General features: G+C 38.3%; 1 protein-coding gene across 1 annotated transcript; it reads left to right on the plus strand.

Annotated features, from left to right (window-relative positions):
- The first annotated feature begins 10862 nt into the window (after nt 1-10862).
- Nucleotides 10863-47219, plus strand: LOC149257224 (putative E3 ubiquitin-protein ligase ARI7). Its single transcript, XM_089413764.1, has 16 exons — nt 10863-11369; nt 13701-13825; nt 39594-39702; nt 39919-40009; nt 40298-40470; nt 40846-40950; nt 41093-41181; nt 42142-42249; nt 42616-42706; nt 42858-42947; nt 43145-43192; nt 44741-44812; nt 45938-46037; nt 46117-46243; nt 46336-46524; nt 46659-47219. Coding segments are annotated over exons 1-16 (1683 nt in total). The 5' UTR covers nt 10863-11204; the 3' UTR covers nt 46660-47219.
- The last annotated feature ends 24870 nt before the right edge of the window (nt 47220-72089 follow it).

Genomic DNA, 72089 nt, shown 5'->3' on the forward strand with positions numbered 1-72089 from the left:
TCATACACGGTGCGCTTTGATTGTTTGAAATAGTACGTCTTCTGCCCTTGCAAATCATTAATACATGTGTTGAACAATCCGAATCGAAGACGGCTCTGTTTGATTTGGTTGGATACGGCTCTTTCACCTTCACCACATTTCCATTCTCCACCACGTCACTTGTACCACGTCACCTATACCACGTCTCTTGCCCTCCAATTCAACTCATAGTATCATTTTGTCAAAGTGCGTACTTATGGCTGAAGGAAGATATAGAGAATGTAGTAGTTGTTCTTCCAAGCCAAATTCACTATGTAAAATATTTTGAACGAGTTCTCACATATTCCAATGATGAAGTTCAACCTGGTAGGAGATGTATACTTCGGGGATTCCGTCTTCATAAATGCCTTATTGGGTTCGACCATCTATTACAGTATCTGATCATAATGGAGTTCTCTTTTCAACAAAGAAGCATCTGAGGATAAAGGATATGATAGTTGCTTGCTTCCCCTTTGATGACCATAATGTTTTAAACCCCGCAGCTCTGTTTCAAACTCCACAGTTCCATTTTTCAGCCGAAGTTTGAGATGGAGAAATTGCTTAGTTTGTTCGCACACAGCCACTCCATTTCACAGTATTTTTTACACTCTGCAATCCCGCAGCCATTTAGCGATCCCGCAGCCATTTAGTGATCCCGCAGCTGTTTTGTTAAACTCTAGGTTGTAGGTGTCATCAGGCAAAACAGGTCACATGGGTAGCTAGAGAAATGTCAATACATGGATGGTGTCCTATCCATTTGGTCAAATTTGCTGAAAAAGACCCCGGTCAAAGGGAAGTCAAATTGGGTGTTATCACAAAGTCGCCACACTGAGTCGCCACACTAAGTCGCTGCATGTCAAGAAAAAAATAATAATTTTGAATCAATGAAATGAACAAGTTATTTTCTCACTTTTCTGAAGGTATTGATTAATTTTGGACTGATAATGAAAATTGAATGGCTAACTTTTTATTCAAGGTTTTTAGCTACAGAGCTATTCCTCAATTCCGCAGCCAGAAAAACCTCATTGTTCAAATCAGCCTATCTTTCTCATACAAAATCAGATTTTGATGATTTAAGTACCATTGGAAAGATCTCAACAAGATCTATACAATGAGAAATATATCATTAGAGTTTGAAATGGCAAATAATGAAATAAATTGCTGAAAAGAAGCAACATCAAATTGAGGCACTAATTCCAAAGCAGGTATAAATTCGTTTGATTTTTCCTTTGCGAACTTGTTTCATTAATACAAATTCTTAGTTTTGTGTGTAAATATCATAACTAGAGAGATTGGCCACCTCTCTCCTTTGATAATCTTACATTCCATTGCAGAAGAAGTATTAGTTTTTTTGCAGGTTCCAGGAGGAATGACAAATGACTACAAGGGAATGATGTCTCTCTAAGAGACCAATTTGTTTCATAAGAGAATGATCAGCAACAAAGAAGAAATATGTTGATGCAAAATCAGATCCAAATACTTGAAAAACTTTCAGATACTATTGTCTCCATCAATAACTCCATACTCCATAATAAACCATTCACCTCATTCCACTCCATATTTTCCATTTTCATTCACATACACTTTCCATCTCTTTTTGTCCATTCATAACCCACCAATAAAAGCAAAAGGCTCATTCACATGCTTATTGCCATTGTCATTTCTGTTCTCCATTGCCATTTTCCATGTTCACTTTCCATTCCTTGTCATTTTCATTCCGCAAATAAGCCCTGCTTCAATGCAAATTATTGAGTCCATAGTCCTTTGAGTCTAAGTTCTTTGTAAAAACACCTTGAGACTTGCATGCCTTAATGGCAAGTCCTCATGCTGACAAACAATGGGAATACATTAATGTCCCTTGTTCGTTAGATCTTCTAGGTGACTCGACATCAGCAAATTCATTCGTACCTAGCAAGATGTGTTTGGGCATCTTGACTCTCATTGTCATCAATGGTGAGAGTTCTCGTGTTGACTAGTGGCATCCATTAATGGCCACTAAGCTAACAATTTCCTACTATGTTCGACATCAGAACATCTTTTCACATAGTAGGAATTGTGCCAATGAATTTTGAAGACATGAAGACTATTATTTTCAGCATTTTGGAGCAGATTCAACAAGTTTTAGTAGAAGCAATAAAAAGCCATCTTATCTCTCTATCCATGACTCCTCTTGTTCAGCCACTTGAAGAAGAATGTGATCAGAAGTTTTCAGCCACCACACACATACAACTCATCCATTCCAAAGGGTAAGTGAAGGTACGACATTTTCTAACTTTTAACTATAGAATTCCATAAAAAGCTAGAATGATACTTGTTGGAAAAACATTTCTCTTCCTCATTTCATAAAATAGCCAATACTATCAGTTGGGGGGGGAATACATTCATATTCATATCTTTCCATGTCCATAACATATTCAAGAGCTCACATACTTCCAACATATATTAATTATTACATTGCTATTATGAGCATACAATGGCTTTTGAAAAAAGTGCTTAAAGGATAAATTGGATACAAACAAAATCATGGTTGTCACACAAGAACAAACCATCATGCAATCCAATAAAGATATACTTTGCAACAATAATCAAAATATCATTATGCAAAGTTCAAAGATCAAAATAGAAGGCAAAAAAAAAAAAAAAAATGGTTGTAACACAAGAACCAACCATGTTGCAATTCAAGTAAAACACTTTGCAGAAATATGAAGTTATCAAATGATATCATGCAAAGTTAAGCCAAAGCTCAAGGATCAAAAGAGTCAATGTAATATATGTTGCATGAGGACATGCAATAGCTTCAGTTGGGGGGTATGTTGAGTCTTGAAAATGTCATTCATTTGCATTACACTTTCGCTATTATGTCCATTATATCACCTCCATTTCACTACTATGTCACCACATTCATCCCACTTTCATTATCATTGGGCTACCTTTATGTTTTTCCAATATTTATTATTTCTAAGCCTTTTAAGTGAATTTGTGGTTAAACATTAGAAAATAATGTGCATATGCTTATACCTAACAAATGGGTTGAGTTTGTTGACATGTGTAGGTTGAAAGGAGGCTTCTAGAAGACCCTTATGTGGCACTCTAAGGCCAAATTCGAATTTGGTTGGAAAGAATCATGGGATCATGAGGATATGTGTCACATCTCCTAATTGTATTGTAACTCTAAAAGACATGTGTCTTATCAGTTCCTATTTTGATTAGGACTCTAGAGGTAGAGGGAGATATTCATGGATTATCATTAATGAGATGGCTCTCATCTTTTTGTATAAATAGGAGATCTCTCTCCTTCATTAGTTAGTCTCTCTTTAGTCTTTCCTTTAGTCTTTTCTTAGTCTTTTTAGTCTCTCTTTGGAGAGCTTTGTTGTACTTTGCACTTTTGAAGAAATTGAATAAAGCTTTGATGTTCTCAACATGGAAGGAGATGTGAAGTAGATGTCATGGAGAATATTAAGATGTAAGTAGATTAGATTTCATTTTGTAAATATTGCTTTGTAGAATGTAAGGTAGATTAGATTTTCATTCATGCAATTTTAAGTATGCTTTGATTTCATAGGTAGAAGGGGGCCCCTGCCTTGTACAGTTTGAATTATTGCATTTTATTTTCTCCGGGATTTGTTTTTATGTTTATGTATTTGCTTTACAAACTAATGGTATTTGAAGTTGACAGGTTCAAGCTGCTGCCTTTGTTTTTATAGCTGATTTTAGTCTTATTTCTCAAAGTTCTGCTAACACATGAATGATCTTTTATCATAAACTGTTATCTTTTAAGGATCAGAATACCACTAACTTGCAGTTGGCTCTGAGTGCTTTTTAGACTAATCTTTCACTACTTTCTAATCATACTTTGCATAGTACATATGGCTGAAGTAGAGAGTTAGAAAGAGCAAAACGTTATCACTAGTCTTTAAAGTAGATTTTTCTCATTTTTAATCACTTTTCTAATTCAACTTGAGCTACTTCCTAATCATACTTTGCATAGTACATATGGCAGAAGTAGAGAATTAGGGAGAGATAATCATTATCTTTGGTTTTAAAAGTGACTTTCTTTTCTTTTATTTGCAGCAGCATGAATGGTGTCTAGTGCCATTGGAAGTGGTCATTTACTTTCAAGTCATTTCAAGTTCTTTGCTTTCAGTTTCATTTCAAGTTATTTCTTTCAAGCTCTTTCTTTGCAAGTTTAAAGTTTGATTACTTTCTAGACTTATTTCTAACTACTTCCTAATCGTGCTTTACACAGTACATGTGTTTGAAGCAGATTTTTAGGAAGAGTTGAACATTATAACTGGTCTTTAAAGTGGTTTTTCTTACTTGTCACCTTATAGCTTGACTACTTTTTGGACTTATTTCTGACTACTTCTTAATCGTGCTTTACACAGCACATGTGTTTGAAGCAGAGTTTTAGGAAGAGTTGAACATAAACTATAAAACAACGAAGTAAGAGAAAGGTTAACTAAGCACATATAGTGCACCACACTTCATCAGTTTACGATACCCGGATTGATAATTTATGTAGAGCAATTTAAGACGTTAAATTGACTAAACAGCAAGGTCCTTCAGCGACTGAGGAGGAGCCAAGTGGCAAGCCGCCATTGGCCCTTGCATGTCACAAATCGCAATCGCAGGAAGGTCGGTGTTAAAAATCGGCCCCCGAGCAGGGAAGGGTTGTGATGCAATAAGGCAGGCAGGAAGGCATTCAAGAGTCGGCCGGAGGCGTGATGTGATATTGCAATCGCATATCGCAACAAGACATGTCCCGCATATGTATAAGACCACCTGTTTTCCACCGATTGCAATATCCCAGATGCGATAAGGTTATAGGCTGCAGTTTAATGTCTCGTTGGGTCCGCTGATATCACAATTGCACATTGCCCACCTTGTTCACAGACCGTAAGCCCGCAAGACTCTGCTGATTGCGATTTGCGATAAGACGGTCAATGCCAATAGGGTATGATCTACTGTGTGGCGAAATTTTTACCTAGATAGAGCATTTTTGGGGCTAATTTGTAGGATCATGCCAAAAATGGGGCAATTTGTAGAGCGAATAATGGGAAAACAAGGGAAAGTCATAACTTCTTCAGTTTTTCAACAAATTGGATGCAAAAAGAGGCTGGATAGCCATTTTTGGAGATTCTGGACTGATTGGAGCAAGTTTCAGAAGCATTTGAGCATTGTAAACACAAATTTTTACACTTTTGAGCATAATAGAGAGGCCCAAGCCATTGGAAGCTGGACCAAGGAGACGTAGCCCAGGAGGGGTGAACTCCTTTATCATGTGCTTGTTGTAATTTGTTTTTGATGATGTTCTGTACATGTTTATGCTGTTGTTCAGTTTCTGGTTTATGTTAAATTGCTCATAAATTTATCGGAGGTCTAAAAATTCACCGAGAAATATTCATTGTAGGTCCGAAAATTTACTGATAAAAATTCACTGTAGACCCAAATATTTACCAATTTTTTTTTTTATCATAGATTTTAAAATGACTGATCCAAAAATTCACCTGAAACTAAATAAATAATTATATATACATTAAAATATATATTGTCTAATTTAAAGTACTCATATATATATGAGACATTAAACACTTTGTTGTATGGTCCATATAACCTCTTTCCCATCTTAACAATTTCAAATTTTCATCATTGTTATCATTTTCCTTATAAAATTAATACAACATTATATGAGAATCAATCCACCACAAAGTTTTTTAAAATTTCTTTTATGTGGGTGTTCAAATTAATACATTATATGAGAATCAATTCACCACAAAGTTTCTTAAAATTGTTTTTATGTGGGTGTTCAACATTAGTTTGGGGAGGTGGGAAGGTAAATGATATTGTGGTTTATTAACAAGTTAGTTATCTTTTTTTGTAAGTCTAAAATTTTTATTGATCAAACATAAAAAAATTATATCATGTCATTATGATTCATTTTTTGGCACAATTTGCCTTATACTAGCGGTATCAAAGCATAGATGAATGGTACAAATAATAACATAGTAAACATAAAGGGACATAAGGCACAATTAGAGAGGAAACAATTGATATTTTTTCCTTTCTTTTTCAAAATCCTAACCCAACCTTCTGAAGGCAATTTGATCAAAGCAATCTGCAAATTATCATTGCGTGCTAAAAGAGATTCCTTGTTAGAGTCCAAAGATGCCGACTCATGATCTTGTTTCAATATACTCGAAGAAGCATTATTATTCAATATTTTTGTGCTTGCCAAAGGAGCATGGTCCACACCAGGAATCATAGGAGATGTTTGAGGCCTTGAATCTTAGACCTTGTCCCCCAGCTGCACTTCATCATCATCTTCTTCATCGTCTTTCTCTGACAAAAATGCCTTGCCATCCATAGGAGGAGGGTTACAGGGCTTCCAACTTTTAGATTTGGAATTGCAGATGTTCCGCTTCTATTGAGAATTAAACACCAAGCAAGAGTTTTGTAAGTGGCCCGTTTGATGGCAAAAGTAGTATTTTCATAGCATAGAGCCTGAGTCCACTGAAAATCACTGATTTTTAAATTGATTTGGCTGGACAACCCTTTACACAAAATGGTCATCATTAATAAACTATTATGTTATAGTTTATTGCACACTATAAATTTATATGTATGTAAATTTAAGAATATTTTATAATTATATTTTTTATGTTAAAAATTTAGGAGTGATCTAGATGAAAGTATAGTTTAAGCATTTTACATTTTAGGTATGTTTTTCTTTGATAAGTTTGATCTAAAATCTAGCTAAAAATTGTTGGAATGATAAATTTCAATTGTTTTTGTTTTTGTTTTTTGATTTTTTTCACAGAAACGGTTATGAGCTTTCATTAATTAGGCGGCCAAAAGCCATAAATTCGGTTACAAAGGTGGGGTAGATTTACTGCATGACTTTTCAGCCAGCGAACTATGCCACCTACTCTTAACAGGCTCTTCTTTTTACATTTAACAAAGTGTGTTTCTGCTGCTAAATTCCCAAGGTGAAAGATACAAACAAACTGATGAAGAAGGAGACAAAAAAACATTTCACTTTAGGGAATTGGATCCCAAAGAATTTCGTTGTCTCTGAGAAGGGAACCAACGTCTAGCTGAGCTGCCTTGTTTGCCTCGCTGTCTGCTTCTTTGTTGTTTGTTCTCAAGACATGGAAGTACTTCAGCTTCATGGACTTTGTCATACCTTTGATCCTTGAAATTATCCTTGTAAGTTGCAGATCTGCTGAGTTGGAATTGTTCACCAAGACTTGGATGATCACCTGGGAATCTCCAAAGACATTTGCCTCCTTACAGTCCAGTTCCTTGAGGATTTTGGTTCCTTGAAAGAAGGCCATCGCTTCCGCTTGAATGCTTGTGGAGTGACCTAATCCCCAAGCAAATCTATGCACAGCTGTTCCGTCTGGATTCATGATAATACCTCCGGCTCCCGCAGTACCTGGGTTCCCTTTAGCAGCCCCATCGAAGAAGAGAGATGGAAGGGTTTGATTAGACATCCAGATTTGGAATTCGTGCTCATTTTTTCTGATTTGCCAGTCTTTGCAAGGAGAAGGAGAGTTGTTTGCTTTTGGGAATTTGAAGTTAAGAGTAGATCCTAGCTCTATGTCCTGTTGGTTTAAGTTTGTGCTGTCCCCTTTATCTTCTAGCCACTCAACTAGTTGGTATTTTGCTGCGTTGGCCACTAATCTAAAATCCTTTTCCTTATTTCGAAAAATCCTTCGATTCCTTTCCAGCCATGCTTGCCAGCTAATGAACTTTGGTAAAGCACTCCAAGCTGATCTGACTATTTTATTTTTTGGAGGACAGCCTGGGTATTTGGTCATCCAACTCGCAAAGAATTCCGAGACTGATGTTGGAAAGGTGAATTTATGATTCCAGGAGGCTAGGAGCTCCTGCCATATATAGGTTGCGAATGTGCATTCAATCATGATGTGGAGAGCAGATTCTGAATTTTCCTTACATAGAGAGCATCTAGGTGGCCCATAGAAGCCCCCTTTCTGAAGTCTGTCTTCAGTCAATATTTTCTGGTGACAAAGGAGCCAACAAAAGTGATCAACCTTGGGGATTGAAGGAGTTCTCCAAATGCCAATCCAGGGAGCAGGGTTGGGAGGTACGTGGGGCCTCTCGAGGCATTTGGCGTAGCCCTGGGCTACTGAGTAGCCTGTTCGACTTGTTCCCCAGCCTCTCACATCATGCTTGTTTTTTTGAGATGGAGCGAGCCCATGCAAATGCGTGATTAGCGTATTCAGTTCGGGGAGCAGATAGGAAGGAACTGCGAGCTGCTTCTAACCCAACCACGCATTTTCCTTCCATGTTGAAAGATCCCACAGTGTATTTATGCTGGCTTCTGACATCCAGCGTTGCAATTCAGGAATGCTCCTTGCTTCTGCCAGTGAGGGTCTATTAAGGATGCTGTCATTCCAAATATGTATGCGCTTTCTGTTGCCCAGAATCCAGAATGCATGATTCCTTATCAACGAGCTGGTTTTGCTGATGAACTTGCTGAAAGGAGAGTTGAATTTGTTCTTGGGCTGATCTAGACATCTAGTCCTCGGTCCTCTGAAGTATTTTCTCCATAACGCAATTTGCACCCAACCAGGATTTGGAGCTATGATTTTCCAAATTATTTTGGCTCCCATGGCTAAGTTTTGGGCATTGAGATCTTTAAAATTCAAAGCTCCCTCCTGATATGGTCTGGTGACTGTATCCCAATTTACCAAAGAAATTCTTTTCTCGTTTTGTTTACCTCCCTTCCAGAAAAAAATTCTGATTAAGTCCTCCATCTTTTTTATGATTCCTACAGGTGCCAATAGGACTGAGAATTTAAATAGGGGAAGACTGCTGAGCACTGATTTTATGAGGACTGATTTCCCTGCTATGTTTAACCAGGAGGACCCCCAAGCCTGCAATTTTAATTTAAATTTGTCTAACTGTGGCAGCCAGTCTTTGCTCAACGCCCTTGAATGAAAGATGGGCAATCCTAGGTACTTGAAAGAAGACCATGAGACTGAGATTGCAAAACCTAGGCAACGAGCAATGGAGCTCGCAGTTGAGGCAGGAATGTTCCAGCTGTAGATGTGGCATTTGGCGTTGTTTAGAACACTGCCCGAGACCTTACAATATTCTTCCAGGACTTCCTTGAATTTGGATGCTGAATGAGGTGTTGCGGCCCCCAGCAAAATAGTATCATCCGCGAAGAGGGCGTGATTGATGCTTTTGACCCCTCTAGCTATACACAGGCCAACTATGTCTTGATCTTGTTGTTTTCGTTGTAGATAGAAACTGAGAACAGAGGTCTGAAGAACAAAAAGAAGAGGAGACAGGGGGCACCCCTGCCTCAGCCCTCTAGTGGCTTTGAAGAAGTCAGTTACCCTTCCATTCAAATTTCAATTGTTAAATCTATATAGATTAAGTAATTAGAAGTTTTTGAAAACTTTAAATCTTATTATACATTTAAAAATACATTTCCAATAAAACAAAATGACATTCTCATCAAATAATTTTATCATTGAATTTTAACAAACATAGAATAATTAAACTTCTATCATTGAATTAAAAAAGAAGAAGAAAAAGACAAAAACATACAATAATTAAACTTCACATAACATTTCAAGAACATAAGGAAAAAACAATTTTATCTAAAAAAATGTTTTCAAAATTTTTATTTATTTATTTATAATTTAAATATTTTCCATCAAATTTCAGATATTCATAGTTAAAATTTGTATTTTTAATTGCATCAAAAATTAATATTATATTTAGGGTGTGCAATCTCAACAATTTATCTACACAATTTCAACCATTTAAAAACAATTTTATCTTAAAAAAATGTTTTCAAAATTTTTATTTATTTATTTATAATTTAAATATTTTCAATCAAATTTCAAATATTCATAGTTAAATTTGTATTTTTAATTGCATCAAAAATTAATATTATATTTAGGATGTGTTATCTCAACAATTTATCTATACAATTTCAACCATTTAAAAAAATTTTATGTGAACAATTTTTTTTCAAATCACAACATATTTAAACTACATAGGATAAACAAAAGTTTCTATTAATATATATATATAAGGCGTAGTTTAATTTAGTGAAATAACTTTTTTGATCATAATTCACCGAAAATTTAACAATATCATTTCAAGATTTTTTATTCTTTAAAATACGTTTTTGAATGCATAAATAGATCCAACACAAAAAAGCTTAGGACACTCAAATTCCACAAATTAAATTGAAGGTTTTAAAAATTTCTATAAAATTCTGATTAAAATTAACTAAAAACATGTGATAAAAAAACCATTTTTGTCGATCAATTAAACTATGTCTAAAAATAAATATAAAACCTATAATAATAAATTCTATTTTTTCCAATTAATATATATAAAAATAAATATAAAACCTATAATAAAAAATTCTAATATTTTAGATAAATAACGACCCTTGCTTAACTCGAAGGCAAAACACAAAGACTGAAAAGACAAGGACGGGGAAATAGGAATCCGCCACTTAATACATGTCATCGAAGCCCCCTTGGAAAAGAATCATTTAATTTCATCTTTTATTTTTGGGTTTTCCTTTTTAAGGCTGCCTTGCCGACCTCATCTCGGGCGTTTGTCTGCCACTACCGCTTTTCTCTAGCGCCCGGTCACTTGCGCTCCACGTATCCCACCTTTAACCAATGCCAGAAAGGGCTTTTCCATGTGACCGCTCTCTATGCAACCGACATGGCACGTATTTGTCAAAAGAGCCGCCAATTAAACAACTCGACCTCCGCTCCACCAAATTTGGCGGAATCTAATGGCAGATAGAAAATGTGTTAGAATAGCCTTATATGAATGATCCTATTTCCTAATTCTCTACCTTTATCATAATTTCCGCGAATCCGTCTTTGAAACCCTCATACTGGTGATCAATTTCTCGCCAGAATTCCTCATAATTCAGAGCCTGGAAGTTCCTTGTTAGCGTTTTCTGCTCCAATTCGACCTTCATTATATCAAATTTCATCCATTGCTGTTACAGTCGAGGAATTTTTTCGGGGGCCGTAACCCCTTTGTTATGTATTGTAATTGTTCCATTTAGGCTGGGTCAGATTTTGCGGCCCGGTACAGAGCGATCGCTGCCTTTGCATTCTGTGTTTGGAGATTTAATTGAAGCAAAACCCTCGATTCATTCATCGTTAGGAGAAATGGATTCTGAGGACGATATGCACGATGCCAATGACACCGATGTATATGACAGCGAAGGATATGCGATGGAAGAAGACGATGATGATGAGGAAGACTATGGCTTTGTCGAAAACGCCAGCGATGATGATTCTGAGGAGAATACCTCCATTTCTCGCCGTCCTCAGGTAAATTTAGTTGCTTCTCTATAACTAACAGTTAGATGTTTGCCCGGAAAAGGATCGCTTAGTTCTGTAGGAACAATATCGGTTGTCGACCAAAGACAATTGCAGCGAGGCTGATTTTTGGATTGTCATTGGAAAACCTGGATTTTTAACCCCTTACATGAGGCAGTTTTGGGTACATATCAGTCTCCATCCTTTAGAATCTTTTAAGCGAGCATTTGCCAAAAAAAGGGACTTTGTTATGCATATTTGAGTTTTACTTCCAAGCCTTTCAGTGTATTCCTTATTTCTGTTGTCAATCATGGGTTTTGTTTCTAAAGGGGATTGGAAAAACTTATTCTCATTTATTGTGTTTATTTGCCATGTGTGTGTATGTGAGAGAGAGATTAAGATTAAATTCTGATAAAATTTGATTTTCGATTCTGATGAAAATATAGTTCCTGTAGACCAGGTACGTCTCCGATGACGTTAAAAGATAAACAAACATATCTCTGTGTATTTGTTCGTTTACAATTAAATTATAGTTAAATTTGACTCTTGACTCGGATGAAAATATGTCCATTTAGACCAGGCGGCATCTGTGTGGGAGGTTTTTATCTACAGGACATTTGATTTATGTAGAATTTGCAAGTGAATTTCCCCTACTGCCCATGTGTTTGAATGAGTGTCGAGGTTAGAAGAATTTTGTAAAGGTTCATGTATAGCATGGTCAGTGTGAAGATAAAACGAAAATAAAACGACGTTACAGGAGGCTCCCTCGGTGATATATTTCTGGCATTAAGTTTTTTAATTAAAATTTAATTTATATTAGCTTCTAAACCAAATTTTATGGCTTATTGTGGCTGAAAATACTCAAATCGGGTCCATTTTAATTTTAATTTTTTGTCAACAAGGTATTATAAATTGTGAAAATTGGAATTGTGTTAGCTAATCTTCCAAGGCAATTATTGTTTGTATCAGAGAATGCAAAAATAGTGCCTGAAAGATGAACAAGTTAAGTTCTGGTGGAAGACAAATGAACAAGCAGCCAAGGTATTTAATTTAGATAAAAAAGTAGAGAACCTTTATTAGGGTGAACACTCAGAAATCTATTCTTTTATTTATTCTTTTGGAGGATGTAATGCTGATAAGCCAAGATTTTGAAGGAGATTGGAGTTCAATGGGTTGGGAATCTGAGTTGCCATCTCTTTGGCTTAAAATGCCTTGTCAACCAATTAATACGTTATTGTAAAGGCTGGTTTTTAAACCTATCCAACATTAGTTGCTTTCCCCAAGCGTATTGATTTCAAGCACCAAATATGCATGGTACTAAAATATTTGCTTGGATTACCTTGAAATTTATTGCATCAGTTTATCAGGGCAATGCTGAGAAGATTTCTGTACCTGCTCTGTACATTGCACCTGAATTGGAGTAAAGCTTAGAGGGTTTGAGTTTTATTAAATGGCAGTTCAATCAATTATTTTTCTTTAAAATTTTTTCCTTTCCCTAAAGGCTAAAGTTAACTGGTTGCTAAATGAATAAAAGGACATTGTGTTAGCCAACCTTACAATGCATCTATTGATTTGCTTCACACAATGCAAAAATAATGTGTAGAAGATGAACAATTTAAATTCTGGTGGATGACTAATGAACAAGTAGCTGAAGGATTTGATTAAGATCATGCTTTATTCTGAGATCATGCTTTTTTGGGAGGATGTAATGATGAGAAACTAAAAAGTTGAAAAAGGTGGGGTTTTTGAAATAGGAATGTTTCTGCACGGTGTAAAACTGAGAGGATTTAAGTTTATAAAATAGCAGTCCAATCAATTTATTTTTATTTAAAATCTTTTTCATTTTCTCTAAAATTAAATGGTCACCAAGGTCATTGACTATACTCAAAAAGGAACTTAAAGATTTGTTTGAAGCTTGAATGAAACAACTTTGTGGGATGAATTTTTAAATGAGCTGTCCATGGTTGGAGTTTTGCTGCATACCTTCATTTGAGGGGAAGTTTTCCATCTATCTTATTAAATTGATTTCATAATTGAAAATATGCTGTCATTTTTTAAAAATGATTGTCTTCAATGCCTAATATTTCTTATCCATGAGAAGTAATGGGTTTAATAAATATTTATCTATTTATCTTTTCCAAAATTAGAAGGAAAAATATAATTCTTGTGTTGGCCCCTTGAAAGGGTTTATTTATTTGTTTTCAAAATGCTAGCTAGCCTAGGTATGGGTTGGCTTAAAGTATTATGAAGATATGAAATGAACAATTGTGCAAATCGAGCTTTAATTTCTCTCTTTAACGTGATGTGAAAATTATTACTTTGTTAAATTTTGTTACTTTGCAGTCGAACTACACTATTTTAAGCGAGGAAGACATTCTTCAACGTCAAAAGGAAGCTATAGCATCTGTTTCTACAGTGCTTTCTATATCTACAGTGGAGGCTGGAATTCTTCTGCGTCACTTCAAGTGGTATAGTATTATATTATTTTAATTTTTAAATATAAAATCGTCCTTTAACATCATTGAAAATAATTCATTGTAATATTTGTTTCAACTTCTGTTTCACCTACAACCTTTCTACATATCTTTTTGTATGAAAGGATATCCAATTCTATTTTCTCTGCCACTGCATTCATTTTAGAGCAGCAGCTGTTATTCTATAGTCACCTTAAGTTTTATAGTTACTAGTATCTGTTACTTTATATTCTTTAAGCTTCTTTAGCACTATTGTAATTTTTGTTAAACGTGCATTCAGCCATGTCTTGGTGGTAGCAGAACAACCTCTTTGGCAACTTCTTGTCCTTCACTAGTTCTGTCATTGACATGATATTTCTTAAATTTTTCTTCTTAAATTCTTTCAAGGAACTGGAAGAAAAAATCCTGTACTTGCCACTCTTTTGATTTCATTGTCTTTAGTGGTTTGATTTTGACGCTGTCAGTCGGTTTATGTTGGTTTTCCTCTGCCACAAGGGGGCTTCCCTAGAATAGGATTACTAGAGCTTATACAATGAAGTCCAAGATGAAATGAAGGGATGGCTGTAGCAAAAGGAATTACAAAGGTTTAGGAAATAAGATGGATGAATGGACCAATGACTATTGTTTTTCCATTTGGCATATGGGATTCTTCTGCGTCACTTCAAGTGGTATAGTATTATATTATTTTAATTTTTAAATATAAAATCGTCCTTTAACATCATTGAAAATACTTCATTGTAATATTTGTTTCAACTTCTGTTTCACCTACAACCTTTCTACAAACTTTTTGTATGAAAGGATATCCAATTCTATTTTCTCTGCCACTTCATTCAATTTAGAGCAGCAGCTGTTATTCTATAGTAACCTCAAGTTTTCTAGTTACTAGTATCTGTTGCTTTATATTCTTTAAGCTTCTTCAGGACTATTGTAATTTTTTGTTGAACGTACATTCAGCCATGTCTTGGTGGTAGCAGAACAACCTTTTTGGCAACTTCTTGTCCTTCACTTGTTCTGTCATTGACATGATACTTCTTAAATTTTCTGCATAAATTCTTTCAAGGAACTGGAAGAAAAAAATCCTGTACTTGCCACCCTTTTGATTTCATTGTCTTTAGTGGTTTGATTTTGATGCTGTCAGTCTGTTTATGCTGGCTTTCCTCTGCCTCAAGGGGGCTTCCCTAGAATAGGATTACTAGAGCTTATACAATGAAGTCCAAGATGACATGAAGGGATGGCTGTAGCAAAAGGAATTACAAAGGTTTAGGAAATAATATGGATGAATGGACCAATGACTATTGTTTTTCCATTTGGCATATGGGATCAAATCAAGGTTTAGTGGGAGACTATCTTAATGGGGAATAATGGCCATTGAGACTGAAATGTACTAAGCAACAACCATTTCCTCTCTGACCCAAACTGCAGAAATTTAGCTAAAGAGATTACTAGGGAGATAAACTCCAATACTGCATTTAGCCGAGCATAGAGAAAGAATGTATGCATAAACAACATCTCAAGGATAGGATAAAGGAAAAAAGAATAGCATTACCAAATTCACTACTTCATAACGTTTGTCAATATAATTCCAGCGATATGAGAGAGCATTAAGATCTACAAGACATCCTCATCCACAAAGCATTTTCATTAATCCTCCAAAGGCATCCTGTTAAAATTGGCAACTAGGGCCAAATTCCACCTTGGGACAGCTCATTTGATGGAGATGATGATTGCATTAAATTCCGCTTTTTGAGAGGACCAAAATTGATGTAAAGATCATCTAATTTGGACAAGCAGAAGTGTGTTTTTGAATTTATGCCCACGCATGTGCAAATTGCTTAGGTCGGCCACATCATCATATAGGCTAATGAAGCTCAATGGATGTGTCACTTCACCCTCAACGACTTGTATAAATACAAGTGACCTCTCACCTCATTTGGCATCATCATTTAGACATTCTTCTCTCTCCTCCTCTCATTGGTTCGTACAGCGATTGGGCATTCTCTCTCTCACATGTGTGGCACAAGGAGGTTGAATATTTGGACAGAATTGCTGGGCTGAAAATTTCAGGAGTTGACCTAGTTTGATGGTTGACCAGTGTTGACTAAGGACTCTTTGACCAGCTTTGACTACAACTTTTGGAGGATTATTGCTGTTTCTCTAGGCTGCATTTCTGAGCATAGAAATTGAGAAAATCTGGGCACTTTGACCAGCGTTGACTTTAGGGTTGACTGCAACTTTGACTGCAGAAAATTACAACAGACTTTCTCTCTCCTTTGACCAAATTTGACTGGATTTTGAAGGACTGTTTTGGGCTGACTTTGACCAGCAAGGAAAGCTGAATTTGACTGGGTTTGACCAATTTTCAAGTGAACTGTTTGACTGCTGTGTTGACCATATTTGACTTTCTGGTTAAGGCTGAGTTTGATTGTAGTTGACTGCAGATTTGCTAGTGCTGTTTTGACTTTGATTTGGCAAGTCAATTTTACCTTTTGTACTCCCTCTCTTTGCTGAACATTTGATATAATAATATGAAGAATTGGTCAAAGGGTTTTCCCCACATTGGGGTTTTTCCCTGCCATCCGCCAAATTTGGTGTCCTCTTGTCTTGGCTCGTCTTTTGCATTTTTATTTTATGTTCTATCTACAGTTATTGTCAATGTGATTTATGGTTAATGTGATTGCTATTAGAAACTGATTTGGAAATTGTCATTGGGATGCTAAAAAGTACATTGAAGTAATTGTGCTAAACTTAGAACATACCATTGTTATCTAAATTTAACATGGTATCAGAGCCTGGGTGAAGACAAAGCCCAAGCAAGAGAGAGAAAAGGAATCACCAAGAAAGGTTTATTGGACAAGTTTCAATGGATTCTTCAGCTTACTTCAAGATTGAGGACAAGCTCAATGACAAATTTGATGATCATGCATGGAAAATGACTTTGGACCTGACTTTGGAGGAACATGAAGTATTGAACTATGTGCAGGGAAAAAAGTTGTGGAGCCTCCTCTAAATGCACCAACTGCTGCTAAGACAAAGTATAGAAAGGTGAGGTCAAAGCAAAGAAAATTTTGGTTGATTCTATTCAAAAGCATTTGGTTGCCTATATTTCTAATTTGGGAACTTCTAAGGAAATATATGATAAGTTGGTTAGGATGTTCAAAGTGAACAATGCAAATCAAATCCTCTTTCTCAAAAACAAGTTGAAGGACATCAAGATGGATAAAGGGGAGTCCATCCAATCCTACTTCATGAGGATCACACAAATCAAGAATGACCTTTTATCTATTGGAGAAGTTATTGCTGATAGGGAGCTCACTCTCATTGCACTTGGGGGTCTTTCAAGAGCATGGGATGTGTTTGACACCACTATTCTCAACAATGAAAGGATTCCTAGTTTCGATGAATTATTGGCTAGATGCCCTCAAGAGGAGACAAAGCCTTCAGATGGAAATGAACCCACCGCTTTCTTCGCTCATGCAAAGAAGAAAAATAATGTTGGTCCAAGGAGACAGGTTCAAGGGTTCAAGCAAGGATTCAAAGAAGGAAGAAAAGGAAGTTGTGTCAATTATAACAGGTTCGACCACTATGCTAGAGAGTGTCCTCACAAGAAGAACTCTCCAAGGGATGATGACAATAACAACAACAAAGGCAATGACAATCAAAGGAACAAAAAGTTCAATAATAAAGGAAAAAGGAATGCTTCTGGTGCTCGATATGGAAATGGTTGACTTCCCAAATGTTGAAATTTGGTACCGGAGGACAGGTGGTTCTGTTAGGCTTTGATCTTTGGCTTAGGGAAAAGTGTCCAAAAGAATTTAATTTTTCTCCTAAAGTGACTTTATAATTTTTATAAAGTCAAATCTAATTTAAAAGTGACTTTAAGGGATAAAGTTACTAAAGTCTAATTTTAAAGTGACTTTTATAAAGTGAATGAAAAATTAGAAAGAAAAAAGTGACTTTGGAAATAAATGACTAAGTGGGTTTTTATTAAAGTGGGGTGAATAAAAAAATAGAAAGTGAGATTTAAATGAGCATTTAAGCTCAGCCTTAGATTTCAATCTATTTCAGCCATTGGATTTAGGGATCACCCAAAAGTCACTTAGGGTTGGATGAAGGGAGGAAAAGGAGGAAAAGATCATTCATTTTTTCATGAGCAGATTGATAGAGAGAGCAAGAGAGATTTCTGGACAGGGAGGAGAAGGAGGCAGCAGCTTGGCATGCATACCAAGGTAGCAGTTAAGCAAATCCGTATAGTGGAATGAACAAACAATAAAAGACAGATTTTTGCATAGAAATCGAGGCAGTTGATTTTCTGCACAAAAATCGAGGTCTGTACAGCTTGTCCGTACAGTCGGTACAACCCTCTGTACAGTCGGTACAGTAGCAGTACAACATTGTGTTGCTGTTTGGAAATTTCCAGTGGGCTGTGAGGCTCAGAAATCGAGATAAGTTGTAAATTTGCTTGCTGATTTTTGCTGAATATTTCTCACTGTAAAAGGCATTTTCCAGAAATAAAGAAGAGCTCTCAAACTGGTTTTCCCCAAGAGTTGTAGGGGGTTTTTCCAGGGTCACATTGACCAAAAATCACTGTGTTCAAATGTGTTAAATGGCTGTTTGTACTTGCTGATTTTTATTTCTGCATTTTCCAGCATTCTGTAAAATTTCCAGAATTTGTGTTTTCAGCAAAATTTATTTTTCAGTTGTTGAATGTATGGATATGTGAATGGGCATTTAACTGTATGGGAGAAATAAGGTGAAACTGAAAACCGGGGTGGGAAAACAGAAATTTTTACATGGTATCGGAGCTTGAGTGCTGAAGGGCAGTTTGGGACAGCAAGGAGGAAAATTACAGCCTGCTGATTTTTCATTCAAAAAATTCCAGCACGCTGATTTTTCACAAACAACAGTTTTTATCTTTACTACAGTAGTGCTATTTTTCAGTGTTAGGACAACAGGATGTCATTGGGATTGAGGGTGGAGGATAGGCTGGATGGGCATACAAACTACAGTGTTTGGAAGGAGAGAATGCAAAGTATCTTTGAGGAGGCAGAAGTCTGGGACATCATGGTGCACATACCACACAGAACCCTGCTGTTGTGCCTACTGATGCCACTCAGTTGGCTGAGTATAATAAAAAGAACAACAAGGGTAAGAGACTGATTCTAGACGGAATCAAAGACCATTGCATTCCTCATGTGAGAGGAAAGAGAAATGCCCATGAGATGTGGACAGCATTGTTCAATCTCTACCAGAGTACCAATGAGAATCGGAAAATGGTCTTGAAGGAGAAGCTGAAGAACATTAAGATGGGTAATGATAGTGCAGCTGGATATCTCACAAAGATTACTAATGTGAGAGATGAGTTGGCAGCACTTGGAGAGGCCATTCGACCCATTGAGTTGGTGCAAATTGCAGTGAATGGCCTCCCCCGTTCATGGATGAACTTTGCTGATGGGGTTTGTGCACGTGAGACCCTTCCCACATGGGAGAGGTTTTGGGATGATTGCATTCAGACAGAGATCAGGAAAGGTCAGCTTGGGGCAGCCAAGCCAGTTGAGCAGGATGAGGATGTAGCACTGTTGGCAGGAGGCAAGAAAGGCAAAGGGAAGAAGCAGGCTTCCATAAGCAATGGTGAGGGCAAAGGCAAAGGTAAAGGTAAACAGGGTGATACACAGAAGGACTATTCCAAAGTGAAGTGTTGGAATTGTCAAAAGATGGGACACTATGCAGTTGTGTGTCTGGAGAAGAAGAAGGGGAAGAACCAGAACGTGGCAGCTTCAGCAGAGGTTGAGGACTTTGCAGTTCGTTTTGATCGAGAGTTTGGGTTCACTACGTATGAGTCCTCTAGTGCAGGATCACCTGCCACACAGGTTCAGAGGGAGCATGCTCTTCCCTCGATTAGCAGAGCATCTTCGGGTATCTGGTATGTGGACAATGGGGCTTTACGTCACATGGCAGGAGTCTGTGAGTACTTCTCAGAGCTTTCAGAGAGTGGCACTGATATAGAGGTAGTACTCGGTGATGATAGAGTTGTTAGAGCAATCGGTGTGGGGACTCTGACATTTCAGAGGGAGTCCAAACCTCCCTTGAAGGTGTCAGATGTTCTTTATGTGCCAGGGATGAGGAAGAACCTCATATCTGTCTCAGCTTTGGAGGACAGAGGATATGAGGTACTGTTAAGGGGAGGACAGGTGTTGATGTATCCCAGGGGCACTCCAGCTGATTCAGCTAGAGTGATAAGTGTACGCCATGCAAAGGTGTACAAGTTTGCATTCCAGTCCCTTGTGGCACTGAGCAGTAGTACCGACAGCAGAGCTAGCAGTTCTGAGCTGTGTGAGATTTGGCACCGCAGGATGGGACATATGTATCATGGAGCCTTGAGGACATTGCGGGAGATCACTACAGGTGTGCCAGATTTCAATACTGATAACTTTGATACTTGCAGAGGATGTGCGATGGGCAAGTTTGCCAAATCCCCTTTTCCCAGTAGTGACAGCAAAGCCACTGGGATACTTGATTTGATTCATTTCGATGTGAGCGGTCGGATGTCTCATGTTTCCTTGATTAGATATGAGTACTATGTTTTATTCATTGATGATCACTCCAGGAGGACCTGGATTTATTTCTTGAAGACCAAGAGTGAGGTTTTCAAGTAGTTTCAGGAGTTTAGAGCTCTTATGGAGACACAGACAGGTCGGAAGATCAAGTCCCTGAGGTCGGACAATGGAGGAGAGTACACTCTTGGAGATTTTGTTGACTATTGTGCGGAGGCAGGCATTAGGAGGGAGTTCACTGTTCCTTACAAACCCCAGCAGAACGGGGTTGTAGAGAGGAAGAACAGATCCATCGTAGGGGCTGCCAAAGCCATGTTACATGATCAGGGGTTGCCATTGTTCTTGTGGGCAGAGGCCTGCAACACTGCTGTTTATTTGCAGAACAGGAGTCCGCATCGTGCCTTGGGGCACATGACTCCAGAGGAGGCTTTTTTTGGGAAGAAGCCTGATATTGGTCATCTTCGTATCTTTGGGTGCATCACATACTCCTACATACCCAAGGAGAAGAGGAACAAACTAGAGCCCACCGCAGAGAAGGGTATCTTTGTGGGTTACAGTGAGACCTCAAAGGCCTTTCGGATTTACATTCCTGCACAGAGGAGAGTTGTTGTTAGGCGGGATGTGAAGTTCGAGGAGGACAGTGCCTTTAGGAGATCATGGGAGTTAGAGTATCTGGATCAGCCAGACCCTCAGCAGTCAGTTGCAGGGATCAGGAGGATCTGGAGGTACATCTATGAGGATGTCAGGTCCATCAGTGAGCAATGGCTCACCGAGCCAGAGGGGTAGTGCTCTGGGCAGCTGCAGAGCAGTTCACTAGGGAGTCCACTGATGGACAGTTCACACGGTACCTCGGCTTTTACAGGTTTAGGTGCAGGCAGGAGGACAACAGACAGATCAGGAGTTCAGGCTCCTGATGATGATGGGGAGGAGGAGTTTCATTCTCCTATGGGAGAAGTGCACTCAGGGAAGAGGAAGCCCAAGTGGCTTCAGGACACCTTGAGTGATGCCACATCTGTTGCTGAGCCTAAGAGGTCAGTCAGAGGGAGTAGACCACCTGAGAGGTTTTGTAGCTATATGGCAATGGTTACCAGCATCCTTGACTCTGAGCCTTTTAGCTATGAGGAGGTAGTTAGCCAGCAGGTCTGGAGAGAGGCCATGCAGGAGTAGTATTCTTCTATCATGAAGAATGATGTTTGGGAGGTGGTGCCGAGGCCTGAGGGCAAATCCGTGGTTACTTCCAGATGGCTTTACAAGGTAAAACATGTTGCAGATGGAAACATTGAGAAATTCAAAGCGAGGTTTGTGGGTAGAGGGTTCTCCCAGGTAGAGGGAGTTGATTATGAGGAGACCTTCGCTCCCGTGGCTCGATATACTTCGATCCGCTCCATTATATCGATAGCAGCAGAGATGGGTTGGAAGATCCACCAGATGGATGTGAAGACCGCATTTCTCAATGGCTTCATACAGGAGGAGGTGTACATTGAGCAGCCACAGGGCTTTGAGGTGCATGGGAAGGAGTCCCATGTGTGCAGACTGAAGAAGGCCCTTTATGGCCTGAAGCAAGCTCCCAGAGCTTGGTACTCCAGGATAGATACATACTTACAGGGGTTGGGTTTCATAAAGAGTGAGGCAGATCCTAACTTTTACTTTATTGTGATAGGTGAGGAGCCTCTCATTCTGGTGTTGTATGTGGATGACTTGGTCATTACAGGTGCAGAGAGACTCATAGAGCACTGCAAGAGAGATCTTGCGACGGAGTTTGAGATGAAGGACATCGGCTTGATGCATTACTTTTTGGGCTTGGAGGTGTGGCAGGAGGAGGGGCATTTCTTCCTGGGGCAGGGGAAGTATATTGTGGACATCCTTAGCAGATTCCGCATGGAGGATTGTAGACCCATGTCGACACCGATGATCACCAACTGGAAGAAGCTTCATGCTTCGGATTCCGAGTTGGTGGATCCCACATTGTACAGGCAGCTGATTGGTTCCTTGATGTATTTGGTCAACACTAGACCAGATATCTGTTTTGCAGTCAACACGATGAGTCAGTTTATGTGTGAGCCTAGGAATGTTCACTGGGTGGCTGCAAAACACATTTTGCGGTACTTGTAGGGGACAATGGATTATGGTCTGGACTACAGGTAGGGAGATGGAGTGAGATTGGCAGGATACACTGATTCTGATTGGGCAGGTTGTGCCTCTGATAGGAAGAGCACTTCAGGGTGCTGTTTTGGGTTGGGTTCAGCAGTAGTGTCATGGTTCAACCGGAAGCAGCAGTCAGTAGCACTGAGTTCAGCGGAAGCAGAGTATATGGCAGCAAGTCTAGCTAGTTGTGAGGCTATCTGGCTTCGCAAGATGTTGTTTGGCTTATTTGGTCAGCCGTTGAGACCTTCAGTGATTTACTGTGATAATCAGAGTTGCATTAAACTCACGGAGAATCCAGTGTTTCATGACAGGTCAAAGCATATCGGGATCAGATATCATTTCATTAGAGACTATGTACAGAAGGGAGCTGTGAAGCTTGAGTATATTTCCACTGATGAGCAGGTTGCAGATATTCTTACCAAAGCTTTACCACGGGGCAAGCATGTCTACTTCAGAGACAAGATGGGTGTGGTGAGGAACACCTTCCTCGGTAAGAGGGAGTGTTGAAATTTGGTACCGGAGGACAGGTGGTTCCCTTAGGCTTTGATCTTTGGCCTAGGGAAAAGTGTCCAAAAGAATTTAATTTTTCTCCTAAAGTAACTTTGTAATTTTTATAAAGTTAAATCTAATTTAAAAGTGATTTTAAGTGATAAAGTTATTAAGTTTAATTTTAAAGTGACTTTTATAAAGTCAATGAAAAAATTAGAAAGGAAAAGTGACTTTGGAAATAAATGACTAAGTGGGTCTTTATTAAAGTGGGGTGAATTAAAAAATAAAAAGTGAGATTTAAATGAGCATTTAATCTCAACCTTAGATCTCAATCTATTTCAGCCATTGGATTTAGGGATCACCCAAAAGTCACTTGGATCACCCAAAAGTCACTTGGGGTTAGATTAAAGGAGGAAAAGGTCATTCATTCTTTCATGAGCAGATTGGGAGAAGGAGAGCAAGAGAGCAAGAGAGATTTCTGAGCAGGGAAGAGAAGGAGACAACAGCTTGGCACACATTCCAAGGCTGCAGTTGAGCAGATTTTGGCACGATTTTTGAGGAGTGGTTTGCACAAAAATCGAGGAGCAGTTTGTTGGTTTTTCTGCATGCAAAACGAGGGTCGTACAACGCATTTATTGCAGGCCGTACAATGCATTTATTGCAGTATGTACAGCGCATTTAATGATGGCCGTACAACAACATTTAATGCTGAAAGTGGGCACGAAAATCGAGGAGGCCGTACAACATTTATTGCTGTCATGTTTGCTGTAATTTCCAGTTTGCTGTGAGGCATGGGAAAAGAGATAAGTTGTAAATTTGCTTGCTGATTTTTTTTTTTTCCTGAATATTTCTCACTGTGAAAAAGACAATTTTCAGAAATAAAGAAGAGCTCTCAAACTGGTTCTCTCCAAGAGTTGTAGGGGGTTTTTCCAGGGTCAAGTTGACCAAAAATCTCAGTGTTAAAATGTGTTTTAATGGCTGTTTATTACTGCTGATTTTTATTTCTGCAATTTCCAGCAATCTGTAAAATTTCCAGAATTTGTGTTTTTAGCAATATTTATCTTTTCAGCTTGTTAAATGTATGGTTATGGGAAAGGGAATTTAACTACATGGGAGAAATAAGGTGAAACTGAAAACTGGGGTGGGAAAACAAAAATTTCTACAAAATTGGATTCTCCATGAGTTTTATGCAACTCTGATTATCACAGTGAATTACTGAAGGTCTCAATGTGTGACCAAATAGACCAAACAACATCTTGCGAAGCCATATGGCCTCACAACTAGCCAAACTAGCAACCATATACTCTGCCTCAGCTGAGCCCAATGCCACTGACTGTTGTTTCTGGCTGATCCACGACACAATTGTCGAACCCAACCCAAAACAACACTCGGAAGTACTCTTTTTATCTAAAGCACAACCTACCCAATCTGAATTCGTGTACCCTGCTAGTCCCACTTCATCACCCTATCTATAATCCAGACCAAAATCCACAGTCCCTTGCAAGTAACGAAGAATGTGTTTTGCAGCCACCTAGTGCACTCTCCTGGGCGCACACATGAATTGACTCATAGTGTTAACTGCAAAACATATATCTGGTCGAGTGTTGATCAAATACATCAAACAACCAATCAACGGTCTATATAGAGTAGGATCCACCAACTCGGAATCAGAAGCGTGAAGCTTCTTCCAGTTAGTGATCATAGGTGTAGACATGGGTTTGTAGTCCTCCATGTGAAATCTGCTAAGAATACCCACAATGTACATCCATTGTCCCAGGAAGAAATGCCCCTCCCCTTGCCACACCTCCAATCCCAAAAAATAATGCATCAAGCTGATATCCTTCATCTCAAACTCTGAAGCAAGATCTCTCTTGTAACGCTCAATGAGTCTTTTTGCACCATTGATGATTAAGTCATCAACATACAACACCACAATGAAGTATAGGTTCCTCACCCACCACAATGAAGTATAGGTTTGGATCAACCTCACTCTTTGTGAAACCCAACTGCTGCAAGTATGTATCAATCCTAGAGTACCAAGCTCTAGGAGCTCGCTTCAGGCCATAGGGTGCTTATTTCAATTCGCATACATGGGACTCCTTCCCATGCACCTCAAAGCCATGCGACTGCTCAATATAAACCTCCTCCTGAATGAAGCCATTGAGAAATGTGGTCTTCACATCCATCTGGTGGATCTTCCAACCCATCTTTGTTGCAATCGATATAATGGAGCGGATAGATGTATATGAGCTACGAGAGCGAAGGTCTCTTCATAGTCAGCTTCCTTTACTATGAGAACCCTCTCGCCACAAATCGAGCCTTGAACTTCTCGATGCTGCCATCTGCAACATGCTTCATCTTGTAGAGCCATTTGGAAGTAACAACTGATTTACCTTCAGGCCTCGACACTACCTCTCAAACATCGTACTTCATAATAGAAGAATACTCATCCATCATAGCTTCTCTCTTGACTTGCTGGCTGGTTGCCTCCTCATAACTAGAAGGCTCGGAGTCAACAATGCTTGTTACCAATGCCATGTAACTATAGAACCGCTCAGGTGGTTTACTCTCTCTAACCTGTCTCTTTGGCCCAACAACTGATGTGGCCTTGCACAAGGTATCTTGAAGCCACTTGGGCTTCCTCTTCCCTGAGCATACTTCTCCCATCGGAGTGAAAGAATCCTCATCATCATCAGAAGCCTGAACTCATGAAGGCCTGCTAACTGACCTCATGCCTGAATCTGTGCCTGTAGATGCTGAAATATCGTGTGAATTGTCCATTAGTGGACTACCCTGTTAACTGCTCTGCGCACTGCCCTGCATGCTGCCTGAAGAACCACCCACTTGACTCTGAGAGCAACTGCTCACTGATGGACCTGACATTGTAATCGATGTACCTCTTGATCCCTGACCACTGGATCCCTGTGACTGACTCAGCTGCTCTTGAGAGTTTGGTGACTCGGATACTCTAACTCCTGTGACCTATTGAAAGCTCTCTCCTCCTCGAACTTCATGTCCTGCCTGACAACCACTTTCCTCTGCGCAGGAATATAAATCTGATAAGCTTTTGAAGTCTCGCTATAACCCACAAAGATACCCTTGTCTACAGTGGGCTCTAGCTTGGTCTTATTCTCCTTGGGGACATAGGAATATGTAAGGCGCCCAAAGATACGAAAGTGCCCAACATCAGACTTCTTCCCAGAAAAAGCCTCCTTCGGAGTCACATTCCCCAAGGTACGATGTGGGCTCTTGTTTTGCAAGTACACAGCGGTGTTGCAGGCCTCTGTCCACAAAAATAAAGGTAACCTCTGATCATGAAGCATGGCTTTGGCCGCCCCTGCAATGGATTTGTTCTTCCTCTTTGCAACCCTATTCTGCTGGGGGTTGTAAGGAACTGTGAACTCCCTTCTAATGCCTTCCTTAGCACAAAAATCAACAAACTCACCAAGGGTATATTCCCCTCCATTGTCCGACCTAAGGACCTTGATCTTCCTACTAGTCTGGGTCTCCACAAGAGCTTTGAACTCTTGAAACCGCTTGAAGACCTCACTCTTGGTCTTCAAGAAATAAATCCAGGTCTTCCTGGAGTGGTCATCAATGAATAAAACATAGTACTCATTGCCACTCAAGGATACATGAGACATCCGACCACTCACATCGGTATGAATCAAGTCAAGGATCTCGGTTGCTCTGTTGTCACTGCTGGGAAAAGGGGATCTGACAAACTTCCCCATAACACATCCTCTGCATACATCAAGGAGATCAGAACTGAAATCTGGCACACCAGAGGTGATCTCCCACAATGTACTCAAGGTCCCATGATACATGTGCCCCATCTTGCGGTGCCAAATCTCACACAACTTTGAACTGCTAGATCTGCTGCTGGTCCTATCTCGGGTGCTACTACTCAATGCCATCAGGGGCTGGAATGAGAACTTGTACACCTTGGCATGGCGCACACCAATCTCTTTAGTTAAAGACACTGGAGTTCCCTTAGGATATATAAGCACCTGCCCTCTCCTGAACAACACATCATACCCTCTGTCCTAAAGTGCTGAGACGGATATCAGGTTCTTCTTCATTCCAGGCACATATAGAACATCCGACACTTTCAAGAGAGGTTTGGGTCCCCTATCAAATGTCAATGTCCCCACACCGACTGCTTTAACAATGCTGTCATCACCAATTACTACCTCCATAACAATATCACCCTCTGAAAGCTCTGAGAAGTACTCTCTGACTCTTGTCATGTGGCGGGAAGCGCCATTGTCAACATACCAAATGCTAGAAGATGCTCTGCTAGTAGCGGGGAATGCACACTCCCTCCTAACCTGTATGGCAGGTGATCTTGCACTAGTGGCCTCACAAGCTATGAACCCAAACTCCCGATCAAAGCTCTCTGAGAAGCTCTCTATCTCTGCAGAAGCTGCCATGGGTTTGTCTTTCCCTCCCTTGTTCTTCTTCTCCAGACACACAACAACATAGTGTCCCAACTTTTGACAATTCCAACATTTGACTTTGGAAAAGTCCTTCTCCTTGTTGTGTGCCTGCATTTACCTTTGCCTTTGCCTCCACTGTTGGAAGCTTGTTTCTTTGTTCTGCCCTTCTTACCTCTTGCTAACAATGCCATATTGTCATCCTCCTCCACCTATTTGGCTGCCCCAAGATGGTTCTTTCTAATCTCATTCTGAATGTAATCATCCTACAACCTCTCCCAATCTGGAAGGTTTTTTCGTGCAACAATGCCATCCACAAAATTCTCCCAAGTCTTGGGAAGACCATTCAAAGCAATCCTCGCCAATTCAGTGGGTGCAATGATCTCACCTACGGTTGCCATCTCATCTTTTATTGAAGTGTTCTTTGTGAGGTATGCTGTAGCACTGTCAGCCTTAGCCATTTTAATGGCCTTCAGTGTCTCCTTTAGGACCATTTTTCTGTTTTCATTTGAGCTCTGGTAAAGACTGGTCAAGGCTGTCCACATTTCATGTGCATAAGTCTTTCCTCTCACATGAGGAATGACATGGTCTTTGATTCCTTCAAGAATCAATCTTTTTGCCTTAGCATTCTTTTTGTTAAACTTTGCCAACTGTATAGGGTCAGCAGGTACTACTACTGGATTTTGTGTGGTATTTACCATAATGCCCCAGACTTCTGCTTCCTCAAGGATGCTTTGGATTCTTTTCTTCCATGCATTGTAGTTGTTCTGCCCCTCCAACCTCTCTTCAACTCTCAAACCCAAAGACATGTGTCGCTATCCTACCAAACTGAAATTTTCAAATTTGTGGTAAAGGTTTCTGTGTAAAAATCAGCTCGCTGTAATTTTGACTTCGCTATCCCAAACTGCACTTTTCTGTTCCAAACTGCACTTATCAACCAACCAAGCTTTGATGTCACAAAGAAATTTCAACCCCTACTTCGGTTATTAGTTTTCCTTATCACTCCATGCATTTAGTTTTAAATCCAAGCATGATAAAAATTCTAAAATTTAGAAATGACAATATTTTCTGAAAACACAAATTTAGAGATTTCACAACTGCTGAAATTGCAGAAATAAAACACCACAAAATTATGACAGCCACTCATAGAAAATAACACTGTGATTTTTGGTCAATTTGACCTTGGAAAAACCCCCTACAACTCTTTGGGGAAAACCAGTTTGAGAGCTCTTCTTTATTTCTGAAAATGCTTTTACAGAAAAATTGAAATACACAATAAAAATTCTAGCAACCACAAATTACAACTTATCTTGATTTTCGTGTTTGAAATCCACTTTGAAAATCATGCCAATTAGCGAACGACCAAAACATAAATTTTCCAGCAATAAAACAACATTAAATGTTGTACGACCAACCTCGAAAAACGTGCCCAGGACTTGTTGTACAGACTGTACAAACAATACGAATTTCAACAGTATGATTGCTTCGAAATTCATGCCCAAATCTGCCTCAAAATTCATGCCCTTGTTGTTGTCCCTCTTCCTCGATTTCTGTGTTGTGCCTCTTTCTCATTATCTGTGCCTTTCTCCTTCTGTATGGTTTTGCCTTGGGATGCGTGCCAATAAATGTAGCTGCCCAAATTTGTTGAAATGTCTTCTTGTTGCTCTCCTTCACTTTCTCACTGCTCAGAAATTTTCTCGTTGCTCTCTTCTCTTTCTCTCAAATGCTTATGAAAGAATGAATTGATCTTTTCCTCTTCTCGTCTTCTTTTATTCTCTAAATGACTTTTTGGGTTACCCTAAGATCTAATGGCTGAGATTCATTTAGATCTAGGGATGAGAATAAATGTGCATTTAATTCTCACTTTCTATTTTTTAATTTACCCACTTAAATAAAGACCCACTTAGCCTTTTATTTCCATAGACGCTTTTTCACTTTTTGATGCAGGAGCATCCGGACTTCGCTAACAATGTGATTGTATGTTCACATGTTGTGGCTAACAAGAGATGAGTTTCATGGACTTGAGTGTTCAAAATCAATTCTTAGTAAAGAGGGTTGGATCTCTCGAAAATTATCTTTACTCCAATTATTGAAATAATTAGAATGTTGTATTATTTTTAGAATAGGAGACAAGTTGTTAGTATAAGTGTGTATCAGAGCTTGAGAATAGGGATTTAATGGTTGAGTTGATAAAAATAGAGATTGAGTTGTCAATGCAGTTAGGATAGGATTTGATTCATAAAAGAGGAAAGAATGCAATGACAGAGAGATTAGATGATCGATAATAGAGTGAGTAAGCGAGAGTTTGAGTAAGAGATAGGGTTTGAGATTGAAACATAGGTCAGACAAACTGTTGTAATCAAGCTGAGAGGGCCAAGACTCTATAATTTCCATTTTGTTGAATAAATGATTAAAGTGTGGTGTGGACGTACTGTTTTGGTGTAGAAATTCATTTGTAGATGTATATTGGTGTTTTGGACCCTAATCAGGTATTAATTTCTGTTTTTGTGTTTTATTGTTAATCGTTGTCAATTAGCATTAAGGCTTTATTACGAGATTAAGTTAAACCTCTATTAAACCGTGTTTCTTAAAGTGATGTATTAAGCACGTGCGTAGTATTCCCAAGTGGTAAACGGTATCTCGCGCGCTTAAGAAGAGGTAAATGGTATTGTTACAAGTTCGCGCGATTAACTTTAGTGGTCGACATGTATCACGGGAAAGCCACTTTTCTCGCACGCTCTCGACCTAATATCGGTCGTGCAAGATTTGCACGAGATTGCGCAACAGCGGTTTGATTGGACGGGTCACGTCGACGGTGGAGATCGTCCAGGTTAGTTGGTGAGCCTACAACGCGATATTCGTTGGATCTGGAGAAGTGAGATCAATGGCGCGGATTGAAGTCAACGAGGGAGCGACAGTGATTGGTCAGATAAGCGGGACCCTCAGGGGGAAAATCCACGTACAAAATTTGTTAGTACGTAGTTGATTGGCTCTAAAGCTAACCGGTAGTTGAATTCCAGACTACCACCCCATTTCGTGAACCTCCTGTGTCATTTTTGGTATCAGAGCACAAAGATTAAGTTTTGCTACAATAAACATGCCACTGAGGAGAGAAGGAGGCATAGGTCGGGGGAGACCTTTAGCAAATGCAGTTCTGTTGGATGAGATCCGAAATCTGCATACAAGGATGGAGACAATGGAGACTGCTCAAAGGAGAGCACCTGATGAAAGAGATGCTAGTGCTGCAGAAGAATCTTCTAAGGAAGAACAAGAGGATGAAAGTGAAGCTGCGATGTTCTCAAGATATTGGCCAAGGCAAGTGGAAGACCAAAGGTGGAAATACCTTTTTGTATGATGGGAATCTCAATGTAGAAGAATTGATGGACTAAATCAGTGCATTAGACAAGTATTTTGACTATGAGGAGGTTGATGATAAAAAGAAGGTGAAATTTGCAGTTACCAGATTGAAGGGTCATGTAGCTATCTGGTGGGATGAACTACAAACATCCATAGCAAGAAAAGGGAAGCCCATGATTAAACAATGGGATAAAATGGTAAGTAGATTGAAAGCCAAATTTATGCCAAAATATTATCAGTTAAATCTTTTCAGACAGTTAAGAAATTTGAGGCAAAAAGGAATCACTGTCAAAGAATACACAGAAGAGTTTGATAAGCTGAGCATTAGAGCAGGACATGCAGAGGATGATGTAGAAAAGGTAGCTAGATACATAAATGGGTTGAGATATGACCTACAGGATGAAATCAGCTTGCTGAGTGGGAAGGCAATTGAAGACGCCTATCAAGCAGTAAAAGATGTTGAGAAAGCAAAATCAGGGAATAGAGGAAAAAGTTCAGCGAGAGGTAGAGGAACTACTAGATCAAGATTTCAACACCCTCAGGGTGAAACAGGAGGTTCAAGTAGTAGACCACCACAGAGAAGAGAATTTAGTAGAGGAAGATTTGCACCTAGAGGAAGAGGCCGAGGAAGAGAAATTCGGTGTTACACATGTGGAGAATGGGGACATGGATCATGGGACTGTCCTCATAATAAAGTAACAAATCAGAAGAATGTGAATGTGGCTGAGGCAAGGGAATAAAAACTTCAAATTGCAAACAAGGAAGAATCACCTGAAGTAGGAGAATCCTTGTTGAAAAGGGTATTGCTTAAGGCAGAGAAAGAGACAGGAGAACCAGCTCAGAGAAAGAGTTTATTCAAAACTACATGTAAGTCCAAAGGAAAATGCTGTAAAGTGATAATTGATAGTGGAAGCATTGATAACCTTGTTTCTACAGAAATGGTGGACAAGTTAGGACTAGTGAAAACAATACACCCTACTTCTTACAAAGTATCATGGCTGCAAAAACGACATTAGCTTATTGTGATAGAACAATGCAAGGTAGAGATACAAATTGGTATTTATAAGGATGTGATGTTGTGTGATGTAATGCCTATGGATGTATGCCATGTGTTGCTGGGAAGACCTTGGCAGTTTGATCAGAAAGCTATTCATGATGGGAGAAGAAATACTTACACTCTGGAGAAGGATGGAAATAAACACACATTGCTGCCATTGAAGGATGAAGCAGGCAAAGAAGTGCCTGGAAACAGTGTTATGTTGATGAGTGGGAAAGAATTGCTGCAAGAAGTCAAGAAGGATGAACAGATGCATTTTGCTGTCATAAGGAGACCTAAGGTAATTTTAACTTCCACAAACTTAGATGATTTATCTGAAGAAATCAAAACTCTGTTGAATGATTTTGTTGATATTATTGTGGATGAGTTGCCAAATGCATTACCACCCATCAAGAGTATTAGTCATCATATTGATCTAATACCTAGAGCAAGTTTGCCAAATAAAGCAGCATACAGGTTAACTCCTCAAGAAAATGCAGAAGTTGGAAGACAAGTACATGAACTGTTGGATAAGGGATTAATCATAGAGAGTCTTAGTCCATGTGCTGTACCAACAGTACTCAGTCCAAAGAAAGGTGGTGAATGACGTATGTGTACAGATTCCAGAGCCATAAACAAGATTACTATCAGGTATAGATTTCCTTTACCACGCATGGATGATTTGATGGATTGTTTAAGTGGGTCAAAGTATTTTTCTAAAATAGATCTGAAGAGTGGATATCATCAAATAAGGATTAGAGAAGGAGATGAATGGAAGACTGCATTTAAAACAAATAGTGGGTTGTATGAATGGTTAGTGATGCCTTTTGGACTCACTAATGCACCTAGCACATTCATGAGATTAATGAATGAAGTCTTGAAGGAATATGCAGGCAAGTTTGTCATTGTTTATCTTGATGATATTCTAGTTTTCAGTAGAAGCAAAGAAGAACATCTGGAGCATCTTAAGTTGGTTTTAAGAACTCTGCAGAAAGAGAAACTGTTGATAAATCTGAAGAAATGTAGTTTCATGAAAGAAGAATTAATCTATTTGGGATTTGTAGTTTCTAAAGAAGGTTTGAAAATGGATCCAGAGAAAGTCCAAGCAATTTGGAACTGGCCTACTCCAAGAAACATATTTGAGGTAAGAAGCTTTCATGGTCTTGCAAGTTTTTATAGAAAATTTATCAGAAGTTTTAGTCAGATTTGTGCACCAATTATTGAAACAATCAAAGAGACTAATCAACCATTCAAGTGGACAAAAGCAGCAGACTGAAATTTTAAGTTGCTGAAGAAGAAAATTACAGAGAAACCAGTTTTAGCTTTACTTGATTTTGGAAAAGTTTTTCAAGTTGAAACTGATGCTAGTGGAGTTGCAATTGGAGCAGTTTTGAGTCAGGAACAGAGACCAATAGCCTACTTTAGTGAGAAACTAAATGAAGCTAAGAAGAAGTATTCTTCTTATGATAAAGAATTTTATGCTATTGTGCAAGCTTTAAAAAAATGGAGACATTATTTGCTACCAAAGGAGTTTGTATTGTATTTTGACAATCATGCATTATAGTTCATAAACAACCAGCAAAAATTGAACCAGAAACATGCCAAGTGGGTAGAGTTTTTACAGAGTTTTACTTTTGTGATAAAACACACAAGTGGTAAGTTGAACAAAGTTGCTGATGCTTTGAGCAGGGTAAATTTCATTGTATAAGAATTAAGAGTTGGTGTTGTAGGATTTGAACCAAAATACATGATTGTACTAGCCATTGCCAATACCAGACCGACCATGCGATGTAATTAGTATGGACTTTGTTTTGGGGTTACCTAGAACTCAAAGAGGGAATGATTTCATTTATGTTGTGGTAGATAGATTTTCCAAAAGGGCACATTTCATTGCATGTAAAAAGACTAGTGATGCAACACATATTGCTAATTTGTTTTTTCCAGAGGTTGTAAGGTTACATGGATTGCCTGTAAGTATTGTGTTTGATAGGGATACAAAGTTTGTTGGGCATTTCTGGAGAACTCTTTGGAAGAAATTAGGTGCAAACCTTAGTTTCAGTTCAGCGTATCATCCTCAAACAGATGGATAGACCGAAGAGGTAAACAGAGGCTTGGGAAACATATTGAGAAGTTTAGTGTATAACAATCCTAAGCAGTGGGATTTAGCACTTGCTCAAGCTGAGTTTGCTTATAAGGACACTCCAAACCGAAGCACTGGGATGAGTCCATTTCAGATTGTTTTTGGAATGAATCCAAGAGGTGTGTACGAACTCAGAAATTTGGGTAAACAAGAGACAAGAAGTGCAAAAGCTGAAGAGTTTGCAGAGCAAATGCGGAGACTACAAGAAGATGTCAAAGATGGATTGCAGGGAAGCAGTGACAAATACAAACAGAGAGCTGATATGAAGAGGAGAGAAAAAGAATTCCAAGTGGGAGATCTAGTGATGGTATACTTGAGAAAAGAAAGACTTCCTGTTGGGACTTACAATAAACTAAAGATGAAAAAGATAGGACCATGCATAATTGTGAGGAAGTTTTCAACTAATGTTTATGAAACTGAATTGCCAGAAGGGATTGGAATATCACCTATCCATACAAGGAGACAGAGTCCGAGCTACAGAAAGAACCTGCAATAAATGAAGTTCAAACTTTAAATTTGGAAGAACAAATGCCAAAGACAGTCAAGAAAGAGGTGGAAACTCTTTTCTCCAACCAGAGGACAGGTTTATTTTCAGTATCTAGTCAAATGGAAGGGACAACCAGTGGAGGATGCTAGTTAGATAACAACAGCAGAATTACAGAAGTATCGAGTAAAACCTGAAAGTTTGATGAAGGATTCTTTTCTTCCCCGGGAGTCTGATGCAGGAGCATCTGGACTTAGCCAGCAATGTGATTGTATGTTCACATGTTGTGGCTAACAAGAGATGAGTTTCATGGACTTGAGTGGTCAAAATCAATTCTTAGTAGAGAGGGTTGGATCTCTCGAAAATTATCTTTACTCTAATTATTGTAATAATTAGAATATTGTATTATTTTTAGAATATTGTATTATTTTTAGAATATGAGATAAGTTGTTAGTATAGGTGTGTATCAGAGCTTGAGAATAGGGATTTAATGGTTGAGTTGATAAAAATAGAGATTGAGTTGTCAATGCAGTTAGGATAGGATTTGATTCATAAAAGAGGAAAGAATGTAATGACAGAGAGATTAGATGATTGAGAATAGAGTGAGTAAGTGGGAGTTTGAGTGAGAGATAGGGTTTGAGATTGAAACAAAGATCAAACAAACTGTTGTAATCTATCCGAGAGGGCCATGACTCTGTAATTTCCATTTTGTTGAATAAATGATTGAAGTGTGGTGTGGACGCACTGTTTTGGTGCAGAAATTCATTTGTAGTTGTGTATCGGCGTTCTGGACCCTAATCAGGTATTAATTTCCGTTTATGTGTTTTATTGTTAATTGCTGTCAATTAGCATTAAGGCTTTATTCTGAGATTAAGCTAAACCTCTATTAAACCGTGTTTCTTAAAGTTATGTATTAAGCACGTGGGCAGTATTCCCAAGTGGTAAATGGTATCTTGTGTGCTTAAGAAGAGGTAAATGGTATTGTTCCAAGTTCACGCGATTAACCTTAGCGGTTGACACGTAGCACGGGAAAACCACTTTTCTTGTGCGGTCTGGACTTGATATCGGCCGTGCAAGAATCTGCGTGAGATTGCACGGGTCACATTGACAGTGGAGATCGTTCGGGTTAGTTGGTGAGCGGACGACGCGATATTCGTTGGATTTGGAGAAGTGAGATCAAGGGCGCGGATTGAAGCGCTTGATATAAGGAGAAGTCAACGAGGGATCAACAGTGATTGGTCAGATAAGCGGGACCCTTGGGGGGAAAATCCACGTACAGAATCTGTTAGTGCGCAGTTGATTGGCTCTAAAGCTAAGCAATAGTGGAATTCCAGACTACCACCCCATTTCGTCAACCTCCTGTGTCACTTTCTAATTCTTCATTGACTTTAATAAAGTCACGTTTAGATTAGAATGTACCTTTACCACTTATAAAGTCACTTTTAAATTAGAATGTAACTTTACCACTTATAAAGTCACTTTTAAATTAAATTGACTTTACCACTTATAAAGTCACTTTAGGAGAAAAGTAAAAAATAAATTTGGACACTTTTCCCTAGGCCAAAGATCAAAGCCTTAGGGAACCACTTCTCCTCTGGTACCCAAACAAGAGATTTCTCCCAAATCCAACCATATATCAAATGAAGAAAACAAACCCTTATATTTCAACTCTTATCTGCTTAACAATAACGAAGTACTTGTTTTTCTAGATCTATTTGTTCTCCAAGGAATAACAATAAAATAATATTTTCAACAACTTCATTACTGAAAGTAGCAATTGTTGTTGAGATCTACTTTCTTCTTCAAGAAGAAATAAAAAAACATCCAAGGAAAACAATACAATAATGTTCTCATGTAACCAACTCCATGTGACAAGTCAACAATAATCAAATAATGAAGCTTGTTATGCAACAACCTCCACTAATATTGTTAGATTAGATCAACCTCTCATCTAAGTGGTCAATTGACTTTGACAAGTGCTTCAAATATCTTCATAAAATTATCCAATAAGAATTGACCATGACATGCATGCACATGTAATTAGAAGGGTGCCCCATGATAAGTCGCTCCATTAAATGGCTTCCATAAATTTGTAAGTTGCAACCAAAGCCCGTCATAAGTGAGACGACTCCATCGTATGGACATCAATTAGACATTAAAAGAGGTAAGGGGACGATCCCATCAACATTAAAATGCATTGAAATGTGTGCCCCTAAAGTGATATCACATCCTCATAACATTTTTGTGAGCCCAAAGGTGCAAACAACTAGCCCATAACTCGATCAACTTGTAGAATAAGCAAAGAAAATTGCTTATAAAATATTGCTTACTAGCTTTCACATATGTGCTATCAATGTGAGCCCAAGGAGATAAGCATGTGGCTAATTCCATAATACAATAATGAGGGTCCCATATTAACAACATCTAGGTCTAGTCATGTGGTGACTAGAAAATGTGGAACACCCCCTCTCAGTGACAAACAAATAACACCATGCGCTAGAATCATACCAGGTCGCCTATCAATCTATAAACAATCACTATGTTGGTCCACTACAAAAGTCATATCATCATCTAAGTATCATCACCATCCAACCCCTTCTGGGGCTAGAGCCATGTATGCAACTAGTACTATCTAGACATGAGCAATATACGAAGCACACAACACCAAGACACATATAAGTGATAATCCTCACAATGGGAGAAACAACTCTCCTCCAACCAAGGAAAGCAAGTGTGAAAATTCTAGATCTAGAACTTATTGCAGTAATTTTTTGAAGCAAAAATATCTACTGTAAACACTGAATAAAAACGCTACTGCAATATTCACCAAAAACACAAGAACTGAGAAAACCACACACAAAATGGTCACTAATGTTTTTGGACAAATGTCCTCGGAAAAACCCCAACATGGGAAAACCAATTTTGTAGATGAGGGTTTTATTATTTCTTCATAATTGAAATTACAACTACTTGCCGGAAAATGGCAAAGCTTTGACAAAAAATGATTTTCACTCGGACAAATAAATTCGACCCTCTGGAAGCAACTCAAACCTCCCGTACAACACAAACAAGGCCCACACATGTGACCTAAAGGAATTTGGCCTCCACTGGAAACTTGCACTTTTGGAGAAACAAATTCGGTTTCCATTGGCAAATCGGCCACCTTTGGCAATTCGACCTTCTTGTAAATCAGCCTCTCAGACAAATCAACCTCTCTCTGGCAATTTGCACTCCTCCTGGCAAATTGACGTCCTTCTGGTAATTTGTACAAGTGGAGAAAATTGACCCTCTTAAAAGCAACTTGTCCCTTACAGAATCTCCCTATGAAACTCATAAGTTGGAAGACTCTCAGATGACAAATATGCTCCATAAAATGTCTTCTTGATCAATCATTGTTGAAACCCTCGTTGGTGTCAAACCCCACGGTATCATCACGCCTCAACTAGTTGTGTCTCGAAGATGCCCATCGGTTTCCTCTTATAATCTCTCGTTGAATTCAACAACCAAGATATAATCCCGATCGATGGCAAAATTATCTTGACTTCATCAAACACTTTATCGATTTATCTCAATTAATATTGATTAATTTGCCTTTTTTCCTAACTTGGATTTAGGAAAAGTATTAAAAACTTGTTAATAATCTAATTAAGATATTTTTCCATAGAGAATTTTTCTGGGCTTGGAGATAATTGTGCTCTTAGCTTCAATGACACTTCTCAAGACTAGAACGCCTATCCAAGCTACAAAATCTAATAACAAGCAACCAAATGATAGCATCATCTTCAAGCAAAGAAAGGTGTGTACCCTTAATTCATCAAAATTTTGATGGGTATGATGCTGCATTTTATAATATGGGATGAAAATCACAAGAGTTACTTTGATGCAGTATAGGAGGTAACAAATAATATACAAAAAATGTTACAAGCACCACCAACATTGACCACTCCTCGAGTGGGAGTTGGGACAACCATGTTTCTTTTCCTTCGGGAACTGTTCAAGGACTTGGACGAAAATATTGAAAAAAGGAAAAAAAATTAACCAAGGAGATTTGGTAGTCATTCTTGGGAAAAATGAGTCTTCGTGTTGCCCAATTTGCTTCTTTTTCTGTTTCCTCTTGACTTTTGGTTTCCTATCGCCTTCCTTGTTTTGAATTCCTCTCTGCTCTGTGGACAATGTCTCAAAATTTTCCCTATGACAATGTGGTCATTCGTTGGACATTAATATAATTATCTTGTCCTACGTTATCTTATCTACTGCCCTAGAATCTTTTGTATGCATGCTTGTAGAGAACCTAGTATCAAGCAGCCATGGAATGATGTCCTTATCTACCTTGTCGCCAAAGATAGAACCTCTTTTTATTGTAACCCCTTTTACGTGGTGTAAGGGTTCTCCCAAAAGGAGGGAGTGGTCTATAAGGAGACATTTGCTTCTGTTGCCATGAATGCATTTGTTGAGGTGGTCATATCTATTGCTTCAGAGATGAAGTGGAGGATACATCAGATGAATGGGAAGATTGCCCTCCTTAATGGGGTGATTGAGGAAGAGGTGTATATTGAGTGGCCTCAAGGCTTTGAGGTGAATGTGAGAGAGACTCATGTATGCAGGTTGAAAAATGCCCTTTATGGGCTGAAGTAGGTTCCGCACGCATGGTATGCGAGGATTGATGCATAACTTCTTTGTTCGGGCTTCATCAAGAGTGAAGTAGATTCTATCGGACTTCCGATTCTCAGAGGAAGACATGTTTAAGTTTCTCTGACCCTTGGCTCCTTTTCTCTGTTCGAAACTAGGTAGTCCTGAATCAGACTGCTGGCCGATTGCTGAGGGGAGGGATCATTAGGGATAAGACAAGGTGTTGATATTATTTTATTTTCCTGTGCGTGTGCTGAAATACATTCACGCCTGTTTTTCTTGTTGAGTCTGTCGTTAAGAAAGTTTAGATAATAAGTTAGTTATGATATCTGGGGTTACTTTGTAACTCATTCCTTTTTATATGATTGTATGCTTCTTGTTTTCTTTCCCATCAAACTAGATTTTTCTAATTGTCGTGGATATTTTTTTTTGTCATATGGCTATCATTGAGTTTATCCATACATGGCCTCCAACATGCATTGGTATTTTTTGCAGGAGTGTTAGTAAGGTCAATGATGAATGGTTTGCAAACGAGGAGAAGGTTAGAGCAGAGGTGGGGTTGTTGGAAAAGCCTGTTGTGGTGGTTAGACAATATGAAAAGGAGGTAAATCATCTGTGGCTTAAATGCCCTTTTTATATTTTACAATGAAAAATATGTACTGGGGCATTGCATTATAATTTGATTATATGGCATATAAAGATATTTCCGATGGAAAAAGAAAAAAAGTTGGGTAGTGTATGAATAATCTGACTTAATGCTACGTAAGTATTTTCTGATTTCCATTGTCATGGTTTTTTGACTATGATCCAATTCTGGCAGTTGCTATGTGGGATATGCTTCGATTTTTTCCCCCGTAGCAGAATGAAGGCGGCTGCTTGTGGCCATCACTTTTGTAATGCGTGTTGGATAGGTCAGTACTCAAATGAATAGACTGGTTAGATTTGTGCTTCTTAAATTTTAGCAACTATGAGCATAGAAGTATCAGGTATTACATAGCATTATATGATTGTAGATAATGGGGATGCATGAATTATAGGTTTATTTTTTTAAGATAGGTCAGAATGCAGAAGTGAAAGTTAGCCCTTTAATACTGTTGTATGGATAAATGTTTCAGTTGACACTTTTGTAACCAATGTGTGAATTCATGAAATTTCATGCAAAGTAGAAAGGGTTGAGCCAAATTATGTGTCATATGCAGGCTACATTCATACTTCAGTAAATGATGGTCCTGGATGCCTTACTTTACGATGTCCAGACCCGTCATGTAGTGCTGCTGTGGGTGAAGATATGGTCCTTTCTTTAGTATCTGATGAAGATAGAACAAAGTATACACGGTATCTTTTGAGATCATATGTTGAGGACAATAGAAAGGTTTGCTTCTTTTCCTTGTCCTTGTAGGTTGATTAAGCTGTCATCCAGTTTGTTCCTAATTTTAATTAGCTAAATAATTATTTCTCTCTAAATGATTTCCTGTAATGTCTTTTCTTTCTCTTTTTTGGCATCATTTGATAGAGAAAGAGATCATTGCGAATATGCAAATATGCTCATCAGTTCTCTTTGAGAGTGACATTCAATTCTTACTAGTCTCGTTTTTCTGGAACCAGTTTTAGATTTTCATTTTGTTGGGTTTCATATGCTGTTTTTAATTTGTGAGTTCATTTACGAATTGAGATCTTTTACAGTAGTTGGTAGAATGATTGACTTGGGGGAATTCCTTGAGAATTAGTAAATTGGCTTTGTTTGTAGACCAAGTGGTGTCCAGCTCCTGGCTGTGAGTATGGTGTGGACTTTGTTATGGGAAGTGGCCCTTATGATGTTAGCTGCAAATGCACACATAACTTTTGCTGGAATGTAAGTTTCTTTTATCCCGTTTTTTTTTTTTGATAATTTTGGTGACAAACCTTTGTTTTCTAGCAAAGTTGCTTTTGTTATAGTTAAATTTACTTACATGAAAGCAAACACATATACTGATTTTTGATTGAATTAAATACAGTGCTGTGAGGAAGCTCACCGCCCAGTAGACTGTGAAACAGTTGAAAAGTGGATCTTGAAGAACAGTGCAGAATCAGAGAACATGAACTGGTAAGTAAAGGATATTTAATGGTAGTTGTCTTTTATTCCTGTCTTGTCCATTCGCTTCTCATTTCTGGCGTCAGCACTATGATTTCTGATTCTATTTATGTCATGTTTTATTGGCCTCTGGAAACCTGTGCTTTTTGGCATTGTATATGTTGAATTATGTGTCTGAGAGATTTTTTTTTTTTATTGAACTAAGATCATTCAGATGTTTCCATTGCCTGAGTTAAATAATTGACTACCTTCCTGGCTGATTGGGGTCATTTAGGATTATTTACATTGCTGCTAGGTCTTGTATATTTTTCTCATGTGACTGCCTGCAAGATACTTATGAGTGGTTTCCCAGAGGAAAAATCTATTGAGGTGAGCATGAACCATTCATATGTATTTACAGAGAAGTTGACTGCTAGTATCAACTGTTACACTTACCCAGATTATTTATTGCTTGCTTAGAAAAATATTTATTCAATTTGGATTGGAAGGTAAGCAATTACATTCCCAGATTACTATAATTGGATTAGAAGGTGTTCTTACTCACGTGCCCTCTTTTAGTTTTGCTTACTCACATGCCCTCTTTTAGTTTTGCTTATTTCTCTGAAATATGTATGTTTTTAGTTCTTTATTTAGACTGATACTCCTGATTGGTTATGCAAGTAAGCTTGTCTTTTGTTTGATAACTTGTCTTGTTCTTATTACAAGATTTTTTTTTAAAAGCATGGTGTTTCCTCAGGATATTGGCAAATTCAAAGCCTTGCCTAAAGTGTAAACGACCAATTCCTCTTTTAGTTTTGCTTACGCACATATTCTCTCTTTTAGTTTTGCTTATTTCTCTGAAATATGTATGTTTTTAGTTCTTTATTTAGACTGATACTCCTGATTGGTTATGCAAGTAAGCTTGTCTTTTGTTTGATAACTTGTCTTGTTCTTATTACAAGATATTTTTCTAAAAGCATGGTGTTTTCTCAGGATATTGGCAAATTCAAAGCCTTGCCCAAAGTGTAAACGGCCAATTGAGAAAAATCAAGGCTGTATGCATATTACTTGTACACCTCCATGTAAATTCGAATTTTGCTGGTAAGTAAATGCTGAAGCATTTTTGGCATTAGAAGCTTTTGTTAATCATATTTTGTTCTTTTGCATCTATCATGTTTTGGAAATAATTATGAAATCACTCACGTTGTCTCATATTGGGATCTTTTCCATTTTAATCATAGTTGCCTTTGTTATGTTTTACTGGAAATTTTCTCTGGGGAGTCTATGTTTTTGTCATTTTTATGTGGTTAGTGAATGCATTTATCTGGTGGATGAACACAGCTGTATATTCAATCAAACCCATGCTAAGGTTTTACCTAGATGGACCAAGGGCATATATTTTGTATTGGTTTATGTAATAAAAATAAACTTCATATTACATAATAAATGTTTACTATGCCACTGCAGGCTATGCCTTGGTGCTTGGTCAGAGCATGGTGAACGCACAGGTGGTTTTTATGCATGCAATCGATATGAAACTGCAAAACAGGAAGGAGTTGTATGTTTCTTTTGATCATTGTACTTGTATTTTTGTTGTCATTCTTCTTGTGTTTTCCTACACCACATGAATAAAGCCTGTGGAATTTGAAATTCATCATTCATTATATGATTGATTCTGCTAATGCTAAATGCCATATTCTGTTATCCAGTATGATGAGTCAGAACGGAGAAGAGAGATGGCCAAAAATTCCTTGGAGAGATACACCCATTATTATGAGCGATGGGCGACAAATGAATCAGTAAATTTCATCTGTTTTTATTATAGATTGTATTTCGTGAAGTAGCTTAATTTTTTTATTCTTAAATTGCTCCACATTTTTTATTCATAAATTCCAGCATGTCTTTTTTTTGCTGCAATATATCAATTCATCATGTCTAGGAGGCTATTATTTTCAGTGTGAATTCTAACATATGCTCGAATGCATTTTTATAACAGTCTAGGGCAAAGGCACTGTTAGATCTGCAGCAAATGCAAGCTGTACAGGTATGTGTTTTATGCAATCATGGCACATTGGATTATGTTATATTCTAGTAATCATAGCTTGCTGTAGAGTATGGATGGATAAAATATAGCTTTAGAAAGCTACAATAGGAAATACAGAGCAACAATGCACATTCAATGCTGTTTTCAAAATTTAGGTGTCAGTTTGGTCCACTGTTTATATGGTTGTCATTATTACCTGTGCTTAAATTGCACATCCTTCAAAAGCTCAGCCACTAAAGCTAAAAGAATATACTTGAGAGTGTGGAACTTGGTCCCACATTTATATGTCAGCTTTGGACGATACTGCCCCACAAATATAATTCAAAGTACCATTGCCTATGTATTGGAACTTGAAAGCAGTAGATTGTTGTATTTGTAGTCTGAAAATGATAGGGATCTAAACCTTTAAGGCTGCTTGCCTTTTTCCTTGCTGGAGTCCTTTTTAGGGTCTAGGGAGGATGCTGCTTCTATTTATTTTTTATTCTCTTTTTGCAGATGGGGGCAAAATCTGTATTATGGGTGCACTGAAAGCCTCCTTGCATTCAGATGTTTTATCATTACTATAAACATGATTTTAGGTACTAAAAGCATACGGACTGTGCACTGCATTTGTCTATTGGAGTTTCCCTGAATGTCCAAGTATGGTCGTTAAGACTCTTTGCCTTTGTCCCATCTGGTGCCCTTCCAAAATAGAGGAGCTGCAGGCAGAAGGGTTCTGCTATATTCATATTATTTTCTAAACTGTTTGCACTGAGAGAAGCAAGGTGCATTCTACAACTTGGTATGAAGCATGTGCAACGTTTGTGCCTTACATTGTGTGACACATGACATAAGTTGGTCCAGTATAATATTTAAATTTTAAAAAGTCTTTTATGGATGGCATCCCTATCAAAGCCATTGGTTGATACTAGTGTGCCTAACCCATGGGGATTTGAACTAGGTACCTGCTGGCACAGGAGCTAGTCAAATGCACAAAAACATCAGTGACAACTGGTTGAGCTAACCCATATATATATATATATAGAGAGAGAGAGAGCAGTGTATATCTATCATAACAAGAGCTTTTAGGCACTGAGAGATTTGGATCTCGATACTTTTTGATCTGTCTCGGTGCTTAATAGATCTGGAGTTGAGATGGATCTATGCTGGTGGTAAAAAACTGTTTATGAACAAATGAGGTTGTTATGCATTGTATTCGGTGAATTAGAATTCCTCGGGATTTTCCTGTCCTTGAGTATTCTTACAGCCATCTTTGGCTTGCTATGGGCATATATGATGTTGCATTGCGTATTTGCTTGTTGCCTTTGTCTGTTTCGATGTAGTGCATCCTTTTTCAATACAGTGGCAAGCAACTTGGGAATAGAAATTGAAATGCAAAAGCATGCATCTTTATGTTGCTTCTTGATAAACTTCAAATTTAGATGTGCAAAGACGCTATTCTTCCATGTAAATAGAAGGGGGTTGAAATATAGAAATGTTCTTGCTGATGCCGATTTGGTTGCCATTTATTTCATAATGATGCTTATATTATTGCCGTGGACTATGCAGATTGAGAAGTTAAGTGATAGACAGTGTCAACCTGTTTCACAACTGAAATTCGTTACTGAAGCATGGTTACAGGTATCTGTGCAATTCGAGAAAACATTGTTAACGATATTTAATATTTTATTAATTATTTCAATTATATTGTTTCAGATGGAAATTGAGAAACCTTTAGCTACATGTCAGACTTGACATTTTTCCCTAACTGTTTAGGGTGGTTTTGTGGTCTCTAATTCGAATTTGGTGTTCATTTGTAATATTGGAAAGTGAAACTATACTATCATGGCATATGCATACTTTTTTTTTCACTCTACATGTTTTGCTTTCAATGAGCTAGATATGGCTGCCTTTAGGGCAATGTGGAGACTCTGCTTTGTTAGAAATGGTATGACATATTAAGCTCAAGTCACTAATAATAATTTCTAAGAAAGATAACCCAGTACATGAGTTTATTTATGGGTAAAATAAATGCGGTAATTTAATATCAATAATGTTGTATTTTCTCAAGTGAGACAAGTACAAATGAGGCTAAGGCTCCTTTGTAAATAGGTCTTAGGGTTACTCATGATGTGGATGCTAATTTGAGGTGTGTACCCCTGGGGGTTACCACTAACACCAATGTGCTTCACATCTGACCAGTAAGATGTACAACGAATGACTATGAAGATAATGTCAGTTTGTTGTGCAAATAGTGGAGAAAACTTCCCATGCCTTTGAATTGATTAGAATAATTTTAAAATAATTGTAAGACTTTTAGTATGGACAGTTTGAAAGAGAGAAAGAAAGTAATCATAACTAATGTCAACAGGCACAAAATTAGGTTAATGGGATTTGAAACACATCAAGCAATAATATTAATGTTTAGGGGTGCCAAAGGCATCTTTAGGAGATTAGAACTAATTAAAGATACCGAGTAAAACCGATGGAGACCTTGATGTGTAAGATGAGAAGTCTTATCTGCAGCAGAATTAGAAAACCACTCTGATGTAATCAGTGCAAATCTCGAGGGTGTCATAAATCTGCCATTCTCTGCTTTTTCTTAATCTGCTTTCTGAAATACGTTGGTTGTAAAATGGTTACTCAAGTTATGAATTGGTTAAAACATATCATTCAACAGCATTACTTGGTTATTTATCTTGGTTGTTTATTTGCTTTTTGAGATGAACAGATGCTTATTTGTTCTCTTTATTATTGTGATTACAGATAGTTGAATGTAGACGTGTTTTGAAGTGGACATATGCATACGGTTATTATCTTCCAGAACATGAGCACGCTAAAAGACAATTCTTCGAGTACTTGCAAGGTAAGCTTCTTATTTCAGCTATATCTAACAGTGTAGTAATTCTTTGCATAGTTGCTGAGACTTTTGTCTGTTCTTTCAGGTGAAGCCGAATCTGGTTTAGAACGGCTTCATCAGTGTGCTGAGAAAGAGCTACAAGGATATATTGATGTTGACAGCCCTGCAAAGGATTTTAATGATTTTCGTACAAAGCTTGCAGGACTCACAAGGTATTTCCTAATTCTGATTTGTTTTTTCTTGGTGATTGCCTGTGTTTCATTCTATCTTCATTGACCTTCACTAATTTTTGACTGAGATGCAGTGTAACGCGCAATTATTTTGAGAATCTTGTTCAAGCTTTGGAGAACGGCCTGTCAGATGTGAACAATGGACAAGCTGGAGTTAAAGGCAGCAGTTCAAAAGCTTCTGGTAGCAATAAAGGAAGAGGGAGATCAAAATTTGTCACATCGAAAATTAGTTCCAGCAGGAACACAGATGATAATAGACACTGGTATTATGGTCTTCTTATGCACGGATAAATTCCATGACAGCTGGTGCTATCACAGTGCCTTATTATGAGTGTTCTATCAGTAATACTAATACTGTTGATGTTGTTAATCTTATGATTATCTCTCTGTGATGCAGACAAATTCTACCTTGTGGGAGATGCTTGAAATCACCTGGACAGAACAGCACCCTGGGCTCTATTTTGCATAGGCAATTTTCATGACACCTGTAAATTTTTGGTGTTGTACCTCAGCAGCAGGATTACAGTTGCTGGTGCATTCAGTGAAAAGCAATTTTAGATATCACTCAATTGAAACAGAACTGAGCACATCGATGTTGCCAAATGAGTGTATCAGTTGTGTTCTCATAAACTTGGGAGTTTGTCTGGCATTTGTCCTTTGAGCTGGATCTTCCCTTGCAGCGTACCCTTGTATAGAATGGCATTGTATAATCAGGTTTTCTTTCTTGAGAGCAAGCTAAAGAACCTGTAGCAATGCTTAAATGTTTCATTTTAATAGTGAAGTCTCTTATATGTGTTCCTGCTTCTGTAATCCAAAGTGCAAACATTATGTATGCCAAATTTTGGATTGCTCAAGATTGTAAATTATTGTGCTATCTACTATTCATGGAATTTGAAAAAGGACTGTTATTTGTCTGTTGTGGTACACAAACTTAGCAAAGAAAGATGTTAAACTGTGACACGGTTGCATGCACAGGTCTTTATGCTATTGATGGCACTATTAAGCAGCCTTGAATTGTTTATGCTCTTAATCGAATTATTGTTCAACCTTGTGAATATAAGTAGGCATTTTTCATGCAACAAACTTCTGACATTTTTATAGACCTATACTTGTCCCTATATGATTTTGTTGGCAAGTTGTAATGCCATAGTAGAAAGGTTTTTTTTAATACTGAAGTAGGCATTTTGTGTAAATTTCTCAGTGAAAAATTGGTTTTAATTTACGGTGTTTGTATTCTGGAAGCCAGTACTATGAACCCTCATTCACATGGAATTCATGGACCATCTGCACAACAGGGATTTTGGTTGGCTGCATTCAGGGAAAGAGACGCCTATTTGATTCTTTGGAGGATCTTCCTTTTTTTATATATATGCTTTTTGGTAATAATGAACAATGGTAAATTATCTAGGTGCTTCAGTATAGAAAAGTACTATCCATACTTGATAGGGCAGGCATGCACAAAGAGGTCTGAATATGTAGAGGCATGGGAGGATGCTTGCATTTAGATCTTGAATTGGCAGGATTTTTAACGAGGTCAACATGTCCTGGGAAATATGAAGCTGTATTCTGTATCTCATCGCTAACATCATATTCAATTAATTTACACTAATCTGGAAAATATTTGTCAATGTTATTATATTTATCATATTCTATCGACATAGACTTGAGGGAGTTGTAGGAAGTTTGCAATTGCAGACTTCATGGGTGGACATTTTTCTTCGACTTTGAGCTATTATTGAACTTTCATTCTGACATTTTGCTTTTGTGTTATTATTGAGGTCCTAGCCCTTCGTATCAGTTCCCATCTTTTGCGCTATCATTTTTAGGTTGATATTGTTACATCCTAACTCATATCATGGTCCTGAAAATACGAAACTTTGATGAAAAATTTCATCTGCTAGTATTGGGGTGCCCCTCTGTCCCACTCGGTGCAAAAACAGTAGAATTATGTAATGTGGGTGCCTCTAATGCTGCAGGCAGTGCCTTGTTTTGAGCGGCATGTTGTGCCTTAATTGTATTTGATGATGGCCACTGCCTTAATTGTATTTGATGATGGCCTTGGCTTAGGTTCGTTCTCATCCCGATTCCACCAACGCCTCTTGTAGACATGCATACCTCAAACAACTCGAACCTCATTGGTGAAGTACATGGCTGTTATTACTGTTGTCATCTTGTTGAGATGACTCTCCCAGCGTTTTCCATGTAGGCCAATATTTAACTAACCCTCTATGGGCATTGTGGGGTATAAATGTGGCGTTATATTTTACATTTTAACATTAATGTGAAACATGTGATCTATTGTGATTATTATTGATTGGGTGCTTGGCACCCTCGTGACAACTATTTAGTGTTTGCTGGTGATAATGGACATATTCTCCATTGTCACAATGGATAACTATGAAAAACTCAGTGAACGTATGTTTTACAGGGCTTATGCCTGGAGATACGAAGAGAGTGAACTCACGGAAGCAATACGTGATTATTAATCCTCAAAATTATCTTGGTTTTGATTAGAAAACCTATTGAATAGTTGGTTATGAGCGGGCTTCATTGGTTAGGTTGGTCCCCGCTTTATATTCCGAGAGGCAGGGAGGTTTGTTTACCTGTGATTTGATTTCTGGGCCATAGAATTTGAAAATGGGGTCAAATCTTGGTTTTTGAAAGGTCAGGTCATGACTCCAAGGGCGGATCTGAAAAGATTGCAAAGAGTTTTTGAAAGTTCAGGTCATGACTCAGATTGGCTGGTCATGACTTAAAGGTTGGACCTGAAAAGATTGCAAAGAGTTCTCTTTGCTGAAGAAATTGTGTTTGTAGGATGTTTAGGAGATATTGAAGTTATTTTCCAAAATGTCAGTGGGCAAAGCCCTGAAGAGTGAATTCATGAGAGACCGTATGCATGACTGAGGCAATTTATAGTAAAATAAATGTATGTTAGTTTTTGTATGTTACCCGAGTCCTTAAAAGGAACTTAGATTCTACAAGATGGGAAGAATGAGAATTAAACAATGAGCAAGTTTTTGTAGGAGCACAAATCAACATAAAAGTGCTAGATTGACAGTAATCAATGAGCATCTTCATCAATAACTTAATGAAGAACATCAGAAAATGACTTGATGAATGTAGGTTTTAACCTTGTACAAAAATTACCTGCATATGAATTAAAAAAAACATAGAAAATAAATAATGCGAGAGCTTAACACATAAAACACATACACAGAGATTTTCCCCTCGATCCCAAAACCGGGACTATCAGTTTGATTTTTCATTATATTCATTTCAGTGTTACAATACATATATATACATGCTGAAGCATCCAATACCATGGATCGAAAACCATTGCGTCGAAAACCATGGACCGAAAACCATAGGTAGGTTCGCCCAACCTAATATAGGGTCCAATTCTATTTTATTTTATTTATTTTTTCTTTTTTTTTTTTGGTTTTGGTTGTTGTTGGGGCACTGCCCTAGGCCCCGTAGAGGGGGGTTGCCCGCTCGCCCCCCTCAAACCCCCTGGACAGGGGTGTTGCCACCCACCCTGTGACCCCCCCCCCTGTTGCGCAATCGGCGCAATGAAGGGGGGGCTCTGCCCCTCCTCTAACCCCCCGGTTCACTACGTAGGTTAGTCGTGGAAAGAATATAACACAACCCAACATTCTCCCACTTGTTGTTTTCTTTCCACAGGGGGCCATAGGAGAGCTAAGTCATTTTTCCAGCCTTGAAATGCGCATTGTTTCTCTACATCAGGAGAACTTCTTAGAGCTCACAGATTTTGTCAATGCATCTGCAGTATTTTTCAAATTGTCCATCTTTACCAGCAACACCTTTTTGTCTTCTATCATATCCATCACAAAGTGACACTGAACATCAATGTGCTTTGTCTTTGAATGATAAGCAGGGTTTTTTGCCAAGAAAATTGCACTTTCACTGTCACAGTCTATCCTTATAGTTCCCTGTACTAACCCCATACCTGAACACAATCTCTGCAACCACATTGCTTCCTTGCTTGCATGAGTCGTTGTCATGTATTCTGCCTCCGTAGTTGATAGTGCCACTACAGATTGTTTTTTACTCATCTCACTGACTGCACTTCCAAATAGGTTAAACACATACCCGTTTGTAGATCTTCTCTGATTCAAATCTCCAGCCCAGTCTGCATCAACAAAGCCACGAATATCCAAAACTTTGTCCAATCCTGGTCTTCCTTGGTAGCACAAACCATAATCACTAGTGACACGCAAATACCTGAAAACCTGCTTCACTGCTGTCTAATGCTCCTTCCCTAGTTTTGACATAAACCTGCTCAATACTCCCACTGCATGTGCAATGTCTGGTTTAGTACAGACCATTGCATATATCAGGCTACCCACTGCACTTGCATATGGAACATGGGACATATCCTCTTCCTTTTTTTGTGTCTTGGGACACTGTTCAACAGATAATTTAACACCTACAGGAATAGGAACCTTCACTGGTTTACTATCCTGCATATTAAACCCTTGTAGTATTGTCTCGACATACTTCTTTTGGTTTAACCAGAGCTTCTTTTTTGCCCGATCTCTTTTAATTTCCATGCCCAAAATATAGTTTGCAACACAAAGATTTTTCATGTTGAATTTGGAGGACAATTGGGTTTTCAAATCTTGGATAATTTCTTTGTCATTTCCAACCAACAACATATCATCCACATACAAGACTAGATAAATAACACGGTCACCATTTAATTTAAAATACACACAGTGATCTGTTTTGCTTATAGTGAAGCCAAATCCTTGCATAAATGCATCAAATTTCTGATACCACATCCTTGGTGACTGTTTTAACCCATACAGAGATTTCTTTAATTTGCATACCAGTGTTTTCTTACCCTTTACTGCAAAGCCTTCAGGTCGCTTCATGTAGATCTCCTCTTCCAGATCTCCGTGAAGAAATGCGGTTTTCACATCCATCTGTTCTACCTCAAAATCAAAAGTAGCAACAACATATAAAAGTAACTTAATAGAGGTTACCTTGGCAACATGAGAAAAAATATCACCAAAATCAATTCTCGACACCTGGGAATAACCTTTTACTATCAACGGAGCTTTGTATTTCTCCACCTTTCCTTCTGCATTTGTCTTCTTCTTGAACACCCATTTGTTGCCAATGGGTTTCCTTTTAGCTGGCAACTCCACCAGATCCCAAGCTTCATTTTTGTGCAAAGATGCCATTTCATCAACAATGACCTCTTTCCAGAGTTTTCCATCCTCTGAATCTACTGCTTCCTTCACAGCGCTGGGATCATCATCAGTGATAGATAAAACAAAATTTGAACAGAAAGCAGATGGACTATACCTTTCTGGCTGTCTTCTTTCTTGCACTAATCTTCTTACCCCCGGAGTTTGTGGCGCTTCATCTTCTGATTCCTCCTCTGTTGTAGACTCTGATTCTTCCTCCTTTAGCTCAAACTCTATCTTCTTAGGTTCCTTTCGTTGGACTTAATGTTTAATAACATCTTTCACCTCTCTAAACACCACATCTCGGCTGTACACAACCTTCCTTGTTGCTAGGTTCCAAAGCTTATAACCCTTTAAACCCTCCTTATACCCAATAAAGACGCACTTTTCAGATTTACTATCCAACTTGGTTCGTTTCTCCTTTGGAACATGTACATATGCATCACATCCAAATACTCTCAGATGTGAAAGAAAGGGTTTCTTACCAGTCCATACTTCTTGTGGAGTCTTATCTTCCAACGCTGATGAAGGTGATCTGTTGACCAGGTAACACGCTGTCTCCACCGCCTCTGCCCAAAATTTCTGTCTTAACCCGGCACCACTGAGCATGCGTCTTGCCCTTCCCATCAACGTCTTATTCATTTTTTCTGCAATTCCATTTTGCTGAGGTGTATATGGAGTAGTCTTCTGTCATGCTATACCACATTTCTTATAGAATTCTTCAAATTCCTTGCTGCAAAACTCTCCACTATTATCTGTTCTCAACACCTTTATCTTATTCTCTGTGTGATTTTCCATGAGAGCCTTAAATTCTTTAAACCTGTCAAAGACTTCATATTTCTTCTTAAGGGAATATATCCATGTATTCCTTGAGAAGTCATCTATAAATAATACATAGTACACAGACTTACCTAGTGATGGAACCTTCACAGGTCCAAACACATCACTGTGCACTGGTTTTCGCCTCTACAGAAAGAGCATCATCAGATCCCTTTCTTTTGTTAGGAGTTTTAGATTTACATTCCCTTTTGAAGTGCCCTTCATTTTTGCATTTTTAGCACACCACCTTTACAGGTTTTTGTGGAGATTTAGATCTCCCACTGGATGACTTATTTTTGTTTCTGTTCTGAGACCGTCCTCGTACAGATAAGGCATCACCATTCTGACTTTCCATATTTTTCCGTCTCATCTCCTTCGTTAGCAAGGCTGAGACTATTTCATCAAACTGCAAGGCAGTGGCATTGTTACCTATTGCAATAACCAGACTATTCCACGAATCTGGTAGAGAATACAACAAACCAATGCACTTTTTTTCATCTGAAATTTGATATCAACAGACGATAACTGACTTACCTCAGTGTTAAACACATTCAGATGCTTTGTCACAGAGTCTCCATCTTTCATCCTCAGGTTATACAGTTTTTTTCCGCAGGATTAGTTTATTCACCAGAGACTTCGATTGGTACAAAGTCCCTAACTTGTCCCACAAAGCCTTCACTGTAGCTTCCCCTGATACATTCATCAATACTGAATCTGAGACACAATCGTATTGTGCTCTTTGCCTTCCGATCCAATTTTTTCCATTCTTCATCGGACACTCCTGTTGGTTTAATACCCGGATCTACTGCGATCCACTGATCTTTATCCACCAACAGATCCTCCATCTTGAGTTTCCACAACTCAAAACTCTGACCATTAAATTTCTCGATCTCTATCTTTTCACTGCTCGCCATCTTCTTTCACCACCAGAATCGATCTCGTAGATCTCCCACTGAACAGGGTTTACCATAGCCCCGAGTGAAACCCCTCAGCAACAAAGGTGTCCCCTTGAAGCTAAAACTACTCTATATGAATTCTAAAAAAACACAGAAAATAAACAATATGAGAGCATAACACATAAAACACATATACACAGAGATTTTCCCTTGGATCTCAAAACTGAGACTATGAGCTTGATTTTTTATTATATTCTTTTCAATGTTACAATACATATATATACATGCCGAAGCATCCAATACCATGGACCGAAAACCATCGCGTTCAAAACTATGGAACGAAAACCATAGGTAGGATTGCCCAACCTAATATAGGGTCCAATTTTTTTTTTCTTGGGGCGCTGCCCCGGACCTCGTAAAGGGGGGCGAGCAACTCCTTGGACAGAGAGGGTTGCCTAGCCCCGCCCTCACTGTACAATCGACACAACAAAGGGGGGGCTCCGCCCCTCCTCTAATTCCCCGGTTCACTACATAGGTTAGTTGTGGAAATAATATAACACAACTCAACAATAAAAAAAAAGAAAATGAGATTTATGAACAATTCGTTGAGCCAAATAAGAGGTTGATCAATTAAATGTATGGAATAAAGATTAAATAAAGGTATAGGATATGCAATCTTATAAAAAGGAGGAATATGATTGTGAAAAGAAGGAAAGTGATTGGTTTCCCAATGAAAAATAATAATACGATCGTTAAGCTCTATAATGAGGAAAATTGACAATTTTGAGTTGAAAATTTCAAAAATGAAAACTTGATGAAAAACAAGTTGATATGGTAATTTTTTAACTCAAAAAATAATAATATGATTGTCAAGCTATATAATGATTAAATAATTGACATTTCAAGTTGAACATTTTTGGAAAAGAAACTTGTTGCAAAAATGAGCAAATATGGTAAACACATACCCATTTTTCAATTTCCAATATGTGCTTAGTATGTTGATAATCTAACCAAATGAATCCCTATGGATCTAAAAACCCATAGACTTGCCAACAATGATCTAAAAGTCAATATTGTTCAAGAATATATTGGAAACTGAAAAATGGGAAGACTTTTGGATCAAGGGGGCACTTTTGAAAAAGTATCAATTACAATTTTCAAATATTATAGTAGGATGACAATTTTTTAATTGTTTTTTAATAATTAATAACATTTGAGAAAAAAATATATCTAATATTCCAGTTTGAATATATTGTATGTGCATAAATGCACTTAAAAACGTTTTTTTAGGAGCATCAATAACTTAACAAAACTAAATAGATTATGTCCTATTCATTGTGATTATGCAATGATCCAAATGAAAGAAAGCCATAGTAGGCTTTACATGCAAAACACGAAAAGTCTCATGTCCATAGTGAGATCAGATTTTCCTCTGCCAATTTTCAAATATGCTTGCGTTCAGCGGGAGAGAATAATCATAAATGGATCTATAAATTGTTGGAAGTTGGTTGCCCAACTCCTCTTTTTCTGACCTGAAACAACTTGGATGAAGAGAGGGAATTTTTTAAGAAAGTACACTAGTTCCATTATTCAATTCTCTTTATACATGATTGAAAGAATTTATGGATTTTATTGCTAGAAGTTGTTGCCTACCTCCTAACCTAAAACAAATTGGATGAAGAGAGATATTTTAGAGAGCATATTAGTTCCATCATTCAATCTCTCTCTCTCTCTTTCATTGGAATGTTGCTAAAATTGGCAACTAGGGCTAAACTCCATGTGCGACATCTTATTAATGGACACTGATATTTTTCTTGGATCCCTCTCATCGAGAGGTGTAGGATTCCAATAAGTACTCATGGAGATGTGAATTTATTTGTGTTATGGGACAATTCGTCAAGGTCGGCCAACAACCAAATAAACCCCACTTGTGCTCAACATTTTAGTATAAATAGAGATGGCCTTCAAGTCATTTCAACACAATTGGGATATCTTCCTCTCTACTTGTCTTTGGGTTTTAATAGGAGGAGAGATCCTAAGGGATAACGTTGCCTGAATCTAGAGGGCAGAAGCCGGAACTGTTGGGAAAGCTGACATAGAGGGTAGAAGCCAAAACTGTTGAGAACTGTCGGAACTGCTGGAACTACCGGGAACAATCGGAATTGCCGAGAACTGTTAGAATTGCTAGGAAAGATGATGTAGAGGGCAGATGCCGGAACTGTCGGGAACAATCGGAATTGCCTGGAACTGTCGGAACTGCCGGGAAAGTTGATGCAGAGGGTAGAAGCCGGAATTGCCGGGAAAGTTGATGCAGAGGGTAGAAGCCGCAACTGCCGGGAATAGTTGGAACTGCTAGAACTACCGGAACAGCTGGGAAAGTTGACGCAGAGGGCAGAACTCGGAACAGTCGGGAAAGTTGACGCAGAGGGCAGAAGTCGGAACTGGCTGGAACTGGCAGGAATAGCCAGAACAATCAGAACTGTTGAGAATAGCCGGAACTGCCGGGAACTGCTGGAACAGCCGGAGCATCTATGTTCAAAGAAGAGCAGCATGTAAGGGATAACTAACTAACATTGGGACAGTTGTATGGTACTTAGCAGCAAATACACCAAGCATGCAATGTTACAACTAGCATGCAAGGGACAACTAGCATGCAACAACAAGCATGCTAAGGACAAAAAGCATGCTAGGGACAACAAGCAAGCAAGGGACAACAAGCAAGCAAAGTGCAGCCTACACATAGGTCAGTATGGCAACATGGTGCAACAATGGCACATACTGCAGTACAATGATGGGTACAGTCATGATTAATGAAGCGTGATGAGATGCAGCATAATGATGATGGGTGCAACATGGTGCAACGCAGTGAGGTGAAACATGATGACGAAATGCAGCACAACGATAGGTGCAGGAGTCACCTTAGAGAATCAGTTGAAGCCGCATATCTTCAACTAATCTCATGTATCATCTTCTTAGAGATGATCTATGTTCTTATCTAGATAAGTCAAAGTGTTGACTTCTGTTGTAAAAGTACTATATCTCTCTCTCTCTGCTGAACTATTGAAGAACATATAAGAAGAATTGATCAAGGGTTTCCCCACATTGGGGTTTGTCCCTGGCGAGTGCCACATCTTGTTTCCTCTTGTCTTGGCTTGTCTTTTGCTATTTATGTTTATGTTTTATTTGCAGTTTATTTTAATGTCGATGTGATTGCTAATCTAGAAAAGATATTGAGCTAATTGTGAAAATTGAAATAAATTGCTCTAAGCATAGAACATACCTAAAATTAACATGGTAACAGAGCTAAGGTGAAGACAATGCCCAAGCATGAGTGAAAGAGCAATCATCGAAGACAGTTACGAAAGGAAAAAAGGATCAATGGATTCCTCATCCCTCTTCAAATTCACCAAGGGTGAAGTCGAAGCAGAGAATATTATCAGAATGGCGCAAAAAAAGTTTCTGATGGCCTACCTAAAGATCACTTCAATGGGAAGTTGAGATCTAAGGGTGGAAGGAAAGGCAGATGCCTTGGTTGTAACAAGTTCGACCATTATGTGAAGGAGTGTCTGAGGTAGGGACACATCACTTGATGATGATAAAAATCATTCTAGGGACATCTTCAATGATTAGAGGAATGACAAGTAATGTAGGTCATCAAAGAAACGACCGACTCTTCAGAGAAAGCAAGGAACCCCAGGTATGAAGAATCAAATGTTGTTTCTGATAAGATAAAGAAGCGTTATCTTGTATTGGCCCTCTCCTTCAGATTCTTTGGGAATCTGGCTTATTGATCGTAGTGCTTCAAGGCACCTCATCGGATAGAAGGGTGCTCTCTCGAATTTGGTAGAGACGGAAACAACCGTGGGATTATACTTGGAGTCGATGCCACCTATCCTGGAAAGGGTGTAGGGAATGTTACCCCTCAATTGAATGAGGGTAACTCTATTCATTTACAAGAATCTGTTTTATGTACCTAATCGCAAGAAGAACCTGGTGTCCATCTCGGAAATGGAAGTCAAAGGTTTCAAGGTGGCATTCATCGATGGAAAGGTACATGTTAAAAATAGAATTTTCAAAGATGCTTTTTCTCATGGGTTCAGGGTTGGAAATTTGTATCAAGTTGCATGATGGTCCATTGGGGATCATGTCAATTGACATATCACATCTATAACACCAGAGGTCTACCTATGGGGCCCTACTCGATGTGAGTCAGATGGTGATAGGGATGCTTCAATTCAAGAAGAGCATGAAGGTACATGTCTGAGATGTACCGAAGGAAAATCTTATAAGGGGACCATTCCCCTCATGCAGCAGGTCCACAAGTTTGGAACAACCCGAGGAGTTTGAGATTCATGATCGGGAATTTCATGTATACAGGTGGAAGAAAGCCATCTATGGCTAGAAGAAAAACACCTCGGGCGTAGTATGAGAGGATTGATAGTTGTCTGATGAAGCTGAGATTCACTAGGAGTGAAACCGATCCAAACCATTACTCGAAGGTTGTGGATGATAGAACTCTCATACCGACACCTTATGAGGACGACCTATTTTTGACAGGTGTAGATCCTCTCATTTGTAGAAGTAAGAGGGAGTTGGATTTCGGATGTGGAATGATAAATTGCAAGCCTGTGACTACCTCGAGGATTTTAACTTTCAGAAGTTATATGGTAGTGATGTCGGACCAGATTTGGGAAATGCCTCTGAGTTTCATAAACTCATTCGTGTTGATGTTCTTGGTGAACTTCTGTCCGGTCATATGTTTTGCAGTTAGCATGGTGAGCTAATATTTGGTTGAGTCTCACTAGATTGGTGCCAAGAATCTTCTGAGATATCTTCGGGGCACAGTCTCTCATGGATTGAGATACACTGCCGGAAATATGAAACTGCATGATTATTCGAATGCTGACTGGGCAGGGAGTGTGGAGGATCATTAGAGCACTTCTTAATGTTGGTTCTCTTTGGATTTTTCTTCGATATCATGGATGAGCAGGAAGCAGAAGTCGGTTGCTATAAGCACCGTTGAGACCGAATACATAGCTACGAGTATGATCTCGTGTGACATTGCATGGTTGCAGAAGCTCTTAAGTGCGCTGTTTGTACACATGATGAATACCAATGTGATTCTCTGTGATAACTAGAGGGGGGATTTGATTATTGAGGAATCTTGTATTCGATGATTTCTCCAACAGATAGACATCAGATACTGCCTTATCTGGGATATGGTAAGTCGATGAGCGAGGAGGCGCCATCGCATTGACACTGATGTACAGGTCGCAAAAATTTTGTCAAAGCCTCGGGGAAAGGTCAAATTTGTGACTTTCCCGAATGACTTGGAGTTGTTGAGAGACCTTATTATAAGGGTCCTGCATGTTGCATGCATTGAGCTCTGGGAGCTCTGAGGGGATTGGGGTGCTTACTGGAGAAACATACGACCACAGGGCGACTCACCCTCCCCTGGTTGTGCGCTCTGTATAGGATGACAGGTTCAACCTTCCCCTGTGATACCCCGGGGCGACTGTGGAACAAGATGATTAGTTCTCCTGTGGGCCAGGATGATTAGTTCTCTCGCGACAATTGTGAAACATGATGATTAGTTTTCCTGTGGGCCGGGATGATTAGTTCTCTCGTGGCAACTGTGAAACATGTTGATTAGTTCTCCTGTGGGCCGGTATGATTAGTTCTCCCATGGTGACTGTGGGGTAGGATGATTTGTTCTCCTGTGGACAGGATGATTAGTTCTCCTGTCGAGGCGTCCTACCCATGCAGTCTGGGACTCATGGGAAGTACCTCTCATTTGATCAATGAGCAGGGAATTGAGGTTAGGGACCATAGTAGTACTATCGATGGACACATTGATGTATCGTAATCCCTATGCTAGGATGACCTCCATTGATCTGGGATTAGTATGAGTGGTTTGAGACACTCTCTTGTGATGTTGATCTGGGATCAATAAAAATGACTTCGGGCCAGTAAGAGTGATGTGACACACTCTCTTCAGATGAAACTGACTTCGGGTCAGTAGAGAATGGTATGAGACATTCTCGATCAATTCTTCTTCTTCATGGTTCAACAGAGCAGAGAAAAGCAAAGCTCAACAGAGCAGAGCAGTGCAGGGCACTGATGGTAGAGATAGTACAGTCGGACATATGGATCAGCGGATGGAATTCTCCCTAGTTGAGAGAGAGTGTTAAAATTGGCAACTAGGGCTAAACTCCATGCGGGTCATCTTATTAATGGAAGCTGATATTTTTTTTGGATCCCTCTCACCGAGAGGTGTAGGATTGATCTAAAGATCATCCGATTCCAATAAGTATTCATGGAGATATGAATTTATTTGTGTTATGGGACAATTCGTCAAGGTCAGCTAACAACCAAATAAACCCTACTTGTGCTCAACGTTTTAATATAAATAGAGGTGGCCTTCAAGTCATTTCAACACACTTGGGATCTCTTCCTCTCTACTTGTCTTTGGGTTTTAGTAGGAGGAGATATCCTAAGGGATAACGCTGCCCTAATCAAGAGGGAAGATGCCGGAACTGTCGGAACAGCTGGGAAAGCTGACGCAGAGGGTAGAAGCTCGAACTGTTGGGAATTGTCGGGAAAGCTGACATAGAGGGCATAAGCCGAAACTGTCGGGAACAACTGGAATTGTCGGGAATTGTCAGAACTGTCAGGAAAGCTGATGTAGAGGGCAGAAGCTGGAACTGCCAGGAACGCTGACGCAGAGGGCAGAAGCCGGAACTGTCGGGAATAGCTGGAACTACCGGGAATTGCTGGAACAGCCGGGAACTGCCGAAACAGTCAGGAAAGCTGACGTAGAGGGCAGAAGTCGGAACAATTAGAATTGTCGGAACAACCGGGACAGTTGACGCAAAGGGTAGAAGCCGGAACTGTCGGGAACTGCCGGAACAGCCGAGAACGCTAACGCAGAGGGAAAAAGCCGGAATTGTCGGGAACTGCTGGGAACAACCGAAACAGCCGGAGCATCTTTCTCCAAAGGAGAGCAGCATGTAAGGGACAACTAACTAACATTGGGATTTTTTTATGGTACTTAGCAGCAAATACACCAAGCATGCAATGTTACAACTAACATGCAAGGGACAGCTAGCATAAAACAACAAGCATGCTAGGGACAACAACTAAGCAAGGGACAACAAGCAAGCAAGGTGAAACCTACACATAGGTCAGTATGGCAACATGGTGCAACAATGGTACATAATGCAGTACAGTGATGGGTACAGTCATGATTAATGAAGCGTGATGAGATGCAACATAGTGATGATGGGTGCAGCATGGTGCAGCGCGGTGATGTGCAACATGATGATGAAATGCAACACAATGATAGGTGAAGGAATCAAATTGGAGAATCAGTTGAAGCCGCATGTATTCAACTGATCTCATGTATCATCTTCTTAAAGATTATCTATGCTCTTATCTAGATAAGTCAAAGTGTTGACTTTTGTTGTAAATGTACTATCTCTCTCTTCCTGTGCTGAACTATTGAAGAACATATAAGAAGAATTGATCAAGGGTTTCCCCACATTCGGGTTTGTCCTTGGCTAGCGCCACATCTTGTGTCTTCTTGTCTTGGCTTGTCTTCTGCGATTTATGTTTATGTTCTATCTGCAGTTTACTTTAATGCTGATGTGATTGCTAATTTGGAAAATATATTGAGCTAACTGTGAAAATTGAAATAAATTGCTCTAAGCATAGAACATACCTAAAATTAACAAATGTGGATTTATAGAGAATAAGTAACTTTGATTCGAAAGATCGATACTCTCTCTCACCAGAATGAGAATATTAGGAGATTGATATTGAAATATGTAACTAGGTTCGGTCTTCATAATGGCATATGTAATCATGATTTTATGTATTTAAGAAAAGAGAAATAAATTTATTATTTATATTCTTGAGGCATGGGTTTCATGCTCAAGGGAAATTTATTTTTAGGTCAAGCACCCATTGAGTACTTATAGGTTTTTCATAAAGTCAATTGAGTCATTGTTATATATTGAAGGCCCATTTGGGCATGTTACATATTGTAAATAAAAAATTAGAGTCAAAATAGAGTCAAAAGACCCTCCAAGACCTTGTCATGGCATAAAGATCAAGTCGGTCTACATGAAGGGACAAATCAACTTCAAGATAGTAATTCGTACCCCTCACAAGCCTATAAATAATAAGGAATTCGACCTCATTTGGAAACTCACTCAAGAAAGTTCGTTCTTCTCAAGATAGAAGTTGGAAAAGGACGAAGAAGAAGAAGAAGATCAAGATCGAAGTTTTGGAAGTCTCTCTCTCTCTTTCTCTCTCTTTTGTTAGGGTTTCTACAATTTTTGGGCTAGATGAAATTCAGAAGTTGCATCGAAGCTGCCTTTAGATCGAAGCTGTGAAGCTGCATTAAGGTCGAAGTTGTTGATGTTGCTAGGTCGAAGTTGCTGAAGCTGCTAGGTCGAAGTTGCTGAAGCTGCTAGGTCGAAGCTGCATAAATTGTTGCCCGGGACGAAGTTGCTGGAAGGTCAAAGTTTGTTGTTGGAAGTGGTGTAAGGAAAGCTCATCAAGAAGGAAGGATGACTTGGTCTTGGAAGGTCTTGGTCAAGGGTCATAGGTCTTGGAATTCATCAATTGAAGTTCTATAAGAAGAGAAGGATTTTGGTGGGTTTTCCTCTCAGTTGGAGAGGTTTTGACCCTGGTTGATCACCTATATCTTGTGTCCTATTGTCTCATTGTTCTTTATGAATTAGTAGTTGTTTGATGATAGAGAACGCTAATAATAATAAATGAAAGAAGAAGTTAATCAAGTAAAGTAAAAATACATCACAAGCATTTATCAAAGTAAAAGAAATCGCCTATAATTGTTGCCCCCCTAGATTTCTCAGCAATCAATAACTTTGATTCAAAACATTGGTCCCCATTATTACACTAGATACAACTATTTCATAAATGCCACATATGGGCTAGTTACAACATGTCTCAGAAGACTTGAACACACACAGTTGGGGAAACAAATTGTTCACCAAACCAGAACTAGGATCCTTTGATAGTTCCATCATTCAATCTTACATACACGATTGAAAGGATTTTTTGAGAAATTCATTGTTTTATTTTTTTGTAATAGGAGAGAGAGTCATATTGTTGGGTCCCTATAATACTAGTGATTACCCCATTACTATTGTAGTTATACCCCTTATTTATATTGTTGTGCCCCCATTACCCCCATATTGTTATTAATGTGCCCATAGAATCCCTCTATTGTTATTTTTGTGGCTTTATATTATTATTGTTAGGTCGGCTGGATTATATTGTGACTCCATAGACTCCTATATATAGAAAGGAGGTTTTGTCATTTGAATCATCCAAGAATTGTTCATTTATGTAATGTAAAGGAGGTTGCCCCCTCGAAGAGGCTGAATTCTAAGGCGTGGATCTCTTTTTTCTATCTTTTTGTGAGTTGGTTTCATAACATTTGGTATCAGAGCTTTGGATTCTAGGGTTTCGCTGCTCCAAACAGGTCATCGTGGCATTTTCGCTATAACTTTTTTTCTGTGACGTTTCAGAAGTCGCAAAAAAAAACCCATTTGAGAAGAAATCGCGCTGAACCTTGGGTCCGAATTTCAGAGCTTTTCGTGCGATATTTTCGGAGATATGATCTCAAGAAGTTGGTCTTTTTGCAGACTCCTGAATTACACTCAAAACAGGTGACCTGGGGAAAATCGTCATAACTTTCTTTCTGAGCATCAGATTGAAATTTCGTAAGAAGGTACAAAAAGAGGACGGACTGTAGTTTTCTTTTATATATTTTCAGAGTCAAAGGTTGAAACAGTGACACGTGGCACTTCATACAAGTTCGCTCTACTGAACTAGTCTATAATCAGGTCACTGCGGGAGATTGTGCATAACTCTTTCTTGGAGAATCCAATTTGGTTCAGACTAGTGGCATTGGAAAGAGGACACAGAAGGAGACTACAGGTCACAATTTCAGAACTGGATGGTTCGAAATTACAGAGATACATCAGATTCAATATCAGGCTTCTATAAAGTAAAAAAAAGGTGTGTAATTTTTATTTTTTATTTTTGCATAAGCTTGGTTTGAAGGAATTCAAAGGGCCTAGTAAAGCATTATTATCGGTAACTGATGCCCCGAGGAAAGAAAATGCAAACACCTAGTAAGGAACCTGAAAGCTCTAGCATAACTCATGAAGAAGAGGAAGAAATGCTACATGATATATCAAAATTACAAGAACAAGTGCAACAAATGTCACGCTCACAAAAGCTAACAGATGCTAAGATAAATGGCGTGGAATCTAAGATAAAGGGAATGGAAGCTAAGATGGACGATTTGAAGATAGATTTGAAGACAGATTTGAAGAAAGGTCAAAAGAAGAAGATATACTCCAGGAACAAAGCCTAGATGAAGAAAAAATAAATCCAACCATATCTTGTAATGCATTGGCGGGAATTACCACTCCTCAAACCATCAAGATAGAAGGACAAATCAAGAAGAAAAAGGTGATAGTGTTGATTGATTCAGGAAGCACCCACAATTTTATTCATTGTAGGGTAGCAAAAGAATTGAATTGCTTCCTATATCCAGCACCAGAGTGTCAAGTGATGATTGCAAATGGAGGAACAATAAATTGCTCTGGAAAGTGCCACAATATCAAGCTATCCATGGGAGAATATGTATTGACTAGCCCAATGCTTTCCATTCCAATGGGAGGTGCTGATGTTGTACTAGGAGTTCAATGGCTACAATCCTTGGGTACAATAGCTTTTAATTTTCAAGAACTTTTCATCAAATTTTTTGTGGAAGGAAAGAAAGTTGAATTAAGGGGTATTGCAGGGAAACCAGGAAAGATAATTAGCTCTAATGGTATGACAAAGCTTCTAAAAAAGGAGCAAATGGGTGTAATTGCACAATTATGTTCACTAGATGTTTCCACATTAGAATCATCTATTTCTCCAGATCTCCAAAAAGTCCTGGAAAATCATTCCAAGGTATTTGAGACTCCCAAAGGTCTCCCACCTATGCGTGATCATGATCATGCTATTCATCTGATTCCAGGAAGTGTTCCTCCAAACATCAGGCCGTACAGATATCCCTATGTCCAAAAAAGTGAAATTGAACGTATGGTTGCAGAAATGCTAGAGGCTGGTATAATTCAACCGAGTCAAAGTTATTTCTTTGCTCCAGTAGTATTGGTGCACAAGAAGGATGGATCATGGCGCATGTGTCCAGATTATAGGGAGCTCAACAAGCTCACTATTAAAGATAAGTTCCCCATTCCTGTCATTGATGAATTACTGGATGAATTGCATGGATCAATTTACTTCACCAAGTTGGATCTTCGTTCAGGATATCATCAAATCAGAATGAAGATTGAAGACATTCCGAAAACGACATTTAGAACTCATGAGGGTCATTATGAATTTTTGGTCATGCCTTTTGGCCTTACCAATGCACCTTCAACATTTCAATGTTTGATGAATTCAATTTTTAAACCATTCCTTAGAAAATTTGTGTTAGTATTTTTTGATGATATACTTATCTACAGCAAGTCTTGGAAGGATCATGTTGAACATGTTGACAGGGTGCTACAACTATTGGAAGAGAAACAATTATATGCCAAAAGATCCAAATGTTTCTTTGGAGTCCAGGAGGTGGAATATTTGGGTCATATTGTATCTCATGAAGGAGTTAAGGTAGACCCTACCAAAATTAAATCCATTAAGGAATGGAAAATCCCCACATCCATAAAGCATTTGCGCGGATTTCTTGGGTTGACAGGGTATTATCGCAAGTTTGTTAAGAATGATGGGAGAATAGCAGCACCTCTAACGACATTATTGAAGAAAGATGCATTTTCATGGACTCCGGAAGCAACAAAGGCCTTTGAACATCTTAAAGAGGCAATGTGCCAAGCACCGATCTTAGCTACACCGGACTTCACAAAAACCTTTATTGTGGAATGTGATGCTTTAGGAAATGGAATTGGTGCTGTTCTAATGCAAGATGAAAGACCCATTGCTTTTGAAAGTCGTCCAATCAAGGGAAAGTTTCTAAGCAAAGCTATTTATGAGAAGGAAATGTTGGCAATACTCCATGCACTTAAGAAATGGCGACCCTACCTAATGGGAAGACACTTCAAGGTAAAAACAGATCATGATAGCCTTAAATACTTTTTAGAACAAAGATTATCCTCTGAAGAGCAACAAAATTGGGTCACAAAGATGTTGGGTTATGACTTTGAAATCATCTACAAAAAAGGGAAGCAAAATGTGGTGGCAGATGCACTCTCAAGGAAGGATGAGGATGTGGAAGCATTGTTGTGCGCTATTTCTATCATCCAACCAGATTGGATAAATGAAGCAAGGGAGGAATGGAAGAATGACGAAGAAGTGTGGGCACTTATTCGAAAGCTACAAGAAGATTCCAGTACGTCTGATACATTTAGCTGGAAAAATGATTCGTTATGGTACAAAGATCGCTTATACCTCTGTAAGAATTCCCAGCTAAAACAAAAGATTCTTATGGAATTGCACACTTCTCCCTTAGGAGGGCACTCAGGATTTTTAAAAACTTACCACAGGGTTAAGAAGGAATTTTTTTGGGATGGCCTTAAATCAGATATTCAAAAGTTTGTGGCAGAATGTTTGGTTTGCTAACAAAATAAAGTTGAAACAATTAAGACACCTGGTCTATTACAACCTTTATCCATTCCAAGCCAACGTTGGGAGGAGGTATCAATGGATTTTATCACAGGTTTACCCAAGTCTGAGGGAAAGAGTGTCATCATGGTGGTAGTTGACAAACTAAGTTACCAAGTATGCACACTTTTGTGCATTATCACATCCATTTAAAGCCAGTACAGTTTCTACTGCATTTATGGAAACAGTTCAAAAGCTACATGGAAACCCAAAGATTATTGTAAGTGACAGAGATCCCATTTTCACTGGAAATTTTTGGACACAATTATTTTCTTGTCTTGGTACTCAGTTAGCTCATAGCTCATCTTATCATCCTCAATCTGATGGGCAAACTGAGATAGTAAACAAATGTTTGGAAGGATATCTTCGTTGCTTTGTATCTGATAAACAGACACAATGGGTCAAATGGTTGCCTCTGGTTGAATGGTGGTATAACACTTCCTTTCATACAAAAACAAAAATGACCCCATTTATGGCACTTTATGGGTATCAACCACCATCCATCACATCATATTTAAGAGAAAATTCTAAGGTTCAGGCAGTGGAACATCACATCGAACATCAACAACAAGTCCTCCAACTCTTAAAGGATAACCTCGTGTTGGCACAGAATAGAATGAAACAACAGGCAGATCAACATCGCAGTGAAAGAAGTTTTGATGTAGGTGATTGGGTATTCCTACGGCTACAACCATATAAGCAAATGTCCCTCAAGCAAGCTAAGAAGGATAATAAATTATCACCAAAGTATTATGGTCCGTACAAGGTGTTGCAAAAGATTGGTACTATGGCATACAAATTGGAGCTTCCTGCAGCTTCTCGATTGCACCCAGTTTTCCATGTTTCATGCTTAAAGAAGGTTATAGGCGACAAGCTCCCAGTTCAAAACAATATTGCCAGAACTTGACGAGGAAGGGAAAATTATATTGGAACCGGAAGAAGTTATAGAAACAAGAACTCGACAGCTACGAAATCGATCAATTTCAGAGTACCTTATCAAGTGGAAGAACTTATCCGCTGAAGATTCCACATGGGAGGATGAAAATTTTATGCAGAAGTATCCTGAACTACTCAAGCATTGAGGACAACACTTTTTTGAAGGAGAGGGGCATGTTGGGTCCCTATAATACTAGTGATTACCCCATTACTATTGTAATTATACCCCTTATTTATATTGTTGTGCCCCCATTACCCCCATATTGTTATTAATGTGCCCATAGAATCCCTCTATTGTTATTTTTGTGGCTTTATATTATTATTGTTAGGTCGGCTGGATTATATTGTGACTCCATAGACTCCTATATATAGAAAGGAGGTTTTGTCATTTGAATCATCCAAGAATTGTTCATTTATGTAATGTAAAGGAGGTTGCCCCCTCGAAGAGGCTGAATTCTAAGGCGTGGATCTCTTTTTTCTATCTTTTTGTGAGCTGGTTTCATAACACATATTCTGCATATCAATTTCCCTTTTCCAATCTATGACAATTGTGGAATCACTAATTATTTGAATTTTTACCACATTCACTTTTGCCCAATTATTTGTTTCTACACTTGGAGTTGTTCTAAAACAAAGTTTATGATCCAACTTTAGAAATAAAATGCCCACACCTCACTTAACCCTAGAATTCCTTGGCATGCTCCATCAAAATATTTCCATGCTACAGTTTAAATCAATCTGTATCCTTTCCTTATCGAGGAGAAATGGATCATTTCAATTAGGGCCTATACCTAACTGACCTAACTGGACCTTATCACGCCTTTTCTTCTATAACATAGATGAATGCATGTACTTCTAACCACCTTTTGAGACATTATCTTTCTTAGCTTTTAGACCCCCTTGTATCAATGTTTAATTGGATATATAACTTGGATGGAAACATTTTCTTTGAAAAATGATCTCTTTTCTTTCTTGCTATGGTGCCAAAAATAATGCAAAGTAAGGCATTGTGTTCCTTTACAACTTATCCTTGAACCAAAGGTTGAAGCAAACCTCAAAAATGGTTCTTTCCACTTTCATTTTCCACTTTCCATATTCAAAGCTTCCTCACATACTGTTGTTGTGAAAGGTCATTCTATTAGTAAGTATGAAATAGATTTGTCATTGTTTTATAGAGAATACATCTTCCAAGCCCCTGCCTTGTTTTCTTTTTATAATTATCCCTAGTTATTTGCAAACATAAATAATTTTGTTATAGTGGAGCTTGTATTTTTTAGATAGATTTCCACTGCCAATTCTCCCTTCTTCCTCATTAAGAAACATTACTTTGAATCATAAGTAGCAAATGTGTGTCTTAAATATATTGTTTTCTTTGACCATACTATCTCATCATCCTTCCCTAATCCTTATTGCACTTTGTTTGGTCCCTTGCACATATTGAGTCCAAATATCTGCTTTGCCCCCTTGAAGTCCCAACCTATTTGCTCCTACATGTCCTTGATTCCAAATATATGCTATTTGGATTGCATCTGCGAAATAACAAATTCCCTACATATTTACGGTGTTTATCCATGTCTTTGGTAATATAATGTTTCCAACACCACCTGCCCCAAGATCCCCTCCTATTCTTACACTAGTCCCACTTAACACTCTCCAACCTAACCAATTCCCCACTAGTGTTAGTTTTCTTCCTTCAGAAAGCCACATATAACAAAAATTTGTCACTTTGTTTTCTAGTCTTTCAAAAAGCCATTTCCTATCCTTAAACCTATACTCATTCCACTCAAGCATGAACAACAAATACTTTACTCCATTATCAAAAGAGGATACCTTAAAAGAAATGATTTGAAGTATCATTCTTTATGGCTTTGCACCTAAACTATTGAATTAAATATTTGATTTATTGGAATTAACTTCCATCCTTGTTCCTTTGTAGTGTAATTCTAGAATCTCCTTGTAATAGTTACTTCATTCACAATGCCTAGCATAAAAAGGACGAAATCATCAATAAATAATAAATGAGATAGAAATAAAAGTTTGCTTACTTTTCTCTTTTTATAACACCTCTTTTACGCTCTTTAACTACCTTGATTAAGCGTTCAATGATCAACATCAAGATATAGCATGACATAGGGCATCTTTGTTGCAATCCTTTTTAGGGGACAAGAATTTGGAGGCCAACCCATCATAAGAATAGAAAAAAATACTTAATACATACATCTTGTTATTCCATTTGTTTGATTACTCATTGCAATATGAATTAACATTAACCTTAAATACAACTTACTTACCTTATCATAGGCTTTAGATAGGTCTAATTTGAGAGCCATAATCGATATTTTATTTCTTTTGTGGAATGCAACCCTCCCTATGGCACCATGGATCTCCCTATTGTGTAAGAATTAAAGTTACTCACGAGAGGCTTGGAAATACTTTCTTTGACCAAGAAACTATTATCTTAGCAATTATTTTGTAAATTGCATTGCATAAAGAGTTTGACCTATAATCTCATACTCTACTAGATTTTTCCGTGTAGGGATGAGTGCTATGAAGGTCGAGTTGGTGGGCCTTAGAAATTTGCTTGATAGTCTATTCCTCCACCACCCTTAATATATATTTTTCCTAGAGGGTTCATCGTATATGTTATGAAACTGTGCTACCCACATCTTTGCAAACACTTGAAATATTATTACTTTTGTTCCATCTTACTTTCTCATCTCCCAAATCATATTGATGTTTTTTTATGTGCTTTGCATAGTTTTGTAAGAACTTATGTTCTCGTTCCCTTTTTATCACCAAATTACCCTACTATTCATTCTCCATTTTGTTTCCTCATACTCCAAAAACCCACTATTTTTTCCTCCAAAGTATTTAGAAATTTCTTTTGTCTTAAAAACATTCCTTCTACATTATGATTAAAAATATTTACAATTCAAGTCTCAAAATCCTTGGTAACTTTTTGTGCATTTTAACAATAAGTCTATCCCTTTCTCATATAACCTCAATTCTTCTAGGATTTATGCAAATCGGAAGATGGTTTATAGATTATACCTTTTCGATCTCTAAAGAACCAAGTTTCTAAATTTTTCATTTTCCATAATTTTGGATTGAATTTAAAAGGTATCAAAGATTTAATCTCATCCTTTTTTATTTGTAGAAGCACTGAGAGATGATTTTAAGAGCCATCTTCCCCCACCCAAGATTTTATTTTATTTGATTGATTGATCATCCTCTTTGCCACCAATTTCCTATTAGTTATGTTTGAAACCCCTTCATCTTACAACCTAAAAATTCTTCATATTGTCACCAATTTTATTGACGCCACAACTCATTACTTTGGACCATCTATAGATAAAGTATACTAAAAATGGATCTGATCTTGCATTAGAGTCCCAAAATTCTCCTCTTATACTGATGAGGTTAAAATTCCCACCTATAATTACCTCTTCTTTGAGTACACCCCAAGAAAATAAATTTTCTCCAAAAAGATTTTTTATCTTCATATAGACCATACAAATTGATAATGAAAAAGGACTTCCCTAATTCCATCAACCAACTCCATTAAAAATATACAATAAGAACATAAGTGTTAATGAGGTTAAGGGATTTTTTTTACATAGTTAATAAGTGCTTGGATTTCCCCTTTGAATTTAAGGTAAAAAGTTCCAATCTTTTAAGAAACATGAAAATTTCCTTCTGCTTTTTCCCCTTAACACATGGAATCAAAATTCTTTGTGGTGTAAATTAACAATTATTCTCTTAAGCTCTGTTTTTTTTGTGAGAATACCCTACCTCCCTTGTATTTAAAGGCATGATAATCATGGAATATGAGGAATATATATGTTTTGTCTGAGAGTTTCTCAAAAATTAAGGCTTGAATCCATTACAAGGTTATACTCATTATGAGCTCACCATGTCACATGTGGGAATTGAACCCAAGTGGTAAGGATATCAAAATTTCTCCCAACCCTACGAGCCACATCCAACTAACATCGTGGATTAACCTTTATTGGTGCTTTATTGAGGCACGCCGTTCTCTAAGTCCTCCTTAATGTTCTTTTGTTTCTCTTATTTTGTATGCTAATGGCATATACGATATCTTACCTATTTCACAAGGATGATCAAGGTATGAATCTGATAATCCTATACCTCTACCATCCACCAACAATTTCCCTTCCTTAGCTCTCAAGTAATATCTATATATTTTTCTGCGTTTCCTTCTTTGGCGCATATGTACGTAGGCTTGGATGAATCATTGTCTAGGGCTCTAGCCCCCATAGACCTAATACTTATTTCTCCTTGTACGGATTTACAGGGTAAGTTCCTTAGACAAAACACCAAAGGACACCGCTCACAAACAGATCACAGATCAATACACCCGAATTTCTTGACGTGGTTAAAACCCTCAAAGAGGGAAACATTCCACAATCCATAGCCTGAGCCAACACGGCCACTTCAGGCAATTTATTAATAAAAGAATGAAAATTTACATAAGCTTCTCTCATGAACGGTTACCCTACAAATGACCCTCCATGCTCTTTAAATAGAGATCATGGACCAATCGGGTGTTAAGCCACAGATCATGTGTCTGTAATACTGAGGAGAGAATGAATCGTCGGATCACTACATATCGTGACCGTCAGATTGTAAGTTACAAATGTACATAATAAAGAAACACACTTTACCTAACTCTACACTAGACCAAGTTATACTTAACTATTTCCTATGTGTCGAAATATCCTAACACTCCTAGGGAGGGAATCCCTTTATCTTGGAGTGGGCCATCCTTTATTAAGTGGGAAGGACTATCTATAGTGGGGATTATTAATAAAAATCCATTTTTTTCTATTCTCAACCCTAGAGCTATGAAACTCAAAAGGATCCTCATCCACAAAATCATTTCATTTTTTATAATTTTTAAAGAAGAATGGACATGAATTAAAAATTGTTTTCATAATTTTATATTGTGTTATCATTTATTTGTCAACTTCTTGTGGTTTGCATCCCAATTTTGAATAACTTTGCCATCCATTTCATTTTGAAAGATAATTATCATGTCTAAAAATTCTACATCCATACTTATCAATTCTTTTCTACCCTTTTACCTTGGTAAATCAAGTCTTCAAAGCTAGAACCTTGATTGTCACAATCTAAAGGCATATATCGATCCATTATGATTGAATGAAATCTAGAGTTTTCAAAGTTTTTTGTATGTTTTCTAGGTCTACCTCATCTTCCACCCCATAGAGAATG

Source organism: Pinus tabuliformis, chromosome 6 (genome assembly GCF_031772625.1).
Source record: "Pinus tabuliformis cultivar Carrire ecotype Pingquan chromosome 6, CPIR1, whole genome shotgun sequence".
Lineage (NCBI taxonomy): Eukaryota > Viridiplantae > Streptophyta > Pinopsida > Pinales > Pinaceae > Pinus > Pinus tabuliformis.

What these genes read in the sequence shown, in the direction of transcription:
- LOC149257224 (XM_089413764.1), top strand. Translation starts at nt 11,205, where the DNA reads ATGGATTCTGAGGACGATATGCACGATGCCAATGACACCGATGTATAT. An exon ending in TTGTAATGCGTGTTGGATAG is followed by an intron (nt 40,010 to 40,297) that starts GTCAGTACTCAA and finishes TGTCATATGCAG; the next exon opens with GCTACATTCATACTTCAGTA. An exon ending in ATTCTTCGAGTACTTGCAAG is followed by an intron (nt 46,038 to 46,116) that starts GTAAGCTTCTTA and finishes CTGTTCTTTCAG; the next exon opens with GTGAAGCCGAATCTGGTTTA.